This window comes from Homo sapiens, chromosome 4 (genome assembly GCF_000001405.40).
Source record: "Homo sapiens chromosome 4, GRCh38.p14 Primary Assembly".
Classification (NCBI taxonomy): Eukaryota; Metazoa; Chordata; class Mammalia; order Primates; family Hominidae; genus Homo; species Homo sapiens.
Window position 1 is genome coordinate 11,195,804 of NC_000004.12, and position 62,980 is coordinate 11,258,783.

At 39.5% G+C, this 62,980-nt stretch overlaps 4 annotated features.

Moving 5' to 3' along the window:
• Nucleotides 21,170–21,714: an enhancer, noted in NCBI's record as "H3K27ac-H3K4me1 hESC enhancer chr4:11218597-11219141 (GRCh37/hg19 assembly coordinates)". NCBI's record gives its function as "activates a minimal SCP1, AML or CMV promoter by ChIP-STARR-seq in primed H9 embryonic stem cells {active_cell/tissue: H9 hESC(primed)}" and the evidence as "EXISTENCE:reporter gene assay evidence [ECO:0000049][PMID:30033119]".
• Nucleotides 21,715–22,258: an enhancer, noted in NCBI's record as "H3K27ac-H3K4me1 hESC enhancer chr4:11219142-11219685 (GRCh37/hg19 assembly coordinates)". NCBI's record gives its function as "activates a minimal SCP1, AML or CMV promoter by ChIP-STARR-seq in primed H9 embryonic stem cells {active_cell/tissue: H9 hESC(primed)}" and the evidence as "EXISTENCE:reporter gene assay evidence [ECO:0000049][PMID:30033119]".
• Nucleotides 29,833–30,028: a silencer, noted in NCBI's record as "fragment chr4:11227260-11227455 (GRCh37/hg19 assembly coordinates)". NCBI's record gives its function as "represses an EF-1alpha promoter that drives an FKBP-Casp9 reporter gene in an ReSE screen in phorbol 12-myristate 13-acetate-treated (for megakaryocytic differentiation) K562 erythroleukemia cells {active_cell/tissue: K562(+PMA)}" and the evidence as "EXISTENCE:reporter gene assay evidence [ECO:0000049][PMID:32094911]".
• Nucleotides 34,953–35,701: an enhancer, noted in NCBI's record as "OCT4-NANOG-H3K27ac-H3K4me1 hESC enhancer chr4:11232380-11233128 (GRCh37/hg19 assembly coordinates)". NCBI's record gives its function as "activates a minimal SCP1, AML or CMV promoter by ChIP-STARR-seq in primed H9 embryonic stem cells {active_cell/tissue: H9 hESC(primed)}" and the evidence as "EXISTENCE:reporter gene assay evidence [ECO:0000049][PMID:30033119]".

Consider the following 62,980-nt stretch of genomic DNA (forward strand, 5'->3'; position numbering starts at 1 on the left):
GCTTGTGCTCCCTCATCATATTCTGCTTCGCTCTCTTAGTTTGCATGTGGTTTTCCTTGTGTTACTGTTATTCTTTCCTCTCTCATTTCTCTATCCCTTGCCTTACTTCTGCCAGACTTTCAGTTTACTCTCTGGAGTGACATGCACAGAGATTTCCTGGGCAGTCTCAGAGTGGATGGAGAGCCCCGCTTTCTGCATGTGCATCTGTGATTTTACTTAACACTTTGGACAGTAATTGTCTGTTGATGATTTATAAGATTCTTAAGAAATATAAAAAAGACCCTGTTTTGTTTATCTGGGTGACCCCAGTGCTTACTACATATCTGGGTGGCAAATAATTACTGCATACAAAACAACCTTTCAACAGAATCTCTCTCTCTCTCTGGCCACCCAGATTACCTATTGGAACTCTCATTGTTGCTACCATTATTCTGAGATGCCTTATCTGAAGCTTATTGAAAGAACTGTGCATCCTTAGGCTGTTTTCAAATATCTAAATGGCAGTCATTTTGGTCAGAATGGACTAATTTATTTTGCTAGAAATTGTCAAGAGCAAATAAAACCTACGTCAAACTGTATTATTTATTTACCATTGCTTTAAATAGGAGATAAAGTTTTGTCCCAGGAACAATATAACTGTAGCCATTTTAGTTTGTATTTAATGCATGTTCCTGTGCCCTGGCTATTATGAAATCACAGTGCTTTCCCGTGCTGGGTATAGGTTAATTTCAATCTTCATCTGTTTTTCCCTGTAGGATTTCCTGAATCTTAAAACAAATAAATAGGTGGAGTTTTCATTTGAATGGTGGTATTTGAGATAAATATTTAGGTTCTAATGAATTTTAATGAATCTAAATCTGCAGTCCAGGTTTGCTAAGAGAGAATCATAAAATACATAAACTAGCTATTGAGAGGGGTGGGTAGGTGTAGAGTCTGATTATTTGGGAGACATTTGATGAATTAGGACTGGAAGAAAAACAAATTTCCAACACCATGATTTTATAGAACTGTCGTAAGGAAAGAAGTATCATTAAAAAAAAAAAAAAACTTCCTGATAAGAAATAGGATGACAAAGTAATGGTTTTTATTTTTTTTATTTTGTTTTATTTTTAAACTGTGAGATTCACTCCAGGAAATGCTCGGAGGTTTAGATGTGATGACTTAGGGGACTTTGTTTATTCTGCAGTGTGGGAGAAGAGAAAGAGGAGACCGGGGAGAGGAGGTTCAGAAAAGTGCAGACACAAATAGCCAGTGATATGATGATGCTAATATTTATTGGGAGTTCACTGTGGGGCACGCCCACACCAAGTGCTGGATGGGAACTTTCTCATTTAATATGCACATAGCCCTGTGTGGAGATGGTACTATTCTTTCCATTTCAATATGAGGAAAGAGGATCAGAGTGTAATTTACTGGCTGAGAAATGGCCAATAAGTAGCAGAGTCTTGACTTTAAATCCAGCTGTGGCCTAGCTAGCTGCAAGTTTTTCTCAGCAGGCTGGAACACAAACCAGGGCTTTGAACATTCCCAGAACATTCCCAAAACATTTCCATTCTCACTTGAAAGTGTGGACCACTAACCACTAAGCTATGCAAACTTGGATGAGTATTTAAAAGTGTGGAGGAAGTAATGGCATTTAGGAAGAGGAACAATTTGAAGGAAATGAAGGGCAGAATATTCTCCCGTAAAAATTCTGCATTAAACTGGGCATATTAGTAATGTTTCTGTTGATCATTTGTTTAAAAATTTCAAAGAGAAACTTTTTTGTTTAAATAATCCATGAATTAGCAGGAAAGAAAAGAACATGGATTTTTAAAATTAAATCTGTCAAGAAAATGTATAGATGCTCATGTTATGGATTAATACCTCTGGTATGCTAATTGTCTTATTCTCTTGTGGTCCCCAAGAACATGGAGATTATTGTATCTAATACAGAAGCATGTGTGATTATCTGCAAAGTGTTCCCAGGTGCCCAGTAAGGTCGGTTAATAACGCATGGTGTGAACGGAGCACAGCGGTGAGAAATGGTGTGTGTCTGTCTTCCAGGTTAACTAGGCTGCAAGGAATCATTCTCCAAGACAGGCTCTGTTTTGCTTTCCTTTTATTTCTCCTTCATTATTAGAATGACAATAATAACATGAAGAGCTCTGAAATTTGACCCTGGAGACACTGAGATCACCTGAAATTATTTGCAATATTTCGTGTTCTGTGCAGTCTTTTCCTGTCTCAGTAGGAAAACTTATTAAGAGAGACACAAATCCCTGTTGAAAAAGTTTGTGAAGCAAGTCATGTGCTTACAAGCCCCATGAAGATATGACTAAGAGAGGATTATGTCAAATAAACTATAGTCAGGCTTCCTACAAAGCATCTCAAAGATTCTACAACTTCCGAATTCCTCCTTTCTGTTTCTCCCAAGAACTCTAGTTTCTGAATTTCTCACCTCTCTCTCCCCCTCCCATAAACACACACATGCGGACACACACACACACACACACACACATCACACACACCTTTAAAACTACTCCTTCCATCTAGCGTTTTACCTTGAGATTAAGCACAGTGTGTAGAGGATAGGAAAATATTTTGAAGTCTAAACTGTTGCATTCGAATCCCATCTACACAGTTCCTATCTATGTGGCCTTGCTCGGTGTAACTAAAATCTCTGCACATCAGTAGCGTCATCTGTGAAATGGGAACTATGAAAGTCCCTTGTAGGGTCCCCAGTTCCTCCCACTTTTTTTCTGTGTACTGACTAAAAATCACAGAGTGCCTTGACCTCTCTGTGACATAGCCCGCTGCAAATTCTTCCCAGCAGGCTCGAACTCAAACCAGGGCCTCGAACATTCTCCAGGCACTAAACATTCCCAAGGTCTTAAACATTCCCAGACACTACAAACATTCACAGGCATCTAGGTTGTTGCCCAAAACACTATAAGAATCTAGCCACAGCCCCAAGCAAATTCCAGCGTACAGAGCTCATATAAGCTCTACGCACTGACCCCTTGCTGCACACCTACCTGGGTAGAACATGCCTTTTCTCTCGTGGTTCATCACAAGGTTTGCTGTGACCCACTCTGTATGTAAGTTCCTTTAATAAATGCCTTGGACGGATCACCCTGGCTGTTAGTGCTTCATTTTTTGGAATCTCAACCGGCCCCATCTTGAGATTGTTTGTGGCACTGTCTTGTAGGAATTCTCCTGTTGTTGCTTTTGGGTGGTTCCAGCTGCAGGTTTAGTGGAATATTCCTATTTTGCTGGCTTCACCCACATGAGTGAATGCGGGTGAAGCCCTCGGAGCAGTGCGTGGCATGTAGTCAACATGCCTTAACTGCGAACCACCTTGATGCTACCCAAGAAACGTCATCATGAGCAGAGCTTGCTGTTGCAAGTTCAGAGGAGTGATGACTTTTCTTATGAGGAATGTTTAGGCACTATTTTTGGCTGAATTGTGTCTTCCCAAAATATATATGTTGGAGTTCTAACCTCCAGCGCCTCAGAGTGTGACTGTGTTTGAAGATAGGATCCATAAGGAGGTAATTGAATTAAAATAGGGTCATTAGGGTAAGCCCTAATCTAAGATGACTGGTGCCCTTGTAAGAAGAGGTTAGGACACAGACATATATAGAAGAAATGTCACACGAGAACACGGGGAAAAGGTTGCTGCTGTATGCAAACTAAGGAGAGAGGTCTTGGAAGAAGCCAGCACAACTGGCATCTTGATCTCAGACCCCTAGCCTCTAGAACTGCAAGAAATTAAATTTTCATTGTTTAAGCCACTCAGTCTGTAAGATGTTGTTATGGCAGGCCTAGGAAACTAACACAAGCACCAAGGTTTCTGTTTTTTAATTCTCTTTTTGAGAAAAAAATAATACACAGTGAAGTGTACAAAACATAAATGTAGAGCTTTCTAAATATTATAAAGCTAAAGCACATATAACCACCTTCCAGGGTCTCCTTCCTTTATCTTCTTTTAAATGAACAATGCCATTTGTTTTTGTTTTTATTATCATTTAAAAAGTTTTCTGGCTGAGTGCAATGGCTCACACGTGTAATCCCAGCACTTTGGGAGGCTGAGGCTGGCGGATCACGAGATCAGGAGATCGAGACCATCCTGGCCAACATGGTGAAACACTGTCTCTACTAAAAATACAAAAATTAGCTGGGTGTGGTGGTGCGCGCCTGTAGTCCCAGCTACATGGAAGGCTGAGGCAGGAGAATCGCTTGACCCCAGGAGGTGGAGGTTGCAGTGAGCCGAGATCATGCCATTGCACTCCAGCCCGAGCGACAACAAGATTCCATCTCAAAAAAAAAAAAAAATTTCTTTTTTTTTTTTTTTTTCTTGATTGAGCTTTTATGATTAACCAGGCTGGAAACATAGACTTAAAAAAGAATAGCATTTGAATAAATAAAATAGAGATGTGTAACAAGAAAGGTTCTACTACTTTCACTTTCTTCCTTTTTAGGGTTCCTTGAATCCTTCATTGTGTGTGGTTATTGCTTGATCTTCATTTTGCAATCTACAATTAAGTTCTCTGAAAGTGCAGGGTAACAGGTAAAGAGGAAAGAAGCAAAGTTGAAGTTTCTGCCCGTCTCTATAATTCAGTTTCTAGAAAAAGATTCATAAACAACTATTAATTTTGAATCTGGCTTTATTCATTACATTCACAAGTTTCATGTACACTGTTGCATAGGCCTTTATTTTATTCATTTTCTTTGCTGTGTAAAATGCCATTTTATAAGTACAGTGTATTTATACATTCAACTATTAATGGACACTTATGTTTTTTCTGATCTGTGTTATTGATAATCAGATTTCAATAATTTTGTTCAAGCATGCATTCTGAGTGCACATGCGATCAGTTTTCTAGGGTATATACTTGGAAATGGGATTGATTGCCAGGTCACTAGATAAGGCCAAGAATTTTCCAAAATAGTTTTCTCAAGAGACACTCTCTTCTTCAGTGAGTTAAATGTTCCTCCCCAACAGTTGATATTGTTTTTTCTTTCTCTTTTAGCCATTTTGGTGGGGACATAATATCTCTCTCTGGTTTAATTTGCATTTCCCTGAGTAATAATGAGATTGAACACCTTTCTATGTTTTTATTAGCCATTTGAATTTTCTCTTTAATTAAATGTCCATTCACATCTTAATACTTCTCTTTTGTTTTTCATCTTTTATTGACTGATCATCTGCCTTTATAGATTCCAGAAACAAGTAACTCTTCAGTTATATGTGTTGCAAAAATGCTCTCCCTTTCTGTGGCTTACCTTTTTCATTCTTTAGTGATATATTTTAGTAATAGAAATTCTTACTTTTAATGCAGTTAGTCTTAACAATCTCTCTTTTGTTTGCATCGTGGTTAAGAAAGGATTCTCTGCCCTGAATCCATTAAGCTATTTCTCAAGATTGTCTTCCAAAAGTATTATTTTGATATCATTCACATTTAGGTTTTAGGGTGGATTGGAATTTTGTCCAGAAAAGTTTCACTCCTCTGCCCCTTCCCTTAAGGGTGCACAGACCTGACTGATAGAATGCAAGTGGGGGTGACATGAGCAAGGAAAGCTTTACATGTGCTTGTAGGGTGCTTCCTTGTCCCCAGCTTGGGTAGCAGGTGATGGAAGGAGGATGGCAGATGTATGAAACACAGCTGGAGTTGACCCACATCCTGGATACGAACCCAGCAACCTTAGCCAAGAGAAGCCACCACCACCACCTGTAGAACTGAGCTAGAAATGTATTACTGCTATTAGGCACTTAGTTTTATGGTGATTTGTTTGCTATGCTATTGTAGCAATAGCCAAGTGACAGCGCATCTGAATCCAGCACCAGGTAGATTGGGGCCTGTCAGGGACTCTACCCCTATAGTCCTTACAGGTCATCCAAGTCACCAATATTACAACTTCATCTCTTACTTTCCTCTTCCAGGATAGAAACTTGGCCCAAGATAAAGGCAACTCAATGCTAGGCTCACATGTCTGGGTTCTAGACCTTTGTTGAACTTGGCTTGGTAATTCCTCACCAACTTTTTAGCCTTGTGATGCCTAAGATGATTTTTAATAGGCTTTATTTTATAGAGCAGTTTTAGGTTTACAGCAAATTTGAAAGAAAAATATAAAGAGTTCCTATATACCCCTAGCCACCACATATGTATAGCCTACCTCATTATCAATATCCCCCACCAGAGCGAAATATTTGTTACAATTGATGAACTTACACTGATACATCATTATCACTCAAAGATGATAGTTTATATGAGGGTCCACTATTGGTGTGGTACATCATATGGATTTGGACAAATGTATAATGACATGTATCCACTTCCATAGAATCACACAGAGCAGTTTCGCTGCACTAATAATTTTCTTTGCTCTGTCCATCCATCCCTCCTGCCTCTTTAACCCTTGGCAACCACCTACTTTTCTGCTTTCTCCATAGTTTGGACATTTCCAGAATGTCATATAGTTGTAATCACACAGTAAGAAGTCTTCAGATTGACTTACTTCAGTAAGTAATATACATTCACATTTCCTCCATGCCTTTTCATGCTTGTTTGTTCATTTCTTTTCGATGTTGAATAATATTCCATTGTCTGCATGTACTACAGTTTATTTATCTATTCATTCACCTACTGAAGGTCATCTTGTTTGCTTTCAAATTTGAGCAATTATAAATAAGCTGCAATAAACATCTATGTGAAGATTTTTGTGTGAATGTAAGTTTTCAATTCTTTGGGGGTGAATGCATAGGAGTATGATTTTTGGATCTTATGGTAAGAATATGTTTAGTTTTGTAAAAATCTGCCAAATTGTCTTCAAAGTGGACTACCATTTTGTATTCCCACGAGCAATGAAGAATTCCCAGTGCTCCACATTCTCACCAGAATTTGGTGCTGTCAGTTTTTTAGATTTTGGTCATTCTGATAGGTGTGCGATGGTATCTCATTGTTTTAATTTGCATTTCCCTGATGATATATGATGTGGAGCATCTTTTTATAAGCTTATTTGCTTTCTCTATATCTTCTTTGGTGAGGCATCTGTTAAGGTCTTTGGCCCTTTTATTAATTGGGTTGCTTGCTTTCTTCTTGTTGATGAATTTTTAAATTCTAATTTCAAGCTTTCTTCATTGTTTTTATGGAGATTATTTATTTCAATTACCTAGCCCATTGCTACTAGAAGAGCAAATAAGGAGGAATAGCTCTTTCACTTGTTTTGGAAGAACATCTTAAAACAGATCCCTCAAAAAACTAACCATGTGGCCATCCATTGTTTTGTCATATATTTCTAATGGGACTCTGCCTCCCTTCTCTCTCAAATATTTTCACTCTGGTTATGCCAGAGAAATCCTTCTGGCATGTGAACATGTCATGATCTCTGCTCATTACAACCTCAACACTCCCACTACATATGGTTGAAGTCAGCTTTTGAGGCACATTGTTCACAACTTGTAGCTCTACAGTTTGCCCCTGAGCTATATTTCTAGCCTCATCCCACACAGGTTTTTTTTAGTGCATTCTTTATCCACCAAAACAATTACTTATACTGTCTCCTCCCACCCCCCACAGGAAACCAGGATACATTCTCAGATCTCTGTGCCATATAGTGATTCTACATCTGAAGTAAGTTCCCATCATTTTATAGTTGGTGAACTTCAAGGCTTAGTTTAAATATTGCATCACCTTTGAAGATCTCCCTTCATCTGAAGGCCAAATTTCCATTCCTTTTATCCACGTTGCATTGTGAACATTTGTTTTTATAAGTAGTGTTTTGTTTTGATTGCTATGGCCCATAGCTATTTTCCCCAGTTTGGTGGTCTAAAGAGGAAAAGAGAAATTGCAGAGAGAATTAAATGCAGTGAATTAGTTACACAAATAATGAAAGAGGTAAGGAACCTAAGAGAGGGTGATAAGGAACCCACAGATTAGCATCAGCGCGAGTCTGGAGTCACAGAGGTGAGCGGTGTCTGGGGGTTGAAACCTCCAGTGGAAGCTGAGCCCAAGATGGCCCTGTCCACTGGAGCTGGAGTTCAGGGCCTCCAGCTGCTGCCAGGGGTGTTAACTAAGGTGGGGAAGAAGGTGGGAGTGAGAACACTCTGACTTTCCCTTTGTCTCACTCTCCTGTCTAGTGAAGGTGAGCCTCCTGTCAAACTCAGCTGGACGTATACAGATGTGGAGGCAGATGAGTCTCCCTGTACCATATGAAAAAAAGGAAAGGGATGGATTAAAAACACAGGAGAACAGAGCAGGCACATTATCTCTGGTGGCATCTCCCAGGCATTCTATCATTCTTATTATGGAATTGGGGTCTAAAACAAGGTAAAATTCACATTCAGTAAAATGTAGCCACATTAAATGTGCAGATTGAACATTTTTATGTGTATATACAGCTATGCAGCCACCACCCAGATCAAGGTATTCGGTATATCTGTTATCCCACAAGGCCCCTCTTACTCTTTCCAAATCGAACACAGTCACCGGAAGTCAACATTCTTCTGGCTTCTATTTCTATAGACTCTTTTGCTTATTATTCAATATCACATAAATAGTGTCAAACAATGTGTGTATCACTTTGTCTGGTATCTTTGGTCTAATGAACAGTTTTTGAGACTCATCCAGATTGTCACATGTATCAATAACTTTTTTTATTGCTGTGTAGTATTCCATTGTCTGGATATAATACAACTTACTTCATTCCCCTTTTGATAGAAATTTGAATGAATTCTGGTTTTTAACTATCGTAAGTATAGCCACTGTGAAAATTGTTATACATCTATTTTGGTGGATGTTTCAGTTTGCATTCTCCAGAAACAAATGCTGAGATGAGGATAAGAATGCAGGAAGTTTATTATGAAAAGAAAAGGAGAAAAATGAACAAAAACAGAACTGGAAGTGGGGAAGTTTGGTATTATATCTTCCAAAAAGGCTTAAAAGAATCCATCAACAGAATCACCCAGGCCTTAAGTTTTCCTTATAAGAGGGTTTTAATTAAAAATAAAATTTCTTAATAGATATAATGCTATTGGTATTTATTAAATACTTTTTCCCTGTTTTAATAATGTTTTTTATAAATTTATCCCATTTCTGAAAATATTCAAGTACATTTTTATACAATTGTATATGATATTGTCTTATTATAATTTTAATATCTGTGGAATATATATGATGTCCCCCTTTTCATTCCTAATATTGGTAATTAATATTTTCTCTCTTTTTTTCTTGATGATTCCAAGGGCTTGTCAATTTAATGCATTTCTTCAGAGAATCATTTTTAGATAATGGCTACTTTTTAATAAATAAGTACTATCTAAATCTGAAATTTAAAAATGGTAGTATTATCTGATTTATAAATATTAGAGATTCATAACAAAAAATATGAAAAAACATTGGTGTGGAAGAGACATGAGATTGTTTCTATGCTTGATAACCATAGTCATAAAGCTTGATCTTTTGAAAGTACGTATTGTATTAATTTGAAAATAAAAATAATTATTCAATGAAATGATGAATCTTAATAGTATTTCCCTTATAGGCTGTTGTGAGAATTAAAGAAGATAAAGCATTCACAGTGCTTAGCATAATATAGGATTTCAATAAATCATAGCCATTTTATATGATATTTTTTACATAAACATAAAAACATTAATGCAAATCTACATATGAGAAAAATTTTACCTCCCAAACACATTACATAGTGTTTATTTGTCTTTGTTCTCTTTCAATTTTTACTCCTCCAGACACATAATTTTCACATAGCAAGAAAAATAATTTACATGTGTGTTTGTATTCTTAAACATCATATCAATTAAACTTTTCATGTCTCAATAGTTATGTTAGTCAGTGTTTTATCTCCCAGTTGACAAATGTGCCACAACTTATTCATAATTGTCCTATTGAAGAATATTTCCATATTTTTTGGCTATTGTAAATGGTGCTTCAATAAACACTTTTAAATATACAGTACTTTTGGCTTTAGGATAATTTTATTCATCTGAATTCTCAGAAGTGAAATGACTACTTCAAATGATATGACTGTACACATTGTCATTAATAATTAACTTCCATGTTTCTTTCCAAAACAGTTTTGACAATTTATATCACCAGTAATATCTGAATATATTGATTTCAGCAAAACTTTGACAGCATTGCCTGTCATCAGCATTTTAATTTTGTGTTAACTTTAGAAATTTGATAAAAATAATATGCTATATTCAAACCAGAAAATTGGCTAACATGGCTCAATGGACTAGATTATTATTATTATTAATATCTATAATTTCCTTGACATTAATTATCTTAAGGCATATTTATTTCTAGCACTTTTAGCGACGAATTGTAGAAGAAACACAAGTTATTTCCCATCCTAAAATTTCCTGGCCTACTTAATGGGAGGTCCCAAGCAGCTTAAAGGAGGTACATACCTTTGTGCATTATTTTTTCTCCCCTTTCCTTTCAGCAACTTTACTTTGTCTTGAACATAGGTCTTTTGTTTTCTCTAATTTCTGCTAGGTGGGTGTGTTACATCTGTCTATGAAGCTATCTACATATCCATCCAGATTTTTGAAAAGTCCACTTTTAAGGACAAGCTATTTTTCAGACACATCACAAACTGGTATAATCTTTCAAAAGAATTTTTTTTCCAAAACCAGAGAGTAAAAGAAAGACAAACAGTTCAAGTCATTTTATAAGGCCAATAAAACCTTCATAGCAAAGCTTGATGAAGACATTAAAAGAAAGGAAAATTATAGATCAGGATCTCATGAACATAAATACAAAGTTGTAGAGAAATCATTAGCAGTTTGAATCTTGAAAAATGTAAAAAGGATGACATGACAATAAAGTAAGGATTATTCCAAGAATGTAATATTTTAATATCAAAAAATTAGAAACAAAAAAGCAAAAATGTACAAAAATTATATAAATCTTAAAAGAGATGAACAGTGCATTTGATAAAACTATATGTGTTCATAATTAACACCCCTAAAAATGGGTGGAAAGAAGTATTTACACAATCTTAGAGTATCTTAAAGTAAATAAATCTAGAGCAAACATACTTCATATACTCAATAATTAAGTTGAAAATTTTCTCCTTGAAATAAAAAATGAGATAAGATACTTATAATCACAACTTTTATTCAGTATTTTACTGGAAGTCCTAGCCAATGTAATAAGGGAGGAAAATTAAATAAATTGTTTAGGATTGAAAAGGAAGCAATAAAATTCTTATTATGTGTAGGCAGCATGATTTTATACAGACAGAATATCCAAAGGAATCTATGAAGCAATTATTAGGATTAATAAATACACTTAGCAAACCCTCTGTATAAAAAGTTATTAGAAAAATTGATTGCATTTCATATATCAGAAAGACATGGAAAAGAAAAATTAAAAGATACCATTTATAGCAATATCACAAATCATCAAATGCTTAGCATGACAGTTTTTTGCTATTGACTCTTGGTTTTAAATTCATTTTTCCATTACGTGTACTTGGACTCTGTATGTCATATTCTGATTTGCCTTCTGACTTCTTCCTGTTACACCCATGCAAGTTGTCTATAAGTGGAGCCTTTTTCAATTTGAGGGGTATTCATTAAAGAATTGACAATATATTTGTTTGTTTAACCCTGTGAAAGCCAAAGAAAACATTTCTACGAGATGACATTTTCAGCAGTCTGGAATTTGCGATACCCAGGTAAAGCTCTTATTAAGTCTTAATTAGGCTAAGGCCATGTCCTCCTAAAGGAATATTTTGCCTCCGGACTTTCTTTTCCCATGAGCATCTTCCCCTCTATTACTGGTGTCACTATCTCCTAGCACATCCATGGAAACCAGTCATACCCCTGCCACGCGGCATTCAGGATGAAGCCTGAGCTCCTTAACTAGGCATCCAAGGCTTTTCAACATGTGATGCAAACCAACTCCCTCTCTCCCAACTCATCATCCCCTATCCCTTCCCACAGCTTGCTCCATATGTTGCAGAATACTTAGCATTCACTGAAAAACACTTTCTCATGCTTCTACTGCATTGTGATATCATTGCACAATTTCTTGTTTCTGGAGTGTCATTTCCTATCTTTCTACTTGTTATTCCTCTACTGTATTAATTAACTTTCAGGCTGCTATGAAGAAATATCGGAGACTGAGTAATTTATAAAACAAAGAGGTTTAACTGACTCACAGTTCCGCATGGCTGGGGAGGCCTCAGGAAACTTACAATCATGGTGGAAGGAGAAGAAAACATGTCCTTCTTCACATGGCAGCAGGAGAGAGAAGTGATGAGGGAATGGGGAAAAGCCCTGTATAAAACCATCAGATCCCATGAGAACTCACTCACTATTACAAGGACAGCATGGGGGAACTGCTCCCATGATCTAGTCACCTCCCAAAAGGTCCCTCCCCCAACACATGGGGACATGGGGATTACAATTTAATTTATAATTCAAGATGAGATTTGGGTGGGGACAAAGAGTCAGACCATATCACTTACCAAGTCTTCCTTGATGAGCATCCCTTACCAGCTATTGCAGAACTGTATCTTCATCCTCCATGATACTTTTCAAGTAAATCTTCTACAGCGCTTTCTGTACTGTCTATTGTTTACTTATGCCCTTATTTTGCTAGCTATATTCAGAGTTCCCTGAAGGTAAGGAACTGTGTCTTATTAATCATGCTATATTATTATTACTGTGATCTATAATAAATAAATACTGATTTATTGATTAAAATGAGAAATAACATCATTTTATGGATCCTGCTGGTCTGTTCTAAATAAATGAAACTAGGTATGTGTGTCTGTGTATGGGTGTGTGACTTTCTTAATCTTTTTGTAAGTAAAGAAGCTGGAGAGGGATGTTTCTTGGACTTTTTAATCTCAGTTCAGTTCATTTTCATGGAGGATGACCAAAAAAACCAATTTCAATTCAACATGTATCAGTGCTCTGTGGATCTAATTTTTGTTGTTCCAGAGTTTTACACCTTGCACCCCAAACTGAATTTCAGTTTTCTGGCACGTCTATCCCTTTGATATTCTTCTGTCCTCCTTCAGTTAGAGTTTACAAAGTTGTGTGGTTTTGATTCATTAATGGCTTGCTTTATGAAGGGGGCTTACTGTGTTCAAACTATTATTTTTTTTTTTCTTGGACTAACTTTCCAAGGTTTGGGAAAATTAAGCCAATACTTTAAGAATGAAAACTTCAGGCTTACTACATTTTCTCTCCTTTTGTATTTCCAATGTTAAAGAAAACTCTATATTCTCCCCACTCACCTAGAGAGTTTTCCTGTGTCAGAGGGCAATCAGTACTTAAGTCTGCCTCAAACAAATCAAGGTAGAGTCACAAGAAAAACTTTGACCAGGAAGAAAAAAAAAATGAGAGATCTAGTCCCATGAAATTCCCAATTCAAATGCAAATGAAGTACATTGGATCTGTCAGACCTCTTGGGTTCTAGGCCCAGCTCTGCCACCAATGTACTGTAAGGGACAAGTCAGAAAGCTCAAGTCCTTCATAAATAAAACAAACGTGTTGAATTCAGGATGTTACGTGCCTTTCTAATTTAAAATCCTACTATTTTATGATTTGCATCTCAGATAAATGTTTATATAAAAACTTTAATGTCAGTGTATTTGGAGAAGCCACTTGGATAGATTATAAGGAGCACAAAATATTGTATTCCTAAGATTTGAGTTTGATTCCTGACTGCTATCATCAAGATATGGAGCTTTGGACTGTCTACATAAACTCTCATATAAAATCAAGATAATACCTCTTGTCTTGCCTATCACATGAGGGACATTTAAGATTGAAAGGAGAAGTTGGAGGTGGTGGCCCATGTGTAGTCCCAGCTACTCAGGAGGCTGAGGCTGGAGCATTGCTTATGGCCAGGAGTTTGAGGCTGCAGTGTGCTATGATTACGTCTATGAATAGCTACTGCACTTAGCCTGGGCAACATAGTGAGATCCCATCTAAAAAAATGAAGGGAAAATAATGAACTCTTTAAGCCACACTGTGCTGCCTATGCCTACAATGACATACCTGGACTCTTGGCCTGGAACTGTCAGCCCCTATCAATCCAATCCTTGAGAGCACGGCTGCTCCTGTTTCTGGCTGTTTGCAGAGCATTTGTGTGGCAGCCAGGACAGCTGGGCCCTTAATAAATACTTTGGTTGATGCTGCCTTGCTGTGCCAACAGCCCAAATGGGCAATGTACAAGCTCAGGGACTTCCATATCACTTGGCAGCTGTTTGGAAAATCCGCCCCCTCCCATTTCAGAACTCAGGACATTTTTATAGCAATTCCTGGCAGGATGGCAATATTAAAAAAAAAAGAAATATGCCGCATCTCATTTCTCAAAAAACCACTTTGCCGTCACATCCTGTAATCCCTGCAATGCGTGGGCCTGGCAGTCAGCTGTGACTTTATGTTGCTGTGAAACTGGAAGCTTATAGAAGCTGCCTAATGATTTTTATTTTTCCCCTTTGTCAACCTACATAAAAATCAGATTAAGATTAAAACTGGCCAAGTCATATTCTCAAGCAATGTAAATAAAGTATTTATAAATAAATTAAATAGGTCTCGTCTCTCCCAAATTGAACTGGTCTTATTCTGAAGCTTAAGTTGTCAGCAGAAATGCCAATCTCACCTCATTCCCTGCTTGCACACCCAGAACCACTGGGACCTTTGCAGAACACACAAACAAGATAATCCAAGGTCATTATGGAATAATCTGCTACAATTTTCTTGAACACAGTAGGTCTGAACAAAATTTATTTTGTTCAGGTTCTACACAATGGTGGGAAAATAATGTGTACATTTAAAACTGTCTGTGGGGTCAGATTGTATTTCTGGCACTTACTAGCTGTGTCATCTTAGTAAAGTCAAACATCTGAGAGCATTTTCCGTGAAGTGTACTATGTCTACTAATGCTTAAGAGTCATTGGTTTTCTTCATGAGCAGAACGAACTTTGGAAATTGTATTGTTGACTCCATGGAGGCATCATGTGAGGACATAGAAAATGGGACTGTCTTAAGACACTGAAACAGAAAATAAAGCCCTTGTGAATTAAAGAAGTATGTGTATGTGTGTCTGTTCACACATGCACATTGTGGACTGTCGTTGAAAGGGAGAAAATAGATGGGTTTCTAGAAACACAAATTAAGGTAAATGAGAAATAACTCAACAGTAAAAAAGACTTTTAGGCTAAATAAATACAGAACTGATTTGCAAACATGTAGAGAGGATCATTCTACATGGATTCTTGAAGAATGAATTATTTCTAATAAAACAATTACTATCTTTGGTGGAGCTAATGGGTGAGATAGATCAGAGATGTGTAGGAAGGAAAAGTATTTTTTTAATTCAACAGGGCATTTGGAAAGTTTTTGTATAATATATTTTTGGAAAAAATTATATGGAGTAAATAGAAAAATAAATAGGATTTATACGCTTGGTCACAATGTAAAAGAAAAAAAGCAAATTTTAACATAATATTTACTCAGTGTTAGACACTGTTTTGAGAACCTTACTTGTGTCATCTCACTTATTTCTTAGTATGGTTGCATGACGTAGGTATTTCTATGATGTCATTTTACATGAGGTGACGCTGAGGTCCACAGTGGTTGTCAAGGTCATCCTGCGGATAAGGGCCAGAACTGGCATTTGAACCCAGGCCTCTCAAATTCATGACTTACATAGCTCTCCACTGCACCCTGATTCTCTCCCCATGTGGCATCCTTAATGGACCAAGTTACATGAGAGAATAGATGGGCTGAATTTTTGGCCCCTAGAATTCAAATCTTGAAGTCCTAACCATAGTAACTCAGAGAGTGACCTCATTGGTAGAGAGGGTCTTCACAGGAGGAATCAAGTTAAAATGAGGGCATTAGGTTGGGCCCCAATCCACACGACTGGTGTCCTTACAAAAAGGGGACAAAGGGACAAGAAGAATGCCACATGCAGATGAAGACAGAAATTGGGGTGATGTATCTGCAAGCCAAGGAACACCAAAAGTTGCCAGTAGACAAATAGAAGCTAGAGGATGAGCACAAAACAGATTATCCCACACAGCCCTCAGAAGGAACCACCCCCGCAAACACCTTGATTTTGGACTTCTGGCTTCAGAACTCTGAGATAATCAATTTCTCTTGTTTAAGCCTCCCAGTCTGTGGCACGTTGTTATGGCAGCCTTAGCAAAGTATCAGGTTGGTGCAAAAGTAATCATGGTTTTTGCCATTAAAAACTGTGATTACAGGCAGGCACAGTGGCTCACACCTGTAATCCCAGCACTTTGGGAGGCCGAGGCAGGTGGATCACCTGAGGTCAGGAGTTCGAGACCAGCCTGCCCAACATGGTGAAAGCCATCTCTACTAAAAACACAAAAATTAGCCAGCAGTGGCGGTACATGCCTGTAATCCCAGCTACTCAGTAGGCTGAGGTGGGAGAATTGCTTGAACCTGGGAGGTGGAGGTTGCAGTGAGCCAAGATTGTGTCACTGCGCTCCAAAGCCTGAGTGACTGAATGAGACTCTGTCTCAAAAATAAGTAAATAAATAAATAAAAATAAAATAAAAACAGTGATTACTTTTGCACCAACCTAATAATATACAGTAGACCTTCCTTATCCCCAGTTTTACTTTCTGCAATTTCACTTACCTGTGGTCAACTGCGGTCCAAAAATACTAAATAAAAAATTCCAGACACAAACAGTTTAACTCATAAGTTTTAAATTACATACTTTTCTGAGCAGCTTGATGAAATCTCAAGCTGTCTTGCTCTATCCCACCTAGGACATGCATCTACCCCTTTGTCCAGTGTCTCCACACTGTCTAAGCTTCGTGCCCACCGTGTCACTTGGTAGCCATCTCAGTTATCAGAGCCACTGTCACTTTATCACAGTGCTTGTGTGCAAGTAGTTCCTATTTTACTTAATAATGGCCCGAAGCACAAAAGTAGTGATGCCGACAATTTTGATATGTCAATGAGAAGCCATAAAGCATTTCCTTTAAGTAAAAAGTGAAAGTTATTGATGGAATAAAGAAAGAAAAAGATCAATTTCTGAGAGCACGAAGATCTATAGTAGGAGCAAATCTCTTATCCATGAAATTGTGAGGAAGAAAAAAGAAGTTTGGGCTAGTTTTGCTATTGCACCTCATACTCCAAATGTTACAGCCAGAGCACATGATAACTTTTTTTTCTTAGATGAAGTCTTGCTCTGTTGCCCAGGCTGGAGTGCAATGGCACAATCTCAGCCCACTGCAACCTCTGCCTCCTGGGTACAAGCGATTCTCTTGCCTCAGCCTCCTGAGTAGCTGGGACTACAGGCACACACTACCATGCCCAGCTAGTTTTTTCATTTTAAGTAGAGACGAGGTTTCACCATATTGGTCAGGCTGGTCTCGAACTCCTGACCTCAGGTGATCCACCCGCCTCGGCCCCCCAAAGTGCTGGAATTACAGGCATGAACCACCTTGCCCGGCCCTGATAACTTTTATTACAGTATGTTTTCATAATTGTTGTTTTTTATTAGTTATTGTTGTTAATTCTTACTGTGTCTAATTTATAAATTAAGCTTTCCCATAGGTTTGTATGTATAGGAAGAAACAGTATAAATAGGGTTTTGTATTATCCGAGGTTTTAGATATTCAGTAGGGGTCTGAAAATGTATCCCTCCTGGATAAGACTGGTCTACAGTGTAAGTGTCTAGGGGATCTTGAATCTCTTTCCCCACCCACATTGCTGCGAATATGTTGAATGAAGACACATGAGACTTGATGTTTCCCTATGGGTATGTGATGAAGCTGAGTGAAGCTGACCAGATGAAATCAAGTCAAGACAAAATCAACAATTGGATGGGAATTGAGAGAAATACAGATTAAAATATATAGGTATTTGCTCTGTAATAAGTACGCTACATCCAAAAGTAAAGTCAATGGCCCAAAAGTTAGCACATTTTTGTTTGTTCTCACAGAAAAATGGTGTCTGGACCAAGAAGGTGTCAATCCTACTTTGCTCTGTACTAAGGAGGCCACATCTACAGAGCTTATTCTCTTCCAGGGCCCCTTTCTGAGGTGTCTTGCTCAAGGTGAATATAAAGGACAGTACAGGGACTCAAGACAAGATGGACTCCTCCATTCATTTAATTATTCATTCAAGTTCATTCCTGCATTTGCTCATCAAAAATGTATTGAGTTCTTTCCAAAAACTGGGAGTACAAAGATGAATAAGATTGTTTCTACTCACAAAACATTTACAGCCCAGTGTGCAGCAAGCCTGGTTTGTTGTTACTCAGCCACTAATGCCACTTTCTTTCTTGCTAACTAGTTTTCATGGTTAGCAATATCCCCAGCTCATGATTCCTACCCCACAGCCAGAAGTGACTGGGGGACAATTTAAAATCTTCAGATAGCCTTGTGATTCCTTATACAAGGGATGAAGTAAGAAGACAGAAATCTGAGATCACTCCTTTCTTCTGCTTTTCACCTTGTTGGGGGCTATGATATCTGGAATTATGTAGATTCATTTTGGAATAATAAGGTTAAGAGAAGTAAGACAAACTTCACAAGCCATGAAAGGCAAAGAAGAAAGCTAGAACAACCTTGGTTATGGATGACAACGTTATGTTGCCACAATAACCCTGAGCTTGCCTACCTCTATCATGTTTGTTAAGTAAATAAATATACACTGGGCTTAAAGCAATGTTTGTTGGACTTTGTATCCTTGCAGCCGGAAGCACTCTTAGCAGATCCAGACTGTGAATGTAGGTGTATCACAGGTATTGGAAGAAGAGAGATGCTAGGGGCACATTCAGAATTCTATGGTGACTGGAGAAAAAGGACTGGCTCTGAGCTAGGTCCCAAAATAAAAATAGTAGAAACAACTCAATACGTACACTGGAAAAGTGAAAATTCAGATAGCCTGCAAGAGTTTTCATCCAATATAAGAAGGCATTTCATGCACAGGTGGTGTCTGACTTATTTTTCAGGTTCTCAGGAAATAAACTTGGATCAATGGGTGAATGAATGGAAGGGTGGTGGATACAATATCGAGAAATAAAGTGGACTCAAAATAAGAGAAGTGTCTCTAAAAGGTGGCCTTAAAACACAGTGTTTCTCTATCCTGAGTTGGCCAGGCACTACATGATGGAGATATGATGGAAGTAATTCAAGCACCTATTGGAGACTTAACTACAATTATTTTGAGAAATTCTGCATAGTAATACTGTATTCGTCCATTTTCACACTGCTATAAAGAACTACCTGAGACTGTGTAATTTACAAAGTAAAGAGGTTTAATTGACTCACAGTTCCAAATGGCTGGGGGTTGGGGGGCGCCTCAAGAAACTTACAATCACGGCAGAAGGCGAAGAGGAAGCAAGGCATCACTTACACGGTGGTGGAGAGAAAGAGAGCAAGGGGGGAACTGCCAAACTCTTTAAAACCATTAGATCTAGTGCGAACTCACTCACTGTCAGTAGAACAGCATGGGGGCAACTGCCCCCACTATCCAATCACCTCCTACCAGTTCCCTCCCTCTACACATGGGGATTACAATTTGAGATGAAATTTGGGTGGGGACACAGAGCCAAACAATATCAGGGATAAAGGATTTGGTCTTTGTCAGTTGCTAAGAATTAACTACTTATCCCTGCAAATGATTGCACTAATTTCATTAGATATACTCTCTGCAGCAGCAGAATCACATTTTCAGGGAGAAAGCTAAAAACAACAACAATAGCAAAAAAAAAAAAAAAAAAAAAAAAAAAAACGATATCCAGATGTTGAGACACTGCACTGTTTTGCTGCAAGGCAGTTCATATTTTTGTTATATATTTCATTCTGTCTACATGAAAGTGTGTGTGTATGAAGGTAGAAGGTGATTCAGGCTTATGATCTCGATGTGGACTATAATTTTCATAAAGCTTTTAAATTGTTTTATTTGAACTAAAGGAAACACTGAGCTGAAACACATTTCTTTTATATTCAGTTATGGCATAGGACTATCTCTCTGAAGGCTTCTCACACAAAGCATTTTATTCAAAGAGCTGAAAGGTGACAGGTGCAAACAAATTACTTTTGGGAAAAAAAAAAAAGAAAAAGAAAGTGAACCTCCAAGTCAATAGAAGTGTAGCTCATAGGAAGAGTTCTACTTTATTTTTGTGGTGATTGTTGTTCATATAATAACATTTGCCATTGCTATGATTTTATACCAGAATTAGAAGGAGAAACAATATCACTTTTTTCAGTCACCTGGTCACTAAAATCTGGCCTTTAAATCCATAAAAACGTGAACTGGGAGCATTTACAACTGTCACAGTATTCATCAAAAGCACCTGCCAAGCTCTTTCTGTTTATCCATAAATTATACATACATTGTGTTTGTGCGACATTGAATTTTCTGGAGTGGAGCACCCCTAGAAGCACTTTTGACACTTGAATAAAATACCTTTGATCAGTGCAGAATACTTTGCTGGCAAGAAAGGAAAATGGGGAAAAGATGAAGAGATGCTTCTATGATTTGTCTAAGCAAAGGGAAGACAGGGACACTATCTTTCTAATTATTAACAGAGCAGAAGGACTGATCACAAAGAGGAGACAATGCATACAGTGAATGTGGGCTTTCCAGCAACTTATCACGGGAAAAAAAAAATTACACAGTATCATTTCTGCAAACCCAACCTGTCTCTCAGCAATAGGAAAAGTAGGAGAGAAGACCAGGAAAATTAATAGGGAGCCAAAAATTGTCCTCAAAGTACTGCAAAGCACCACACAATAATATGAACCATAGTGAATTGGTAAATTGTCATAAAAACAGAAAACTCTTCTATGCTAAAAATATTCTTTTAGATTGATTTAGTGACTTTTGTAATGAGAGCTCCTGGTAGCAAGCAACCAATTGCTACACTGGCTGTTTTGCAGAAAGAACATTGACAACTCTGGTATCAGTTTCCATGGCATGTGACAGGGTGCACCTCTCACTAAGATGCTAGACATAAAACTCATATGAGCCATTGGTTCAAATCACAGTCCTGCCTCTAATGAACTGAGGGGCAGCTGGCACATCTTCTAATCTTTCTAACCCTTATTCCCCTCTTCTGTAATATGGTGACAATAACTTCTTTGCTATGAATATCATTACCTGAAGTAACATTTATTTTTCAGTTATAAAATAGGTGCTTAGCAAGTATTCCTTCCTTTCTTTTCCATTAGAAATGCTGTGAGTTTAGCATCATAGTAATTAATTTGGGTTTATCGTAGGCTACTTCGTTTACTCTACAGAGTATAGTAATGCCCATCTTCAATTTATAGTATCTGTGACCCCTACTTTCAACAATGTTGGTTAAGAGGCAGATGGCCTAGGTTTGAATCCCAGCTCTAATACTTGAACAAGTTTTGCTTGCTTGTGTCACTTTGGGCAAACTTAACCTTTCTGCGCCTCCATTCTCTCATCTGTAAAATGGGAATGAGTACTTTCTTCATAGAGCTGTTAGGATTCTGTAACTTAATACCTGTGATGGCAGTGTCTGCAGCAGGGAGGTGTGGCTGGGGCTGCACACTCCATGCAGCTGCCTGTGTGCTGCCACAGCTACCCAAACCATGGCTGCAGACCCAGGCCTCCTGCTCAATGGAAAGGCAGGAGTCCCACCCTCTTGGGAGGAGCTATAGCCACCCAAACTGCAGCTGCGAATCTAAGCTCCCCTGTGCTCTTGCGGGGGACCTGGAGCAGGCAGGATCTGCTTTCTTGGGTGCAGCTGCAAGACACCTGACCTGTGGTTGCAGACCTGGGCCTGCTGCCCCATGGAGCAGGTGGGAGTCGGAACAAGCAAGAACCCTTCCCCTTCTGAGTTGTTGGGGCAGGAGCTCTCTGGGTGCAGCTGTGGCCACCCTCCCAGAAGCAGTGTGACCTGCCTGCTCCCAATTCACCTTCCTCCATGATTGCAAGCTTCCTGAGGCCTCCCCAGAAGCTGAGCAGATGTCAGCACAGTGCTTCCTGTAAAACCTACAGAACTGTGATCCAATTAAGCCTTTTGTTAAAAAAAAAATTACCTAGTGTCAGGTATTTCTTTATAGCAATGTGAGAATGGCCTAACAATCTTACAAAGAAGGGAGATTTATTTCAAACTGAAAGATTAAGGACAACTTCTCCCAGAAAGAGGACAGATGGATAAAGAAAAATTAACTTCCAAAGCCAAACTGTTTGCTGCAGACTAAAATCACTCTGAGCTATTATGACAGTCACAGAAGCCTTCTTGGAGGAGGTGGCATATTTCTTGAATGATGAAAGATAAGAAGGAGTTGTAATGATAGAGAGGTCTATGACGTTGGACATTTAAGACTCTGAGTAATGATCCGTCAGCTCTCTTTGACACCCAACCCTGCCACTTCAGATGTTTTGGGCAAGTCACTTTCACACTGATAAGCCTCTTTCCCACTTTTATCAAGGGGGTAACACCACCTGCCTCACAGGGTTGTGTTGAGCACTTCTGGGCGGTCAAAATGAGAAAACATATGTAAGAATACCTGGTTTGTCCAGTCTCTGTTTCCCAGCCACCATTTCTAAATCATTCTCCTGGCGGGGAGCAAGTTCTCTCCAGCATGTAGTTATCAGCCTCAGAGAGGACTCAGATCACATCAAATTCTTTATGTGGTCAATAAACAAAATAAAATTGCCCATTATCCTACATATACCAGAAGAACAAAGAATACATTGTTAAGTTTACCTTGTTCTCCTATTACTATGTTTTTCTTATGCAATGACCACTGAGCTGTGTAACTACTGATGATTATAGAACAGACAATAAAGCTTATTAGTGTAACAGCCTGTGAGGAACAGCAGGAGAAAAAGGTCGACACTAAATGCTCTAACAGTATCCCTGGGATTGTAATTTCAAAATTAGGCCATTGAAGGTGAGAGTCAGTTCTATTGTGCTTTGATTGGCAGAGTATTTAACGCTAGGCTCAGAAGAGATATGATGAAGAAACAATTCATTTTAATATATAGTAGGATCACATGAAAAATATCTGGAGTGTTGAGGGAAAAAAACCTCAAAATGATGTTCTAAAATATAATTGTCTCGCATGAGACCTAGGCGCCCCTGCTGGTGAAAGAGGAGAAACGTGGGTGGTGTGACCAGACATGGTGGAGGCAGACATTACAATTTCCAGGGTGGCTATTGTAGGACAGGCATGCTAGGCCCTGGAACTGGGGAGATGAGCATAATCTCAGCTATTAAACATAATGTGATCATTGCTCCAACAGAGGGGGTGCAGAGAAAGGAGTGTTTAAGACCTGAACGTTTAGTCCAAGGTTCCAGGCTCACCAAGACTTCCATGGATAAGCTGCAAATGGTGGACGTGTCTATAGCTGGAGTGAATATCACCCTCCAAACTCAGGTTTGCAAAAATAGCCCTATTACTAACTTTTTTTTTTATAAAATCAAATAAAACCGATACTGTAAAGTTGATGGAAATGTCTGCTAGTCATCTGATCAACCCCTTACTGGGCATCATGAAATTCCCAGCTACTCTCATAGGGATCTACATACTGAGGAAGGTCTCTGTGCCTTCAGATCTTTGGCTTACACAGGTCACTGCAAATATGCTCACTGTCCAAAGCCTGAACTTCTTTTCAAGGTTGTGTTTCTTTTGCTTCTGTGCCAAGCGTGGGCACTGGGGTTTTTCCCGAAGGTGAGAACTGCTAATACAGCTCTACCTCCCTCGTGAACCAGACCACATTACCCTCTGAAGTTCCTATTTCTTCCAAGATCCCACAACTTATGGGACTATAATTCCATGAAGAGGGTGGCTTGTAAATTTCTCCCACCTGCAGAATCAACTTTTTCCAATTCAAGCCCTCCACGTGAACTTTTATGTATGTCACCTTGTGCACAGGTTCAAAAGCTTTTGGATTTACATCTTGGTAGATATCTGTTAGAGTCGATCAAACCCACATCTTAAATTGATGAGATATTAGTACAGTGCTCTCAAAGGCAGTTGCCTGAGTCTACCATTTTCATTCAGTGTGTGATTTTTCCCATTCTCTAGCATTCTTGACAATGCTGGCTGTCATCAGAATTTGTAAGATTTCTATCCAATTGGAAGGTGTATGAAGTGGCTTTCTTGGTGTGATTCTGATTTTTATTTCCCTGATTAGCAGAAAGGTTGAATATTTTTTCATGAATTTGCTTCCTGGCTGTTCAGAAGTATCTTTTCTATACTGTGAAAATTAATTATTCTATTATTTTTTGTTGTTAACATTTTCATGAGAATTTGTAAAAACTCTTTATAAATTTAGAAAACTAACAATTTGGTAGTTATAGGAATCAGCAATTACTTCCCTCAGTCTTTAATTAAACTGAAAGTTTTAAAGTAGAAAAATTCCTTTGTGATTTGCGTTCTTTGAGTCTTTTAAAATAGATCTTTTTCTACCCTGAGGTCTTCAAGATTTCCTCCCACATTTGCTTCTATAAGTATTAACACATTGGATCTTTAAAAAATATGTCTGGTATTGATTTTTATTTATGGTGTGAGATAAGGAATTAATGATCTTTCTTCCACTGCCAGCACAATCAATTGACTATGATGTTTTCATCATATAGTACCTTATCATCTAGAAAATATAGATGGAGAGCTGCTTTACTGATCACTCTTCATTTCTGTCCATTCATTTGTCTGCAAGTATCCATTTGTTTTGGATAGTATGATTTTGAAAAATCATATCTCATAGGACATTTCTTCTTCTCTCATTCTTTGCATCAAACCTATTACAGGCTTTGTGGAACTATATTATTACATAAATAATAGTAATGACTTGATCATTTCCATTAAAAACTCGTTGAAGTTGTATTGCATTTATAATTAATTTAAGAGAACTGACATTTTAAAATATTGAATCTTTACTTTCATGGACATTTTAATAGCTCTCCATTGAATGATGTATTTTTAACATCATTCAGTAATATTTTATAATTTCTCTGTAAGGTTATTTTATATTTTTATTAAATTTGTCACTGAGAACCTTATGATTTGTTGTTATAGTGAATGAGTTGTTTTCATTACAAATTTCTAAATAATTATGATAGGGTATAAAATGCTACTCATTTTCATATGCTAAACTTATTTACAACAACCTAGTAATCTTTTTAGTTTTAGTAGTTTGTTTGTAGCTTTGCCTGCATTTTTATATATCCCTTCATTTCCAATTCTTATATTCATAGTTCTTTTTCCTCTTTGTTTTAGAGAAGAGACCCAATACTAAATATGTGGTGATTGCCAAAATTCTTGTTCCATTAATTTAAATGCTTCTAAATTTTATCATCATGCACAATCTTTGCTAAAAGTCTTCAATCGATGTTAATTTACAACACTCTTTTATAGACTTAATATTCTAAAACCTTTGTTTTTAAAAAATAAAGCTTGATTTTTCCAAATATTTCTCTGCGTCTATTTAGATTACATACTTTTTCTCTAGCTTATTTCCTGATGTTGAGCCATCCTTGAATTTCTAAGATAAACTATACTTGGTCAGGGAGCATTCATTTGTATTTGCTGGGTTTAGTGTGCTATAATTTTTTCAGGATTTTACATTATAATTCATTAGGTAAATGAATTTATCATTTTTCTTTCTGAAATGTCCTTGTGTGATTTAGAGATCAAGATTATACTAACTAGATTGAGTTTGGGATTTCTCCTAAGACTTGCCTGTAGCACCTTGCTATCTTTTTATTTGGCAGAGAAGGACTTTTGTTACTGATTCAACTTATTGAATCTCATTTGGATTACTCAGATTTTCTATTTCTTCTTAAGTCTATTATGAAATGTCTCAACCTTGTCAATGTTCACATTTTGGGCTGAATAATTCTTTATTGTTTAGGGCTGTCTGTGTGCACCGTAGGTTGTTTGGTGGTACACCTGGACTCTACCCACTAGATGCCAGTAACACCTTCATATTCCTACCCAAGTGGTGACAACCACAAATTTCTCCAGATAATTGCCAAATGTCCCCTGGGGACAAAATTGCCCCTGATTGGGAACCACAGGTATGACCCAAATAATGATAGCATTTATCTGTTAGGATTGATTTGAGAATTTGAAGACATGTAAATTGATCAAATTATTTTCTGATACATCAAAAATATTTAATACAAGTTAGTATTTTCTATTGTAATTAGTTTTTCAAGACTGAGTTATCAAGGTTGGTCCTCTGGATGAGAAGAATGGTAGTCTCCCCATTGTTTGAAAGTCACTTAAATTATTGACACCTTTTTTGCCTGGCAGATGACAAAAATGAGAACCCAGTTTGTGTTTTATCAGTATTTTTTTTATATTTATATGCATGAAGTACATACAGCTTATGATTCAAAGTGGTCAAAGCTGTAAACAGTCAGAGTATACTCAATTAATTGGCCTGGGAAGGATTCTTCCAAGGGCTAACTCTTAACAGAGAAAACGTGGACTTTCAGAAATGTAAATTCTGCTATGGGATCCTGAGAATGTGACTCGTTGTATTGGAAGGACAAATGCAAAAATTAAAGGTCGTCATAGAAATCCTTGTCTATTAAGGGTGCTGTCAGATAAATTCATAACTGCTAAGGCAATGCCAACTGCATCACTGTCCATTTTATCATTGTGCTGTATTTTTATAAATCTCTGTGAAATATAGTTTCTTTTCAACATAGGGCTGGTTTACAAAAATTTGGGGTTATGGACACAACCTTATGGGATGGGAGGACACATGGTATAAAGTAAATACCATAGTCCTTGCACAAGGTTTTAATTTATGCCCTGTCACTTGTCTGGAACTTTGGGAAAGTACTGAAACTTTATGGTCTTCCATTTGCCCAGTTGTGCCAAGGGGCAAGAATTGAAATGTTTTTACTTCTGAAAATTCTGTTTGTCTGAAGGCATAATCAGAAAGGATAACATCTGTCTGTCACAGTGGATAAAATAAGATAATTTGGAGGGTGCTCCCCAGCGCTAGTGTCTTTAAGAAAGATTATGGAAGCCAGTGACCTGGAAGTCATCTGGCTTTGTTGCATCCTGGCTGTGTGACCTTGGTCAGCTTAACCTGTCTGTGTACTACCTTCAGCTCTGTCCCGTGGAGGCACTCTTAGTTTCTAGCCTCCAGTGCTACCATGAAGATCCAGTAGTGTCAGTTATAGAAGTCCTTAGAATGGTGTCTCACAAATGTAAGTGTTCAACCTATTAGCTTCAATCATTATAATTATTGTTGTTCTTACTGTTGGCAACTGTGAGGCCCCTTTGCTTCCACTGCACACTCGGGGGGTGTGGAGCATGCATTTTTAACAATTACAAATTGCCTGTACTCTTCAAGGCATGTCACACTATTAAGAGCCTTTACTCTGATTCCAATTTTGAGCAACCTGTTTTCCCAACATTCAGTGGCCATTGTGTGCTTTCCCTTTGAAAGCTAAATAACAGACATCAGCGTCTAAAAGATTCAGAAAAACAGAGGCACTTTAAGTTCCCAGTTTTATGAGCTTCCATCAGTGTGACAAAAGTAGCTCCCAGATTTCCATTCTGTTCTCTGTTCCCTTCCCCAGCAGGGGTTGGGGCAACTGCTGGAGCAGGGAGCCAGCAGAGCTATACGCTGTCACCCATCGAAAGATGGATCGCTCTCTTTTGTGCTCTGAAAGCTCAGGTTGTCTGCCTCCCGGATGGGTCAAGCAGGCTCCGCCAGCTTCCAGGGTTTAGAACAAAGACTACATGTCACACAGGAAGAATCATAGAGAGCTCTGATGTGGAAACCTGAGATCTACAGCCTTTTGAGAGGAACTCAGCATGGAAACCCCATAGTGTCCTATGGGAAGCAGAGACAGCGCCAAGCTGAACCCAACTGGGATTTCATGAATGAGGCGGCTTCCTCTTCTCGCCTGCTGTGGCTCGCAGCTGGCAGAGTTCCTGGGCTCTGGGTAAACAGGACTGTCTTGAAAAAGCTTCTGTGAGATAGGTGATGATCAATGGACTGCTTCAGAACTTCAAGAGCGTTGGTCAGATATCTGTACGTCTTTCTAGGGTAATTTCCTAACAATATTTTTAGCTTGCTAGGGAAGATGGTGATGCTTAAATAAGAGGCACTGATTTGCACAAAGGACATTTCTAATGGAAAGTTATTCAACAAGTTCGTGTAAGGAAAATGGATCTGTATACCCATAACAAAAAGGCTTTTCCTATTCCCTTATCTTTAGACGTTTCCTAGGAAATGCACTTGCATGGTATGGAGTAGTGAAAACAGTCCAGGATGGAACACCTCGGTCCTATTATATGTTCGGCCATAAATGATGTGACCTGGCGGAGTTTTTTCTTAACCCAGTGTCTCTCTCTGTACAGAGGTGATATTTATGCAATGGCTGTCACAACGTGGACTCAAAACCCAAACAAGGGAACGGATGTGAGATGCGTAAAAGCATATTAGCCCCTCCCATTTACAATTTATAATGACAATCCTAGACAGCTATATGCTAATAGCTTGGTACTGACATTTGGAACCTAAAAATGAAGCAGATAACTTGCTTCCCAACTTTTGACTTCTGTCTTGATGCCCCCCTCCCCATGAAATTGACATTACGGTCTTCAGTGCCATAATGTTCTGAAATGGCCATGTTGGCGTTATGCAGTGGGCTTATTTCCATAAAGTTTTATGACAGATTCAAGGCATTTATGGGTTCACTTTGCTATGACAAGCAGTTTTTATACATGATTAGAATTTTCAATAATTTATTCCTTGGCAAATTCTTTGCAGGGCCCCTCCTTCCCTCACACCTTGGCTTGATATCTCTACATACGTTTGTTTACTCAGGTGATGGATGCAAATCTTTAATAGGTTTGGTAAACAGTTTTTTTTTTTTTCCAGAATTAAAATTCCTGCTCATAAAGAAGAATATTTCTGAAAAGACCTGAGGCAAGTTACCCAACCAAATCCTCCCTATTCTTAACACATTTCTTAATGTGGTTAAATGTTGTTCCAGTCTTTGTATTTAGAGTATTGCCAAGCCCCTAATTTTGTGACTGGTCTTCTTAAGTGCTCCTTTGGGAAGGATCCAGTTATTCTTTCTTCTCCTCCACTTCCTCTGAGAGTGTGAAGTCTGCTTGTCTGCTAAACCCCTGCTACTATGCACGTTACTCAGAATAGATCAGAGAATATTTACTTAGTCGATTTTTCCTGAAGGGACAGAGACACTAACTTGTTAAACTTTGTGTCCTTAGCATAGTACCTGGCACATAAAGGCACATAAAGGGGACCGTTAAATATTTGCTGAATGAATTAATGACTGAATAAGTGATTGCTAGCTCCATTTATCTGATTACTCAGTGTGTCAGTTTGAGTCCATGGAGAGGCAGATGCCAAGGCAGAATTGTATGCAGAAGGGATTTACTGGGGGAGATTTGTGAATGACAAAGGGTGAAGGATCACCAGTAAGTGGGGAGAGCAATGGTCAGACCACATCAATGGTCACATATTTGTGAAAGGAAATGGGAAGGAAGGATTCGGTGGGAAGAGCCTCAGTCCACTGGACAGGGGTCTGAGAAAGTGAGTCCAGCTGATGCAAGCCCCTGAGTGGAAGGTCCTCAAAAGTGTCCTGCACGAGGAGAAATGGGCCAGAACCAGCATCACTGTCAGGTTCAGTCATTGGCAGGGATGAATCTGAAGGGAGCTTCGTTTCAGCATTCACAGCGGCTGCAGCTGGGTGGCCTGTTGGTCACCCACACTCCTGCAGCTGGGGCTCCTGGAGGCAGATCCAGCAGGGGACGTCCACAGCCACAGAAGTACATCCCGGTGGAGCACAGACCCACTTCTCCATGTGGGTTCCTAAGTCCCTCCTCTAGCTGGGGCAGTTTAGACTTGTGTCCAGTAGTTCCTGAAATGCGTGGGTGTTTCCCTTCCCCCAGGACACAATCTCCCTACAGATGGCTATAGGTACCTTGGGAGGGGACTGGAGAAATACTACAGGGTGTACTGGCTGCAGTGCTGCAGAGTCCTTGTTCCTAGCAAATTGGTTACCTCTTCACTCCATGGGCTGGTTTTACAGTTGGTCTCAGGGCCTGGGACTGAGCCAGGGATCATGGCATTTTATTAGACTGACCGCTTCCATTTCCTCCTCCTCTCTTCTTGCTTTTTTGTTGTTGTTATTTGCATATAGATGCCAATAGCATTCTTGTTAACTGACCACCTATTTTACTCCGAGGGACATCATATTCTATTAACTATTCCCACTACTGCAGATCAAATCCCCTTGGTTGCCCCTATGATCTTGACCATCATTACAGTAATCACATCCCCTGGCTTCTGGCTAGTAAATGCTACCACCTGCATCTCTTACTTCAAGGCTCCATCATCCCCAGGACATTAACAAGCCCATCTGAGATCACCCCTCCAACTCTCAGCCTTGGCCTACAGAGGAGAGCCACCGCTTGATGTCTTAGTGAAGTTCTTAGTAGTGTATCCTTGATGTCCTTAGCAAATGGTGTTTCCCCTGATTTCCTCTGGAATATAATATGTGGTGGGTCTTATGGCCTCATATAATACATTGATTCATCAGGCCCATCCCTCCAGCCCCTTTATTTCTTCTTCCACCACCCTCCAAGGCAACTCAAACATTTCCACTTTGCTTAACTTGGGCCAACTTAGTTATGTTTGTGCCATATCCCCTGGGGTCCATGCCAGGGCGTTAAATCCCATATCCTAAAAGTGTGCCACCAATTCAAAACTTTGTACATATCCAGGCTTAAGTTCGGGCCTTCTGTTGAAGTATTCTCCAAATACAACCCTAGTGGCATCCATCTGACTCCTGCTGGTGCACGCAGGGTAATTCTTATAGCTGCTTTGGCATGTGCTCTCTCTCCTCCCATGTCAGACTGAGCACGTCCCAGTTGACTTATATTAGGGTTTAACCCTAGTTATCAATCAGGTTGCAGGGGAAGGGAGTGGGGGTATCCACTGGAGGTAGGAGGCACCTGCCTTGAGGTCTATGCAACGTAGTCTAGCCCAGCAGAAGTGCTAGCTCTTATTGAAAATGACAAGTGAGTCATACGCTGTGAGGGTCCAGAGGGTTTTGAACCTTAGACCCTTAAGATTTCCACTTACATGTTCCTTTTCCACATTTCAGGGACCAAGGTTTTTGCTTCCAAGGCCCTAAGCTTAGCATAACAGACCTGTCTTGGCTCAGCATTTAACTGTCTATGGAACGGTGTGACTCTGTCAAGTCCTGAATTTGCTTTTCTATTGCAGGAAATAAGAGCCTCTCTATACACCATCTAAGTGCTCCTTTGGCTCTACACTCTCCTTTTTATAATATATTTTAATCCCTCAATAGGGCATTTACACAACTTAACTATAACCAGCTGATTCTACCCTTCTTATAAGCATGGTGTATGCCATATGTTCCCAATACCTGAACATTACATTTGCAAATGGGGTCCCTCCATCAAGATATTGTCCTAAAACACTACCAATGAAATATTCAGGAACTAGGATGCCATATTATGCTAGGGTCTATCTGTGCTGCATATCTGTATGGATGGCATGGTCTTAGCCAGCCAGTCAGTCACACAGGCGGTAACCAATCCCCATCTCACCGGCTGCTTTCTCAGATCGTTTCTGATTTACAGGTTAGTTCATGTTCCCTGAGAAATGGAAACTGAGACAGGACTGTGAGATTTATTGTTTGAAACACCTGTGAAGGGGCAAAGGGAAGTAAGCCAGAAGGGCAGGGAGAACGTTCAGACTGTGATGCAGGTCTGGCACCTATGATGAGAGAGGGAGCAGGAAGAAGACTGCATAAGAGGAGTCTCAGATTGTAGCACTGGTCTATGAATGCTTTGCCAAGGCAAATGGCAAGTTGTCCAGCCAGTGTCACCATTGGAGGTATCCGACATTCCATGAGCCAGAACTACAGTCTCCACTCTATTTGCCCCAGTCATTGGCTCTGAGCAGCTCTGGGGAAGCCTGCCCTCGGCACACACATGGTGGAGGAGCGAAAGGTGTACCAGCCAAGGCTGTCATTCAGCTACTTCTTCCCCAAGCAAATGACCTGAACAGCACATTGTCATGGCTTCCTCATTTACTCCTTGGGATGGACATTTTATAAAATGTGGTGGGAAGATCCTCTTTCCAAAATTGTGTCAGAGTCAAACAACATGATCAGAGGAAAAGCTGCTTTTTGTCCTGCCACAAAAAGTTCCAATCCTATTGGTGCATCTCAAGAATGTCATCATCCTACACACTGGAGAGCAGCACCTGGCCCAAGGAGCCTATTTGTAAGGCCTGTAATTATGCAAGCACATTGTATTTATCTATTTTATGCATGATGAGACTGAGTAATGGGAAGGGAGGAGAGCAGGACACATGCAGAAGTACGACATGTTTTTATGTAGATGTCAAAGCCATGTTTGGCTATTGGCTATTCATGTGGAAGTGGTGGGAGTTTATTGTAAGACCTGTTAAATAAGAGAGACATTGTATTCCTTCTCTACTTACAGCTCATCATTAACTAGCTAAGAAGATTCAAGGAAGCAAAAGTGCTACTTGTTAAAAACCTATTTTGTGCCAGGGATATCATTAGATAATTTTTCAAGTATTTTTGCTTTGAAATATCATAAGGTATCATAAGAGGTACATGTTAGCATCATTCAACAAATGAAGAAATAGAGATGAAAAGAGATGAAGTGACCTATCTGAACTCCCCTACCATGTAAATGGCAATACACAAGGAATTAAACAGCTTAGTTTTCACTAGTGTTTATATTACATGGAATTTGTATATGCATAATGTGGTCAGTTACTTGCAATCATGAAGTATTAAAACATACCGAAATATCAGCAATCATTTTATCTATCAGGAGTTGGCAAACTTTTTCAGTAAAGGGCCATGCAGTAAATATTTTAGCCTCTGTGGAACTGACAGTCTCTGTCATAACTACCCAACTCTGATGTTGTAATGCAAAGACAGCCACAGACAAAAATGTAGATGAATAGATATGGCTGTGTTCCAAAAACAACTGTATTTACACAACTAGGCAGCAGGCTGGTTGGCTCAAGGGCCATAGTTTGCTTACCTCTGCTTTAGATTAAAAAGTAAATAAAACTAAAACTAAATCCACTATGGTTCAGCAAGTTTAAATAACTTGTCCATGATCACATTTATTAGAAATTACTTGCAAAGCCAATACTAAAATCGGGGTTTTCCTCCCAGAGTATGAGGATTTCACTGCACCAAACTTTTCATCTAGGATTTTCAATTCTGTGGTAGGAAAGCAGATACTTGAGGAGAAAGAGGAAAAAGAGACGAGAGTAAAAAGCAGGGTATAGAGCCTTGAATGCCACACTAAGAAGGCATTGGAGACACACTGCAGGTTTACAGCAGTTTGGCAATGATTGATTGGGAATGTTCGAAGCCAGACATAGAAGGATACATTCTAGATGTGTCTGCAGCAGTGTGGATGGTGACCCCGAATAGTGAGCAGTCAGAAGGGACTGTGTGGTGGCTTAATGCAGTAGGATACAGATGGCATAGCAGGGGAAGAAACTGTGGATATTGCTGACTGATTGGGGGCAGGGATACAGGGTTTGCCTGGAGAGGGGTAAGCAGCAGGATGGGCACAGTGGAGAGAGAGAACTGTGGCCACTTGTCTGCATGACAGATACAATGGCAGCTCCATGAACAAAACAGAAAATTAAAAGTTGCTGAGCTGGAGGAAAACTACATGGCTGCTTTCTTGTGTTATCCTCATGTGGGCCAAGAGAAAAATATCTTTCTCTTGTTTCTTTTTATAAGAGCGCTGATTCCATTCCTGTGAGCACGACCCTCATGAACTAATTATCTTCCTGAGCCCCACCTCCTAATACCATCCCACTGAAGGATAAGATTTCAACACGCAAACCTTGGAGAGACACAAACAGTCCGTAGCAGCTGGGATCCACACCCACGCAGTCTAATCGAAGAGCCTGCAGGCCCTCCTTATATATTTTTTTTCTTGTATTGAGTGTTTCACATTTCATTCTTTGACGGGATCAATTACAGTACATTTCAGACAGTTTGTTATATATGCTTCCCTTCTGGGGAAGAAAGGTCACATTCCTTCCCACCCCTCTGAGTCCACTGCCCCTTCACACTTCACCCTATTCTTCTGCCAACCCTGTCCACCCTCTTGAGGAGGGGTCTCTCAAAGTTTCACTATGAAAGGGGGGCAGATGCAGGCCTTGATTTGCAACCATACTCCCTCGTGGTTCCAGTGTAGTATAGCAGCACTATCACCTGCTGGTCTTTGGATGGAATTTAATTCAGACACTGCTTTGGATAATTGTAATTCAAGTGAGTGGTTCTTATTCAAGTCCGGGGGGCAAACAGTTCTATGAGTGTAGCAACATCTTATTTTCATGGTATCACTAGCACCTAGCACAGTCCCAGGTTCTGGGAAATAAGAGATGCTGAATAAATCTTTGTTAAATGGACAAGCATATGGATGAGTGATTCTCAAACAGCATAAGTATTATAACAGATACAAAATGCAATCAAAACACAGGACCATCCAATTCATTCCATTTCCCAGGGGAAGGGTAGAAAAGAAATATTGAATAATAAAATAAAGTAACTTTAGAGTTGGATGTTCAAAAATGAATAAGTGTTAATGAGATGAGAACTGTATTCTAGAATCCTATAAATGTGTACCTCATGCAATTAGAAGGTGAGAGAAAGCAAGAGCAACAGGGTGACTTGCATCTACTCTATAGTGAATATTTGCAGGTGCCAGCTTAATCCTCATCATAGCCCTTTGAGATGGGTTTTCAAATCCTTTCAGTTTTGACAACAGGGAAACTGAGGCTTACAGAAGCAAAGCCATTTTTCCAGGGTTGTGCCGTTGGTACAGAGCAAAGCTGATCTTTGAATCCAGCTGAGTCTGACTTCAAAATATATATATATATAAAAATATGTGTATGTATATGTATATATACATATACACACAGAGTTTGAGGTTCCAACTGAATGCAGCAAGAAGTTTGTTTGGGGACCTAATCAGAGACAAAAGTAGGAAAATAAATCATTGTAACTCTGCAGCAGTTCTCAAATGCTGTTTTCCTTGAGAATTTGTGTGATGAAGTCACAAAATGGGAGATTCTATCTGAAGTTTGAGTTATTACAAAAGCTTTTATAAGACAGAAGCCATTTGCATCACACTTCAAAAAGTTAATAGGCCTTCATGTCTCCGGAAACTACCAGAATTTGCATAGCAATGGCTGGTGGCTGACTTAAGCAAAGTTTATGATGCCTTGGCCCCAGGTTTCCCAGCTTTCCCTGAAGATCACTGGCTAAAAGCAGATTAGAGAATGGCAAGCTAGCCCTCCAAACACAGCCAGCCCACCTGCCTCTCCGATAGGCAGTCATCAGACAGCAAGACCTTAATCTGCTTTAGAAAAAAAAAAAAAAGTGTGGCCTAAACAGATTGGCATTTGCCTTTAAAGAAAATTGGAAAGAAATGGCTCTTCAGGCCACACTAACTGGGCATGCAATGCATTTGCCCCTATGTACATCCCCACATCTCAGGGCTAATGTGGGAATTTCTATTTTGTGGGCTAGCCCTTGTGCGGCTCTGGCTGGGGTTCTCTTTCTCCACTCTGACCTGGGCACCCTGTCTGTTCTGTGTGCAACCTACACTTTCACCTGGCAGCCATTTGTCCAGATGGCTTTCCCATTCATTTTTTGTTTGTCTATTTGTTTGTTTGAAACAAACAAATAGACAAACTTTGTCATCCAGGCAGGAGGGCAGTGGCACGATATTGGCTCACTGCAACCTTCATCTCTCAGGTTCAAGTGATTCTCGTGCCTCAGCCTCCTGAGTAGCTGGGTTTACAGGTGCACACCACCATGCCTGGCTAATTTTTGTATTTTTAGTGGAGACAGGGTTTTGCCATGTTGGTCAGGCTGGTCACCAACTCCTGGCCTCAAGCGATCCACCCGCCTTGGCCTCCCAAAGTGCTGGGATTATAGGCGTGAGCCACTGCGCCCAGCCCCATTCATCTTTATCAGTGCACCTAGAAGAGTTGGGCATCCCACTGCTCTAGGTCGTGGCTCTCATTCCCACTGCACTTCAGACACCCTGAGAACAGAATGAAAAACAGAAACCAAGTGCTTAAGGGTCAAGAGTTTGTGCAAGACCATAGACCTTCACAGTTCTTTCTTTCAAAGGACACATAGCTTAATAAGAGGAGAGAAATTTAATGACAAATAAGGGTACACAGTGCTAATCAAAGTCCTTTAGTCAAAAACACTCTAACACGTTGGATAAAGGAGCCTGTCCGTAGTAGCCTCTCTTCCTGCAGCCAACATTAAAACTGCTTCCTCAGAGGAAGAGGATAAATAAGTGCCAGACAGTCAGTCCTTTGAACTTCAGCCAATATAAATATCATGCCGCTGTCATGAAAATAAACTTATTTGCTTAATCCACTTCCTCTTGATAATAAACAACTTAGCCCAAGGCCTAGTGTATAGAGTTATGTTTAGCACTAGCAGAGAAGCTGGTAAAAAAACTTTCTCTCTCAAGAAATAATCTCCATACATTTCCTAGGGAAGTTCTGTTTTGCGTGTGTGTAATCTTGGGAGGAGCTCTGAAAGCATCCAGTTCAGCTCTTCATCTAATGAGACATTTTTCTCAGACCTTCACTACACACTAAAGAGAAGGAAAGATGTGAAGCCAGGAGGCGGCGGTTGTAGTGAGCCGAGATCGCGCCACTGCACTCCAGCCTGGGCGACAGAGTGAGACTCCGTCTCAAAAAAAAAAAAGAGAAGGAAAGATGGAAGGGACTAGAAAATCCTGAGAAAAGACCCAACGCCTCACATATTTGATGTCCAAAAGGACATCCAGAAGAATAGGTACTCTTATTCTGTCCTCTAACTGGATCTCACCTGTCCAGTCCAATCTTTGTTTCTTGTTCTCTCACGATGTAGAGGCTTTACCACACAACGCATTCTGAAATAAGCAGTAATCCCTCAGGCCCTGCGTGAAAACAAAAACTGGTTTGTAAATCTGAGTCAAGAGATAATTATTGTTTGAACACACACAATGAGGACCTATGTAAAAATGGAAAGCAAGCTTGTCTTTGACACATCTCAGTGGAAAACAGCATCATGTTATGAAACAAGTATGGGCTTTGGGGTCAGAGAAACTTAAGTTGGTTGTTTGCCTTCTTATTACATTGACTCGGTCAATCATTTAAATTTTCTAAACCTTGGGTCCTTGTTTGTAAGAGGAGAATAATAAGTTCAGCTTATGAAGTTATTGGGAGCTTTGAGTGAAATGCTGTAGTAGCTGCTTATAAATGCGATTTCTTTCCTCCCTTCCCCTGGTATGCTTGTTTCCTTGACCCTCCCTCTGAGTGTGCGTATACAAGCTTTTCCATTTTCTCCTAAAACCAACAAATTAGGAGAAAAGGGTGTTTTCTCAGGCAGGAGTCATTTTACTTTGTGTGCAAAAGTCTCCAAGGTTCAGTCCCTGTGGAGCAAATCATCCCTCTGAGTTTGGGAATGGCTTTATGCAACAGAGGCGTGTGAGATGGCTTTTAGAAATCTAGTGGCTGCAAGGTGGAAAATGGCCAGCTTCATGGCCCCACTCCCTGCTTCCTGTCACTTGAGCCTGTGCAGATTCCCCACACCTACAATTAGCAACTGGCGGCCTTTAAAAGCGCCTCGCCTCACTGTGCTTTTTACCTGTCTCTCACGGGAGACCTAAATGTGCTGTGACGCTAATAAACCTGGAATTATTCCATTTTATCAAGTTGTCGGCTGACAGTGAGGATGAGAAATCATGAAAAACCAACCACCACATTATTCGTTATCTTTGGGACCAGCTTGAAGGGTCTGACCATCTCCTTGGCTGTGCTTTACATTCCTAACGTAAGCATCAAATGGACTTTAGTTTTCGTGTATTTCTTTTTTCATTTTACTATTGAGTTTAATTATTGTATCTACCATTATAAAAATGCTTGCTTTTGATGGGTGTGTTAGTCTCATATTGGCACTTTATTATGCTTCTTTGCTAAGTCAATTTCAGGTGTGTTGGATTTCACTATCTGAAATCAAAGTGTACGTTTTGCACATATCCATATTATTTCAGTGTATCCCTCAATTCTGAACATCAGCAATATAATGCCGCATGAAACAATCCTTTATCTCTCTCTAATACAATTGTCCCTGTGAACAGTGATCCACAGTATATATGTGTTCTGTTCTATCCTTAGCCCGATGACCTCTGTCTCCCCAGGAGCAGCCTTCTCGTCATTGGCATCAGTGCAATACTGAATGACAGATTAGAGAGAGGATCTTCAGAGATTATTACTGCGATTCTCAAGTAACAGCATGGCTGGGAAACACCAACCCTGGTCCCATACTGCCTACGTTTACATTAATGCCACCACTTTGTGGCTGTGCAACAATGGGCAAGTTATTGAATCTTCTTTTTCATCACTTGTGATATGAAGAAAACATTATATCTACTTCCAAAGATTGTTGGGAAGAATTAACAAGCTATGCACTTTCATTGTAAAAGTGCCTGGATCAAAGGACTCACTCAATACGTGCTAATAGCTATTTTTTAATTTGCACGTAAGAAGACTGAGGTTCACCAAGGGCAAGATATCTCCTCCAAAGTCACATTACAAATTAGGGGATGAATCCATACTAAGAAATAGGTTTCTAAATAATCACTTTTTAACCATTCTCCATTTGTCTGTGACACTTCACTTACAATCTAAAATATCCTTTGCCCTTATGAACTTCACAAAATAATCCTTCATCCTGAAAATAAATATATCTCTGCTCCAGCTATATTTGGGTATATTGGTTATAATCTTAAAGAGAACAAAGTCCAGTGGTAAATATTGATGAGGAAACAGAGTTTTCTACACCTTGTGGCTGGTGTTATAACAAAATATGAAAATGGAAGTCCCAGTAAGGACTGTAGTGGTTCCTTCCACCTGAATAGGTCAATGTGGGAATGGCACTGAAAGAGTCACAGAAGAGATGACACATAAATCCTCGTGAATAATGTGTCTGAGTTCGACAGAAGGAAAATAATATGGTCAGGGAAGGGCATTGTGAATCTACTCATTATTCATGCATGCATGAATGCAAAAAATATTTATTGAACATTACAATTATCCCACTAGGACAGGCTACCTTCATCTTTTATTTGAGTTACTGCAATTTCTCCCTTAACTCGTCTCCCTTCATACAAACCTTACTCCTAGCTTATAAACAGAGGGATGTTTTGAAAATGCAAATTTAATCACAATATAATCAAACCCACATACAAGGGATGATCTCCCTTCCCTCCCCTCCCCTCCCCTCCCCTCTCCCTCCCTTCCCTTCCCATTTGATACCACTGCTCAAATTCCTAAGTTCAAAATGTCCTACATTCGGGGGAGGAGCCAAGATGGCCGAATAGCAACAGCTCCGGTCTACAGCTCCCAGCGTGACCAACACAGAAGACGGGTGATTTCTGCATTTCCATCTGAGGTACCGGGTTCATCTCACTAGGGAGTGCCAGACTGTGCTCACTAGTGGGCGCAGGCCAGTGGGTGCGCGCACGGTGTGCGAGCCGAAGCAGGGTGAGGCATTGCCTCACCTGGGAAGCGCAAGGGGTCAGGGAGTTCCCTTTCCCAGTCAAAGAAAGGGGTGACGGATGCACCTGGAAAATCGGGTCACTCCCACCCGAATATTGCGCTTTTCAGACCGGCTTAAAAAACGGCGCACCACGAGACTATATCCCACACCTGGCTTGGAGGGTCCTACACCCACGGAATCTCGCTGATTGCTAGCACAGCAGTCTGAGATCAAACTGCAAGGCAGCAGCCAGGCTGGGGGAGGGGCGCCCGCCATTGCCCAGGCTTGATTAGGTAAACAAAGCAGCCAGGAAGCTCGAACTGGGTGGAGCCCACCACAGCTCAAGGAGGCCTGCCTGCCTCTGTAGGCTCCACCTCTGGGGGCAGGGCACAGACAAACAAAAAGACAGCAGTAACCTCTGCAGACTTAAATGTCCCTGTCTGACAGCTTTGAAGAGAGCAGTGGTTCTCCCAGCACGCAGCTGGAGATCTGAGAACTGGCAGACTGCCTCTTCAAGTGGGTCCCTGACCCCTGACCCCCGAGCAGCCTAACTGGGAGGCACCCCCGAGCAGGCGCACACTGACACCTCACACGGCAGGGTATTCCAACAGACCTGCAGCTGAGGGTCCTGCCTGTTAGAAGGAAAACTAACAAACAGAAAGGACATCCACACCAAAAACCCATCTGTACATCACCATCATCAAAGACCAAAAGTAGAGAAAACCACAAAGATGGGGAAAAAACAGAACAGAAAAACTGGAAGCTCTAAAAATCAGAGCACATCTACTCCTCCAAAGGAACGCAGCTCCTCACCAGCAACAGAACAAAGCTGGATGGAGAATGACTTTGACGAGCTGAGAGAAGAAGGCTTCAGACGATCAAATTACTCTGAGCTACGGGAGGACATTCAAACCAAAGGCAAAGAAGTTGAAAACTTTGAAAAAAATTTAGAAGAATGTATAACTAGAATAACCAATACAGAGAAGTGCTTAAAGGAGCTGATGGAGCTGAAAACCAAGGCTCGAGAACTACGTGAAGAATGCAGAAGCCTCAGGAGCCAATGCGATCAACTGGAAGAAAGGGTGTCAGCAATGGAAGATAAAATGAATGAAATGAAGCGAGAAGGGAAGTTTAGAGAAAAAAGAATAGAAAGAAATGAGCAAAGCCTCCAAGAAATATGGGACTATGTGAAAAGACCAAATCTACGTCTGATTGGTGTACCTGAAAGTGATGGGGAGAATGGAACCAAGTTGGAAAACACTCTGCAGGATATTATCCAGGAAAACTTCCCCAATCTAGCAAGGCAGGCCAACGTTCAGATCCAGGAAATACAGAGAACGCCACAAAGATACTCCTCGAGAAGAGCAACTCCAAGACACATAATTGTCAGATTCACCAAAGTTGAAATGAAGGAAAAAATGTTAAGGGCAGCCAGAGAGAAAGGTCGGGTTACCCTCAAAGGGAAGCCCATCAGACTAACAGCAGATCTCTCAGCAGAAACCCTACAAGCCAGAAGAGAGTGGGGGCCAATATTCAACATTCTTAAAGAAAAGAATTTTCAACCCAGAATTTCATATCCAGCCAAGCTAAGCTTCATAAGTGAAGGAGAAATAAAATACTTTACAGACAAGCAAATGCTGAGAGATTTTGTGACCACCAGACCTGCCCTAAAAGAGCTCCTGAGGGAAGCGCTAAACATGGAAAGGAACAACCAGTACCAGCCGCTGCAAAATCATGCCAAAACGTAAAGACCATCGAGACTAGGAAGAAACTGCATCAACTAACGAGCAAGATAACCAGCTAACATCATAATGACAGGATCAAATTCACACATAACAATATTAACTTTAAATGTAAATGGACTAAATGCTCCAATTAAAAGACACAGACTGGCAAATTGGATAAAGAGTCAAGACCCATCAGTGTGCTGTATTCAGGAAACCCATCTCACGTGCAGACACACACATAGGCTCAAAATAAAAGGATGGAGGAAGATCTACCAAGCCAATGGAAAACAAAAAAAGGCAGGGGTTGCAATCCTAGTCTCTGATAAAACAGACTTTAAACCAACAAAGATCAAAAGAGACAAAGAAGGCCATTACATAATGGTAAAGGGATCAATTCAACAAGAAGAGCTAACTATCCTAAATATATATGCACCCAATACAGGAGCACCCAGATTCATAAAGCAAGTCCTGAGTGACCTACAAAGAGCCTTAGACTCCCACACAATAATAATGGGAGACTTTAACACCCCACTGTCAACATTAGACAGATCAATGAGGCAGAAAGTCAACAAGCATACCCAGGAATTGAACTCAGCTCTGCACCAAGCAGACCTAATAGACATCTACAGAACTCTCCACCCCAAATCAACAGAATATACATTTTTTTTCAGCACCACACCACACCTATTCCAAAATTGACCACATACTGGGAAGTAAAGCTCTCCTCAGCAAATGTAAAAGAACAGAAATTATAACAAACTATCTCTCAGACCACAGTGCAATCAAACTAGAACTCAGGATTAAGAATCTCACTCAAAGCCGCTCAACTACATGGAAACTGAACAACCTGCTCCTGAATGACTACTGGGTACATAACGAAATGAAGGCAGAAATAAAGATGTTCTTTGAAACCAACAAGAACAAAGACACAACATACCAGAATCTCTGGGATGCATTCAAAGCAGTGTGTAGAGGGAAATTTATACCACTAAATGCCCACAAGAGAAAGCAGGAAAGATCCAAAATTGACACCCTAACATCACAATGAAAAGAACTAGAAAAGCAAGAGCAAACACATTCAAAAGCTAGCAGAAGGCAAGAAATAACTAAAATCAGAGCAGAACTGAAGGAAATAGAGACACAAAAAACCCTTCAAAAAATCAATGAATCCAGGAGCTGGTTTTTTGAAAGGATCAACAAAATTGATAGACCGCTAGCAAGACTAATAAAGAAAAAAAGAGAGAAGAATCAAATAGATACAATAAAAAATGATAAAGGGGATATCACCACCGATCCCACAGAAATACAAACTACCATCAGAGAATACTACAAACACCTCTACGCAAATAAACTAGAAAATCTAGAAGAAATGGATAAATTCCTCGACACATACACTCTCCCAAGACTAAACCAGGAAGAAGTTGAATCTCTTAATAGACCAATAACAGGAGCTGAAATTGTGGCAATAATCAATAGCTTACCAACCAAAAAGAGTCCAGGACCAGATGGATTCACAGCCGAATTCTACCAGAGGTACAAGGAGGAACTGGTTCCATTCCTTCTGAAACTATTCCAATCAATAGAAAAAGAGGGAATCCTCCCTAACTCATTTTATGAGGCCAGCATCATCCTGATACCAAAGCCGGGCAGAGACACAACAAAAAAAGAGAATTTTAGACCAATATCCTTGATGAACATTGATGCAAAAATCCTCAATAAAATACTGGCAAACTGAATCCAGCAGCACATCAAAAAGCTTATCCACCATGATCAAGTGGGCTTCATCCCTGGGATGCAAGGCAGGTTCAATATATGCAAATCAATAAATGTAATCCAGCATATAAACAGAGCCAAAGACAAAAACCACATGATTATCTCAATAGATGCAGAAAAAGCCTTTGACAAAATTCAACAACCCTTCATGCTAAAAACTCTCAATAAATTAGGTATTGATGGGACGTATTTCAAAATAATAAAAGCTATCTATGACAAACCCACAGCCAATATCATACTGAATGGGCAAAAACTGGAAGCATTCCCTTTGAAAACTGGCACAAGACAGGGATGCCCTCTCTCACCACTGCTATTCAACATAGTGTTGGAAGTTCTGGCCAAGGCAATTAGGCAGGAGAAGGAAATAAAGGGTATTTGATTAGGAAAAGAGGAAGTCAAATTGTCCCTGTTTGCAGACGACGTGATTGTATATCTAGAAAACCCCATCGTCTCAGCCCAAAATCTTTTTAAGCTGATAAGCAACTTCAGCAAAGTCTCAGGATACAAAATCAATGTGCAAAAATCACAAGCATTCTTATACACCAACAACAGACAAACAGAGAGCCAAATCATGAGTGAACTCCCATTCACAATTGCTTCAAAGAGAATAAAATACCTAGGAATCCAACTTACAAGGGATGTGAAGGACCTCTTCAAGGAGAACTACAAACCACTGCTCAAGGACATAAAAGAGGATACAAACAAATGGAAGAACATTCCATGCTCATGGGTAGGAAGAATCAATATCGTGAAAATGGCCATACTGCCCAAGGTCATTTACAGATTCAATGCCATCCCCATCAAGCTACCAATGCCTTTCTTCACAGAATTGGAAAAAACTACTTTAAAGTTCATATGGAACCAAAAAAGAGCCCGCATCGCCAAGTCAATCCTAAGCCAAAAGTACAAAGCTGGAGGCATCACACTACCTGACTTCAAACTATACTACAAGGCTACAGTAACCAAAACAGCATGGTACTGGTACCAAAACAGAGATTTAGATCAATGGAACAGAACAGAGCCCTCAGAAATAATGCCGCATATCTACAACTATCTGATCTTTGACAAACCTGAGAAAAACAAGCAATGGGGTAAGGATTCCCTATTTAATAAATGGTGCTGGGAAAACTGGCTAGCCATATGGAGAAAGCTGAAACTGGATCCCTTCCTTACACCTTATACAAAAATCAATTCAAGATGGATTAAAGATTTAAACGTTAGACCTAAAACCATAAAAACCCTAGAAGAAAACCTAGGCATTACCATTCAGGACATAGGCATGGGCAAGGACTTCATGTCCAAAACACCAAAAGCAATGGCAACACAAGACAAAATTGACAAATGGGATCTAATTAAACTCAAGAGCTTCTGCACAGCAAAAGAAACTACCATCAGAGTGAACAGGCAACCTACAAAATGGGAGAACATTTTCGCAACCTACTCATCTGACAAAGGGCTAATATCCAGAATCTACAATGAACTCAAACAAATTTGCAAGAAAAAAACAAACAGCCCCATCAAAAAGTGGGCGAAGGACATGAACAGACACTTATCAAAAGAAGACATTTATGCAGCCAAAAAACACATGAAAAAATGCTCATCATCACTGGCCATCAGAGAAATGCAAATCAAAACCGCTATGAGATATCATCTCACACCAGTTAGAATGGCAATCATTAAAAAGTCAGGAAACAACAGGTGCTGGAGAGGATGTGGAGAAATAGGAACACTTTTACATTGTCGGTGGGACTGTAAACTAGTTCAACCATTGTGGAAGTCAGTGTGGCGATTCCTCAGGGATCTAGAACTAGAAATACCATTTGACCCAGCCATCCCATTACTGGGTATATACCCAAATGACTATAAATCATGCTGCTATAAAGACACATGGGCACGTATGTTTATTGCGGCATTATTCACAATAGCAAAGACTTGGAACCAACCCAAATGTCCAACAGTGATAGACTGGATTAAGAAAATGTGGCACATATACACCATGGAATACTATGCAGCCATAAAAAATGATGAGTTCATGTCCTTTGTAGGGACATGGATGAAATTGGAAATCATCATTCTCAGTAAACTATCGCAAGAACAAAAAACCAAGCACCGCATATTCTCGCTCATAGGTGGGAATTGAACAATGAGATCACATGGTCACAGGAAGGGGAATATCACACTGTGGGGACTGTGGTGGGGTGGGGGGAGGGGGGAGGGATAGCATTGGGAGATATACCTAATGCTAGATGACGAGTTAGTGGGTGCAGCGCACCAGCATGGCACATGTATACATATGTAACTAACCTGCACAATGTGCACATGTACCCTAAAACTTAAAGTATAAAAAAAAAATGTCCTACATTATCTATCTGGCTACTGCTTTTCTTACAGACTTCTCTCACTCTGTCTGCCCCTTTCTCTATGAGGTCCACCAGGACTTTGTTCGATTTTACTAAAATCCTCACTTTTTAAGGACATCTGGCCTCAGAGCCCAGGTCACATTCCCTTATTATAAGCTCTGGTGGCCCCATATGCCTTACACATTTAGAGTGTACTTTCTGAATTGAACTAGACCTTAATATGTTTGCTTTCTGGGGGATAGGTGGCAGTCTTTCCTAGAAACATATGGGCTGCATTTATTTGCTATTGATCTTCAAATGCCTAGTACACTGAATGGGACACAGAAGGTACTCTATGAAGTTTTGATGATGAGATAAGCCCTGTGCCTGGTAAGGGCTGTGGCCATAATATCAGTTCTCATGAGAAGATTGATTAAATAAGTAAATTTATTAAGGATAATGGGAGACAGCTTCCTATTAGAGAAGGAACTTTAAACAAGGAAAGAAAGGCTAAAGTGAACCTTGCGGTGCTGTATTAGAAAAGGAATTTTTGTATTGAACTTATGATTTTAAATATAGATAGAAAGTAGATGTTAATGTGTGTGTGGTAACACACAAATACATTCCTTAGTTCCATCCACTGAGAGGGCCTGGGAACCTTAGCATTTCCCCTGGAAGGCCTGCTCAATAACAATAAGCACACCTAGCACTCAGCTTTTGGCTTCTAAAGGTCCATTTTCAATGGAAAGTAACCATCGCTTGTTGGAAAATATCTGATTCCAGGACTAGAGCAAGGGAAGTAGAAGATTAGTCAGAGACAGCTTATGTGACAAAGTCAGGAAGTACTCAACAAATGATGGGGACACATCAAGGGACACAGAAACCAAGTTGAAGGGGATCCCACTGGGCATATCAGGGAAAACTTGAGCATCAAAATAATAGTGATAGTAAGGGATTATAACCCATTGGATTAGCTAGGAAACCAAAAGTACATAGTAATTTAAAAGGTAAACAAATAAAAGTTTAATAAGAAGTGGAACAGTCTCAAAGTAACTTCCTGAATTATTATTTTTAATTTCCAAAGGTAAAACTGTGGCTTCATAGTGACAAAGCATGGCAGAAACTGAGTTAATCAAGAAACTTTTTAAAAGTCCTGATTAATGGAAAAAATGGAAACAGTTTCTTCTGATAAGAGGCAGTAAGAACATAAGACCAATTCATTGGTATTCTTGCCAGAAATACATAACCCAAATCATGAAGAAAAGCCAAACAAACCTAAATCGAAGTACATTCTACAAAACAGCTGGCCTTAGATCTTCAAAAGTGGGAAGGTTGAGTGCATGGGATGTTTGTCTTTCTGTTTCTGGCTTATTTCACTTAACATAGTGATGTCTAGTTCCATCGTCTCATGGAGGCAGAGAGTAGAATGATAGATACCAGGGCCTGGAAAGAACGTGGGTTTGTCGGTGGGGGAGGGGGAATGAAAAGAGGTGGGTTAATGGCTAAAAACATATATTTAGATAGAAGGAATAAATTCTAGCATTTGATAGTAGAATGGGGTGACTATAGTCAGCTACAATGTATTATATATTTCAATATAGCTAGAAGTGAGGATTTGAAATATCAACACATCAAAATGATAAGTGCTTGAGGGGATGGTTATCCTAAATAAACTGACCTGATCGTTACACATTCTATTCAATAACAAAATATCACCTGTACCCCGTAAAAATTCATATTATGCATCAATTAAAAAAGTGTCAAGGTTATGAAAGCCCAGCCAAGACTGAAAAAGTCTTATGGAGTGAAGGAGACAAACAAGACATGACAAATGACTGCAACTCTTTATTATGAAATGAATACTTTAGCTACAAAGGACTACGGGGAACATTTGAATGGTGGCATGTGAGGGTTAGATGGCAATAACGCCTCAGTGTTAATTTTTTTTTTCTTTTTGAGGCAGGGTCCTGCTCAGTCACCTAGGCAGGTATATAGTGGTATGATCATAGCTCACTGCAATCTCAACCTCCTGGACTCAAGAGATCCTCCTGCCTCAGCCTCCTGAGTAGCTAGGACTACAGGCCCACGCCACCACATGCACATAATTGTTTACAATTTTTTTTTTGTAGATATGGGGGTCTTACTCTGTTGCCCAGGCTGGTCTGGAGCTGCTGGCCTCAAGTTACCTCCCCACCTCTGCCCACTGTTAATTTCTTCATTTGAATGTTTGTGTTGTGGCTATCTTTCTTGGTAGAATAAAATATTCAGTGATAATGGAGCACCATTCCAGCAACTTATCAACTATTTTGAGGGAAAAAATGTTTATTATACTGTATATGTTAGTTTGAGATCGTTTCTAAACGAAAAGAAATAAATAATGAAGATACTCCCAAAACAATGAAAAAGAAAGAAAGGAGAAATAAAGGAACAAAGGAAGGAAGGGAAGGAGGGAGAAACAAGGGCGAAATGAAAGAACAAAAGAAAGAATGCTAATGAAGGCAGGAAGACAGCCCTAGATCAGGGTGAAAAACCCATAGGCCAAATCCATCTGCCCTCTATTTTTATTGTGTTTCATGAACTAAGAATGAGTTTTACATTTTTTACTGGCTAAAAAAATGAAAAGAATCATAATATTCTTGTCATTATTATTAAAATCATCACAATTATTATTAAAATAATAAAATATTATATGAAATAATTATATTCCATATAATATACAAACATTATATGACACTCAGATTTCAGCATCCATACATACAGTTTATTGGAAAACAACCACGTTCATTTATTTGCATATTGTCTATGACTGTTTTCATACAAGACAGAGCTGAGTAGTTGGAAGAAAGACCGTATCTAGTGCTTCATTGCTTCACACTCCTGTTTGCCCACAGTTAATGTCAGTGATACAATTATACCTCCACAGAGTTTTGAGTTCCATGTGCATCACCATACTATTTTACTTAACTCCCAGAGCACACTCATCTTCTCAAAATATGAAGGGAAAAGTGGACTCTGAATGTTGCATTTTTAAGGCTCAGTGGAGTGTGGATTATTTTACCATTAAATTAGCTGTCAAAACATTGTGTTTCTTATATAATGATGCCATATGTGTGCTAAAAAGTATAATCTACATCAACATTTTCAGACCAAGCACTCATCATATTCCCAACTAACTCACAGGAAAGCAGCAATTAGAAAAAAAAGAACATTTGAAACTGAGTAGCTTATAACAACAAATGTTCTTCACGAAAATAACAAATGAAAATGAAGTTTCAACCAAAGTAAATTTTTGAGTGCCTTATTTGTTAGCCAAGCAACCCAAAACACTTACCAATCATGAGTTAATTAAATTGTATTTCATTGCAGCAGTGGAAGGAATGTATCCAGAGAGAATAAACTTTAGGTTGGTAGGCTCTGGAGAGGATAGTGGATGGAAGAGATGATGTTGGGAGCAACATCAGTAGCTAGTTAAGAAGCTCTGCAAATGCATTTCACTGGTTTTCTTGGCTCTTGATAAGTCTACAGATGCTACCGATATTGCTTACTAGTTGTTGTTTATTTGAGAAAATAAACTCATCTGTGATGAGTTTTAAGAACTGAAGAATTCACCTCTATCATTAGCTGTATGGAAAAACTGCAGGAGAGGATATTTTCAAGGAAGTAGTGAAAACACGAATTCAGTGAAACTGATTTGGAATCTGCTAAGTTTGGTTACACCTGATGGTAAAAATTGCATGTGAAGTAGAAGAGTTAACTTGGACAAATTTATGCAGCTCATGAAAATGTAAATATCTAAATCCTATGTCAATTCCTTGTATTATTCATCAATATGTACTTTGTGAAAGAAATTTGAACTATAATGTGTTATTGAATGCGTAATGTCAACAGTGAACTTCACCTGCTCTAATGGATTTAACCATTGTATCTTCAGGTCTGCGTTTGTTTTTTTGTTTTGTTTTGTTTTGTTTTGTTGGTTTTTTTTTTTTGTCAGCAATAAAACCTGAATATTTTGAATTTTTCTACCACACAGCAGTTCAATGGCTTAAAGTTTTACTACAATTGTTTTGAGTTCAGGACCAAGATTTCAAATCTTTTGAACAAGAAAATCTACCCTCAACCACTACTGTATAACATTGAATGGATTTATAAATTAGTTTTTGCAGTGGTAACATTGATAATTTGTTGAAATGAATTTAACATAAAATTAAAGATGAAACAGTGATGTCTAAAACTTACTCTGTGGTAGTAAAATCATTTCAATGACAATTAATGTTGTTTGGCTCACAAGTAATGTTAACTGGCTTTTTAACATCCCCTGTCATCAGAACTTAACAGAAATGGGAATATCATTATCCCCTCACAAATTTGCAACAGCTAAATTTTCTGAGCTCAAACCACAGTTCTAGCAATGTCTTTCAGACAACATCGTAAGTACAGGAGAATTTTATTTTATTTTTAATTTTGATGTTTTATTTACTGTAGATTTTTGGCATTGATTTTCAGGGGTTTTTTCTCTTTTTTTTTTTTTATTATACTTTAAGTTCAGGGGTACATGTGCAGAATGTGCTGGTTTGTTACATAGGTATACACGTGCCATGGTGGTTTGCTGCACCCATCAACCCATCATCTATATTAGGTATTTCTCCTAATGCTATCCCTCCCCTGGTCCCTCACCCCCTGACAGTATCTGATGTGTGATATTCCCCTCCCTGTGTCCATGTATTCTCATTGTTCAACTCCCACTTATGAGTGAGAACATGTGATGTTTGGTTTTCTGTTTTTCTGTTAGTTTGCTGAGAATGATGGTTTCCAGCTTCATCCATATCCCTGCAAAGGACCTGAACTCATCCTTTTTATGGCTGCATAGTATTCCATGGTGTATATGTACCACACTTTCTTTATCCAGTCTATCATTGATGAGAATTTGGATTGGTCCCAAGCCTTTGCTATTGTGTACAGTGCCACAATAAACATACATGTACATGTGTCTTTATAGTAGAATGATTTATAATCCTTTGAGTACATACCCAGTAATGGGATTGCTACATCAAATGATATTTCTGGTTCTAGATCCTTGAAGAATTGCCACACTGTCTTCCACAATGGTTGAACTAATTTACACTCCTACCAACAGTATAAAAGCGTTCCTATTTCTCCACATCCTTTCCAGCATCTGTTGTTTCCTGACTGGCATGAGATGGTACCTTATTGTGGTTTTGATTTGCATTTCTTTAATGACCAGTAATGATGAGCTTTTTTTCATATGTTTATTGGCTGCAACAATGTCTTCTTTTGAGAAGTGTCTGTTCATATCTTTTGCCCACTTTTTGATGGGGTTGTTTGTTTTTTCCTTGTAAATTTGTTTAAGTTCTTTGTAGATTCCGAATATTAACGCTTTTTCAGATGGATAGACTGCAAAAATTTTCTCTTCTTCTGTAGGTTGCCTATTCACTCTGATGATAGTTTCTTTTGCTGTGCAGAAGCTCTTTAGTTTAATTATATCCCATTTGTCAATTTTGGTTTTTGTTACCATTGCTTTTGGTGTTTTAGTCATGACGTCTTTGCCCATGCCTATGTTCTGAATGGTATTGCCTAGGTTTTCTTCTAGATTTTTATGGTTTCAGGTCTTACGTTTAAGTCTTAATCCATCTTGAGTTAATTTTTATATAAGATGTAAGGAAGGGGTCCAGTTTCAGTTTTCTGCATATGGCTAGTCAGTCTTCCCAACACCATTTATTAAATAGGGAATCCTTTTCCCATTGTTTGTTTTTGTCAGGTTTGTCAAAGATCAGATGGTTGCAGATGTGTGGTGTTATTTCCGAGGCCTCTGTTCTGTTCCGTTGGTCTATATATCTGTTTTGGTACGAGTACCATGCTGTTTTGGTTACTGTAGCCTTGTAGTATAGTTTGAAGTCAGGCAGCATGATGCCTCCAGGTTTGTTCTTTTTGCTTAGAATTGTCTTGGCTATGTGGGCTTTTTTTTGGCTCCATATGAAATTTAAAGTATTTTTTTTGTTTGTAATTCTTGAAGAAAGTCAATAGTAGTTTGATGGGAATAGCATTGAATCTATAAATTACTTTGGGCAGTATGGCCATTTTCATGATATTGATTCTTCCTATTCATGAGCATGGAATGTTTTCCATTTGTTTATTTTTAATAGAGGGGGTCTTACTCTGTTGCCTAAGCTGAAGTTGAGTGGTGCAATCATAGCTCACTATAACTTTGAAATCCTGAACTCAAGAGATCCTCTTGCCTCAGCCTCCCAAGTAGCTAGAACTACAGGTATGCACCACCACTCCTGCCTAAGTTTTATATTTTTTTGTAGAGACTGGGTCTTGCTATGTTGCCCGGGCTGAACTTAAACTCCTGGCCTCAAATTATCCTCCTGTCTTGGTCTCCCAAAGTATTGGAATTACAGGGCCGAATCACTGTACCTGGCATAAATTTTTATATTCCAAAACCTATTTAAATGTTTAGTTGAGGAGCTTCCACCTAACCTTCAATTGAAAGTGATTAATCTGTAATGTAATGGCACATAAAAAGGCAAATATAGAAAATAATCTAATAAAATTCTGGGTTTTCCAAATGATGAATATGCCAATCATGCGATTGTGGACTGATATCAATATTTGATAGTACCTAATTGTAAAAAATAAAGTTTTTAAAGATCAAATGTGTAAAACTTTACTACAGGCCAGCATTAACAGATGAACATTTACAATTGATTTGATGACAGGAAAGAAAATCTTTGAATCCCATTAAGTGAAATATTACCCCACCCTCCCCCTAAAAATCATTATTTTTCATAGGCCTGTATTAGAAAAAAGTACTCAATTATATTTTTTAATTTCATCAATATAAAATGTTAGGCAACTGTTTTTCATTTTGTTGTATAGTTACCTGATCATATCCTTGATTTTGCATCTTGAACCACAAAGTGTAAAAATATTTCCTATCTGGGTCTGATAGCCTGAAACCTAGCACCATATATCTTTGAATAAATTTAATATTTCTTGATTATGGTAATTATATTGTGAAATATAGAAGAAGTACTTTACTTTTACAGGACAAATGCTACAATATTTAGAGATAACATGTTATCATGCCTGCAATTGTTCAGCAAAGGAAAGGCGAGTGTGATAACCTATGTGAAAATTGTGAATCTACATGAGTGTTGTACATGTGTGTTCTATATTTTCAATCTCTGCAATTTTAAAATTTTCCAAATAAAATCAGGGAAGAGAAAAACTCTTCTTTGACCATGCTAAGTAACTCCCAGTCATGTACTAGGCAACTTTGCTATTTTATTTTAATATTACTTATTATAACACAATATATTTTGGTTGTTGTTTAAATTCCTTGATTTACTTGCTTATCCTCTACGGGATAACGTAAGGTAGTTGAGAGTGGGGACAATGTTATTTTATTCTTTATCCCCAATAGCTATAACAGCACTGGCACATTGGACACACTCAAAACACTTGTTGAAGAAACAAAATAAAAGAAAATGCAAAAAGTAGAAAACAAATGACTCAATGAAGGACAGTACATCACTCACAGGTGCTCAGAAACCTTAAAGACAGCCCACTTGCCCCTGCCACTTATTCCTCCAGCCACCGAATGAATTGTACTCTGGCCCCAGTTTCTGACCTGCTCTCACTCCCCATTCCTGGCTTTCCTTGATGCTTCCATTCTGGTTACTGACTCTGGTCTTAATTTTGTCTAGGTCAATTGCAGTAGATATCTAGAATCTCTGATGTTTGAACCTAAAATTTCTCTTACAGTTGGCCTCCTGTTCTTACAGTGACTGATGCTTCTTAGTTGCATCCCTCAGAATCATCCTTAATTACAGGCCTGTCCTGCCTCATTCTTGTTTCTGGGGATGGGGAGAATGTCCTCTTTCAGGCCCTGGGCCAGTCACAGTAGTGACAGTCTTTTAGCTTCCTTTATTTGTCCCCAAAATTTCTCAAGGTAGGTATCATAACCTCCATCCTGTTGGCGAGAAAACTGAAACACATGAAGATTACCTATCTTTTCTGAGATTATGTTAAGTGAGGGACGAAGGCAGCGCTAAATCCCAAGTCCCTTTAAGGCAATGTTTTTGGGTGTGCTTTTCCCTCTACCATATTGGTGGTTGCTTATTTCATTCTTCCCTGTAGAGGAAGCTGTTGGCAGGGATATTCTTTCCTGTACTGTGTGAATAATTCTAAGAACAGTGACAGAGTCTCATTGAAATCATTGGTACCAAGCCCTACTGGAAAACTGTATCTGACTCACAATTAATCCTCAGACCCCTCCATGAAGGATTTGTTGAGTTAATATGACTCAACAGCCTAAACTTTAAACATTGCACTTTCTTAAAATGTCACCACTATAAGTATGTGCAACTATTATGTGCCCATAATAGTTAAGAATAAAACATTGAAATAAATAAAATATCCTTACTGATTTGCACCAGTACAGTAATGAGTAAATTCATCTCTCAAGGGCCGGGCACAGTGGTTCACACCTGTAATCCCAGCACTTTGGGAGGCCGAGTCGGGCAGATCACAATGTCAAGAGATGGAGACCATGCTGGCCAAAATAGTGAAGCCCAGTCTCTACTAAAAATACAAAAATTAGCTGGGTGTGGTGGCATGTGCCTGTAGTCCCAGCTACTCGGGAGGCTGAGGCAGGAGAATCGCTTGAACCCAGGAAGTGGGGGTTGCAGTGAGCCGAGATTGTGCCACTGCACTCCAGCCTGGCAACAGAGTGAGACTGTCTCAGAAAAAAAAAAAAAAAAAAAAAGTAAAACAGCTCCTCAATTCCTCAGTTTCCTGGGATTCTGTGTTAGATGCAGTGTAGTTTATGTTTCTTCTCCTTCCTTTGTAACCAGCAGGCACACTGGCTCCCTCACTATTCTTGGACCATGACAGGCATGTCTTCCTCTCAGAGCCTTTCTCTGAAGAGCTTCTCTGCACTTCACTGAGGTCTTGACTCAACTAGCACAACTTCAATCACCCACCAGTTCTACCCTTTGGAACTCTCTGCTCTCATATTCACTCTCACATCTTCCTACCTTGCTTTATTTTTTCATGTCACTTATATCCTGTCATTTTCATTAATTACATGTTATCTGCTCCCCCAGTAGAATGTAACTGTGGCAAGGACTCTGTTCTGTTCACTCTGATGCCTCAGCATCTAATACAATGACAGGCACATAGTAGTTGCTCAATAAATTGTACATTGATTCATGTTTAATGGATGATTTTTAAATTAACTGATAAATATGTCCCTGTCATCCTAACCTTGTACAAGCATGTGTGGTGTAATGCAGCATTTTTCAGTTCTTTCTAAGCCATGCTCCACTTTGAAAAACTTGAACATCATGGGGCCCTGATTTTTCTAACCTCTCCTGAGATTGGAGTCATGCATAGGTGTCTTCTGCACCTGAATTAGCCCTGACCCACAGAATACATGATCTACTTTCCAAGCCCTGAAAGAAAATAAGATTAGTTTCAGTTTCACTTGCTTCTACTAGTATTGAAACAATTTTGAATTTGCATAGTTATATTAGTATATAATATAAAAACATCATCTCATATTATTATAGTGGATAGCTCTTTCCCCATTTGGTATGTTCTTACCCAGAAAATCTAAAATTCCCATTTTCTTCCTCTCTTCTTCTTGATCCATACACTACAATAAATTTCTACTAAATTTTAAGTCATTGTTTTTTCAAGTGTTTAATGAGGACAGTAGATCCACCAGCAGAATTATTGTGAGAATGAGGAATAATATTCATAAAGTACTTGGCAAAGAACAAACTTCAACAAATAGCTTCTGGCTGCCTCTCTTACCAAATGATTAGCATTGCCCTTAGAACTATATTTGCCTCACTAAACTGGTCTGGAAATATACCATTTTGCTCTTAAGCAAATGTTTTCACAGCAAAGCAAAGAGAGCTGCAACAAGAGCCTCTTTCTATTATTTGCAAGGTTGCTTGGCCAGGTTGCCTTCATTATCAACTCCATCAGGCCTGAGGTCAATGTGCACATTTTGCCACCTGCTGATGCCCCATCTCTGTAGGCTGCAAGAGAAACAAGACAGCCATAGTTTGTTTGATTTTGTATCACATTCAGGTAATCCTTCAATATTGAGACTGCTCATAATTGAATGTTTTGCTACTAGGCTTGAGTTATCAAACAATAAAAGGGATACAGGGCTCAGGCGAGATTGTGACAAATTATAGGAGCCATCTTCTTGGGTTGATTGCTTTTGTATTTAATTGTATGCTAATTATTAGTTTTACAAGACGGATACCTAAAGAAATAGCAAAGTAACAGGAAAAAATGTAAAAGACAACACATGAATATATATGTCAGTCTCACAGGGCAATTTACCAAATTAAAAGACAGAAAAATAAACTGTGCATGAATACCTTTAGGGAACATAGTTGGCATGGTTGCCTGGAAATGTAAGTGTATTGAAATACAGAATCTGTTTTATCAGAAGTAGACTCTGATAAAAGAATGGGTTCCCAACCCAGTTGAGATAATGCAAGAAGGAAACCCACCTGTGCTGGTAGAGGTGAGGTTGGCAAATTACCTTCCTTGTCACTTGTTGTCAGTCATCTGCCTAAGGCATAGAGAGAATCCAAGCATTCCTCCACTATTAAGATCCATTGACCCTCCTACCTTAATAATTAAGTTTAGACCCATTGGCATGAACCCACTTACAACTCAGTGTCCTTTTCACCACGTTTGTCCACACTCAGAGTGTTTGTGGCCATTCTGGACTCATCTTTTCTCCTCTGGACCAAATGCTCTTGTCTTAGCCTTGGGCTGTTGGCTGTGTCTGGATGATTTCCCACCTGCCCCTCCTCAGCCCTTTTACTCTGTATCTAAAATGCCCACTGGAGAGTCAGCACTCATGTCATCTCCAAGGGAGGAGAGAGCTTTGTTAAGTCCTCAAGTAGCTAGCTCTCTCTCTCTGAATTGCACAGTTTCATGGTCCTATAGCTAATGGGGCTTCTACCATTCTCTGCTGCTAAGGTTTGAGCTCCTGGAGAACACATGCCTTCCTGCTCTGCTCTCGGTATGAACAACAGCCCACTGGGGGCACTCAGCAGGTGCTTATCACAAGGCTTCTTAGCAGAACCAGACACGCCCTCTAGAGCTGGAGTACAAAATCCTGCCAACCCAAATCTAATCCTTCTCCCCACACTCTTATCTCAAAAGGAAAACACAAAAGACAATTGAAACTTTGATTATCCCACTGCCAAGTCCGTCTTCCCCCCCAGGATGGACACTCCTCAAGGCTGGTCACTCCATCTTCACCCTCAGGCTCACCTCAGTGGTCTCATTGCCCTTTCTTCCTGGGTACTTTCTCATCTTTGAACCCTTGGTCCTAATCAATCTGTCTAAAATCTTCTTTCCCAACTCATCTTATTGAGTTAGTCCTTTAAGTTTCTGCTCAAAAGCATCTGTTTTAGGTGGGGGCCCACAGAAGTCTACTCAAAAGTGAGGATTTACTTGCAAGGGATTTCTTAAGAAAAGTCTTGAAGCAAAGAACCAAAGGGTATGTAGAAAGCAGAAAGTGAAGGGCAGGAATCCATGCAAGACCAAGGGCTCAGGCAAAGTCTCAGAGAGGACTGGCTCTGGGCTGTTCCAGAGCAAAATTCTCAACTGTAAAGTGTGCCTCTGAGTCTTCCTACCAAGCAAAGAAATTGGGTTTGCACAACCCGGCATCTGTCCATTACTGGCCTGAGAGGACTCCTGAGAGGACTCCTGAGAGGACTAAGTTCCCAGGTACTTCCTGTTACCTTGCCTACAGGTAGCTCAATGGCATTTCCTCCAAGAAAAGGTGTTGGTGTTAGAAGCCAAAGAAGACTTGGGAAGACCTTGAAGGCACACTAAAGAAGCAAACAAACCAATTAACGACCAAGAAAATACCTAAATAAAAAAGGAATGTGAGGGGATCTGGAAGGAGCACCAACACTGTCTGCTACAAGTTCCTTGTATTTTTCCTTGACATTTGGTAACTAACTGACAAGTGGATCCAGGTATGATGGAGCTGGCTTGCACCACAGTGCCAGGAGCACTTGGCACACAATTCTTCCAGTGCCAGCAGCACTTGGCACATAATTCTTCCAGCTCTGCTCTAAATACCATGGCCTTCAACCTCCTTAAAGACATTTCTCTCTCCATCAATTATCCTTTTAATTTAACTTCTCCTCTCTATTGCCTTTTTGATCTCGACATGGAAAGATGTTCAAGGAGTTCCTCCATGTCTAAAACTAAAGAAAAGCAAAAGGGATGGAGGGGAGAGAGAGAGAGAGAGAGAGAGAGAGAATGGGAGGGAGAGAAGAAGGGATAGGAAGAGGAGGGGGGGAGAGAGAGAAAGAGAGGGAGAGAGAGGAAAGAGAGAGAGATGCCTTTGACTCTAAAATCTTTTATTGCTGAGATTATGGAAAGTCCAATCCTCACTTTCTTGATTTTCTCCTCCTCTGTTCCATTTGCAACCTCCTAATATCAAGGTCCTTTTACCCTCCATGGAACTGGCTCTGCCTCCCTTAAGGTTGCCTATCGCTAAGTTCAGGAAAGCCTGCCTGTATTCCTATGCAGGTGTCATGTGTTTACTGCCTCTTCTCCCTTTCTTGAAGTTCCTCTTGGCCTTGCTTTCCTGACACCACTTTCCCTGTTCCTTCTCCTGCTTTGGTCATCATGTTTCATGTGTCTAGGATGAGTGAGGACTGAGCAAAACTTCAGGAGCACAGGCAGGAAAAAAGAAGAATGATCAATTAAGGTTCCTTGCCTCACTAGAAGTGATCCCTTTGGCATGAGCCCACACCAGATGTCCAGCAGAGGGTAAAGCTGGCAGATGTGAGAAGTGAGCTCCTAGGCATGGCAGAGTGTGGGTGCTGTAAGAGGTCTGACATCTCCTTCAAGTCAAGCCATCCTCACTCCACTCAGCCCATTATTTTCTTGCCATTCTTGGCACTACATTAACAAGTAAAGGGGCCACTTAATGAACATCAAAATCTTTTAGCTGTGGCTGAACTGAGGAACTATCAGGATAATCTTCTGAGAGAAAGCAGAAGACTACACGTGCCATGTTGCTGCCTATTTTGTTATCTGCGTCAACGTCAAAGAAATTTCCATGTTGGTTTTCTGTGGCCCTTTAATTACACAAATCCACAAATTACACTAATACATTAACTGGATACACACACACACACATAGATAGACTGATTTTTAAGGAATTCATTCAGATGATTGTGGAGGCTTTGCAAATTCAAAATCCAGAGTGCGGGCTGGCAGTTTGGAGACTCAGATGAGCTGCAGTAGAGTCCATTGGTCATCTTTTGGCAGAATTCCTCCTTACTCAAAGGAGGTCATTGCTGGTTCTTTTCAGGCCTTCAGCTGGTTAGGTGAGATCCACTGACAATATGGAGTGTCATCTTCTATACTCAAAGTCCACAGATTTAAATATTAGTCTCATCCCAAAAATCTAAAAAAAATGCCTGACCAAACATCTGGACTCCAGGGCCCAGCCAAGTTAATACGTAAAATTAGCATCACATACATGCAAAATCATGTTCACTCAGATGCTGTCCCACCTCTGAGGGCTTGGAAGAATGGGTGTCCCATAGTCACCACCACACTGGGCCTAGACCTGTGCTGTGACCCATAGGACTTTCTATCAATGGTTTTTGAGAGAATGACTGGACAAAGACATCAAGAAAGAACAAAAAGCAATGTGAACTGGGAGAATACTTGGAGATGAGAGTTCAGAAAAACAGTACAACTCAGTGGTAAAACTAAGAACTCTAAGGAGAGATAATCTGTTTTAAATTCTAGGACCACCATTTAAAGCTGTATAACCTTGGGCAAGTTACTTAACTCCACTATGCCTTAGTTTCCTCTTCTGTAAAATGGTATCATAGAAGTAACTACCATGTAGAGTTAGCATGGAGATTAAGTGAATTAAAATATGTAAAGCTTTTAGAACATAGTACATTTTCTGGCAGTAGTAAGCACTGTGTGATATTTTCTATTATTTTATTTACATTGTTTGAAGGTACTAAACTATAATCACTAACACCATTTATAAAAGTACAGCAAGACCTACTATCTATGCTTTGCAGTTGATAAAGTGGCTATGTCTACCGTATTTTATTTAATTCTCCCAAAGATTTAAAAAGGCATGTCTTACTGTTAGATACTAGGGTAGCAGAAACACTAGGGCAGGATTTGAACTCAAGGCTTTAACTGTCCCTTCTGAGCCCTTTCTCACAATGAATTCCACCCAGCCCATGACACTGGTCTGCAATAAATCAGAGGACATCGGAGCAGCCTATCAATTTAACATCCTTTGGTTTGAGGATTAAGGGAGTGCTTCCAAAGAAGACAGCTCCATATGCTAAGCTGCTTCACCCACCTCATTTTGGCAGGTTGACTTTTGATCATCAGAGTCAAATGCTGCTGGCCAAGAATTCAGTACGTATGGGCTGCATTTAGGACTTCTTGTCTCAGAGAAGGATGCGGCTTCCTTTCTCTTTAGCAGCTCATCCTTGGCTCCTGGCAATCAGCAGACCTTGCATACGTCTTTAGAAAGGGGAGCCATGCCCATGAGAGGAAGTTAGGTTTAATCCAGATGTCCCATTCAGCTTACAGTATGGCTTTATTCATGTCCCCTCCAGGCTGGAATGAACATTAAATGTCATCCAGATTTTGGACAACATGTCTGGAGACACAGCTAAGAGAGCAGCTATAAAGTGGGGTTGATTAAAGAACATCTCCGTGGGGCTGCTTGAACGCTGAGTATGGACTCTGGCAAAACAGTGTTCCAATCTCTGTTAAAACATATTCCTGCTCTTCCTTTCTCTACTTCTTTTTGCACCTTCTGCTTCACCCAAAAAACTCTACATATTGGTCTGACCCAAATAGCATTTTCATATATGACTGATGAGTATCTTACTACACTAACTGAGTCGACAAGAATATCACATTTATTTATCATTCCTTTAAATCATGTTAAATCTGACTCTAAGTCACTAGTTGTGAACTGGTGGAAGAATTCGTTATTAGTAGTAGTCATTATTCTCTGAAGATTTCAAAATTATTCTGGAGGCTTTCATGGTGCCTACAAAATAGGAAATAGGGTTTTCAATTATGATTCTTGCTGATATCCTTGTGCCTCAGTCTACAAAGTCCTTAAAGCAGAAAGATCAAGTGGCATCTAGCCCAGGGGGCACAGAAATCTTTGCTGTGTTTCAGGCCTGTGCTCCCAGGATACATGCCACACCATTTCTCTCTAAGGTCTTGCCATCCTGTGAGCCCCTCTAGCTTCACAGATCTGATATACTCAGAGTCTGCCTTCTCTGTTGACTTCTTAGCCTTAGAGGAAATCGCAGTCAATGTTTCCTCCTCCTTCCTTGTCTCCCTCTGTGATTTCCGTGGAAGAACTTAGCCAAGCCTTGTGGAAAATAAGCACCAAAATGAGGGATTGTTTGTAATCAACTGCCTATGCCTTGTCACACATTTTGCTCTGGCTGCCATAGAAAAATACTATAAACTAGGTGGCTTAAATAACAGCAACTGATTTTCTCATAGTTCTGTAGGATAGAAGTTCAAGATAAAGGTTCTGGTTAATTCAGATTGTGAGAAGGGCTCTCTTCCTGGATTACACGTGGCCACCTTCTTGCTATGTTCTCACACAGCCTTTCCTTGCTGTCTGTGCTCAGAGAGCAGATCCTGTGGTGTCTCTTCTAATAAAGACACAAGTCCTATCAGATCAGGGCTCCACCTTTATTACCTCATTTAAAGCAATTTACCTGCTTTATATGCAATTGCCTCCAAATTACCTCCAAATATAGCTCCCTTCTCATTGGAAGACGTGTGGTGACTTCTAAGCTCTTTGTGTTTCAGACTAGAAACAATAATTCTTCAATTATGTTTTTATAGTTATTATTTTAATGTTAGCTTATCTGAACGGAATGGAGGCTCCATGAGAGCTGGGGTTTTGTTGGAGCTATATTCTCAAGGATTGTACAGTATATGGAAATAGTAATAGCTTAATATGTGCTAAATATCGTGACTCTCACAGTCAAAAAAGTACCACACTTGTGAGTTTGTGTATGTGTATGTGTGCACTTTGCAGTCAGGGAAAGCTGGGCTTAATTTCTGAGTCCATGCATGGGTAACTTTGGATTTGCTACTTAACTTCTTCAACTTTCCTTTTCCTAGTCTATAAAGAGCAGTTTTTAACCTTTGCCTCACTAGGTGGCTGTGTGGTTAAATCAGATTATGTGCTTTTTGCTATTAAGTTGTAGGTGTTTTTTAGGTATTTTGAAGAGTAACTTTCATCAGATGCTTGATGGCCAAATATGTTCATTCCATAGCTTGCTTTTTTTTATTTATTCTGGTGATTGTTTTATTTGCTATTATAAATAAACTGTTATGAATAAATAAGCATATTAGTTTAATTCATTCCCACTGTTCTATTTTTGCTTCTGTTGCTTGTTCTAAGAAATCATTGCCTAGACCAATGTCATAAAACTTTTCCTGGCCGGGAGCGGTGGCTCACGCCTGTAATCCCAGCACTTTGGGAGGTCGAGGCGGGCGGATCATGAGGTCAGGAGATGGAGACCATCCTGGCTAACACGGTGAAACCCCATCTCTACTAAAAATACAAAAGAATTAGCCAGGCGTGGCGGTGGGCGCCTGTAGTCCCAGCTACTCAGGAGGCTGAGGTAGGAGAATGGCGTGAACCCGGGAGGCGGAGCTTGCAGTGAGCCCAGATTGCGCCAGTGCACTCCAGACTGGGCGACAGAGTGAGACTCCGTCTCAACAAAAAAAGAAAAAGAAAAAAAAAATTTCCTTTATGTTTTCTTCTAGTAGCTTAATAGCTTTAAAGGATTTGAATAGATATGTTTCCAAAGAAGACATACAAATGGCCAAAAGATATATGAAAAGATGGTCAATATCACTAATCATCTGAAAAATGCAAATCACAATCATAATGAGATCTCATCTTAAGCCTGTTAAGATAACTATTATTAAAAAAGGAAATGAAAAAAAGATAAATGTTGGAGATGATGAAATTATATCCCTTGTACTTTGTTGGTGGGAAAGCAAAATGCTGTAGCTGCTGTGAAAAGCAGTATGAAGATTCTTCGGGCCGGGTGCAGTGGCTCACGTCTGTAATACTAACGCTTTGGTAGGCTGGGTAGGCAGATAACTTGAGCTCAGGAGTTTCACCTGGACAACATGGTGAAACTTTGTCTCTACTAAAAATAGAAAAAAAATAGCTGGGTGTGGTATTGGGAGGCTGAGGTGGGAGGATTGCTTGAGCCTGGGAGGGAGAGGTTGCAGTGAGCTGGGATCATGCCAGTGCACCCCAGCCTGGGGGACAGAGCAAGACTCTGTCTCCAAAAAAAATTGTTCAAATAATTAAAAATGGACTTATCCTTAGATCCAGCAATTCTACCTCTGGGTATTTATCCAAAATAATTGAAAGCAGGATCTTGAAAAAAATATCTGCACTCCTATGTTCATT